The sequence below is a fragment of the Myxocyprinus asiaticus genome, chromosome 43, assembly GCF_019703515.2.
Source record: "Myxocyprinus asiaticus isolate MX2 ecotype Aquarium Trade chromosome 43, UBuf_Myxa_2, whole genome shotgun sequence".
Taxonomy (NCBI): domain Eukaryota; kingdom Metazoa; phylum Chordata; class Actinopteri; order Cypriniformes; family Catostomidae; genus Myxocyprinus; species Myxocyprinus asiaticus.
Window position 1 is genome coordinate 31207025 of NC_059386.1, and position 71142 is coordinate 31278166.

Consider the following 71142-nt stretch of genomic DNA (forward strand, 5'->3'; position numbering starts at 1 on the left):
TTCACTGGTTGATACATGAATGAAAGCAGAAAACGAGCTGGAACGAACTCCTCCAAGTGTGTAGACATGCCGTAATGTATTATTCTCAGTGTAAGATCATCATGTTCATATTCACAATCATTTTTATTGTAGCATGCAACAGCCCGCAAAACCAATGAAATGTGACACACTGAAATACGCCCATCTAATTTGCATAGCTGCAGGTGATAATGCAACGTGTGATAATTCAGAGGTTGATGAAAATAGAGACGGGACAACGTCTTGATGGTTAAACGTGAGTGAATGATTATCTAAAGGGGGAAACGTGGGGGTGATGGTTATACATTTGATTAATTGATCATCATTATTCAATGATTTACCATTATCAGTTATTGTATTACCATTAAGCACATTCGTCGCTTTTCCTATGCCGTAATATACTGCTCATGGAATAATTTATAATAAGTACTTATGTCATCCAACCTCAATTAGCAAATTTTATTAATAGAATTTTCCCTATCACTCCACAATATTTTAATGTTTTTCGTGAAGGAAAAAGATAAGGCACAGATTATGTTTTCTAATAAATATAAATCACAAGAATCTGTCGTATGCATTCTTACTCAAACCCTAAAGCACTAAGTTGTCTGAATGGGTTGGTTTTGTGCGGTGCGTCAGCTGGCACTGCCCACATGCGGAAGCGAACTCTACCAACACCGGGAATGTCACGAATCAGAAACCTCCAAACGACGCGAGTTTCTGCTGATTATATCTGTGTGATTTATTCAGAGGAGGTGAAAAACTAGCATACCTTGAGGTAAAATTGTCTAGTTTGTGTCTCGTTGCTGTAAACTGCGTACAACAATCCTGATCTTTTGCGTCTCCGCTGGGAAAATGAAGTTGCTTCAGGTGCTCGTAGCAGCCAATGGACATTTTAACAACATCGTCGTCTCTGAGCTCACAAACGTCTGCCAACCCAATGCTTCCCTTCAGTTCACTTCGGTAAGTTATGCATTCATATAGTATGCAATTGTGTAAACGTATGGCCCCTTTGAGCAGGTCATTGTTGGCATAAGGAGCGTTACATAACTTAAGGGTGAAGACAGTGGTTGTGTCTCAAATCCTAGTGAGCTACCTATCTAGACAATATTTTTTGGGCATCATTGGCTGAAGCTGCCCTCCTAGACACCAACATATGATACCCGAAAATGTTGTCTATTTAGGTTTTTTGAGACATGTTATTCATGTACTCGTAAACATCTGCCTTGCATGCAAATTTGTGAGCAACAAATTAGTTTTAGCGACAAATCATGGTGTGTGAGAATAGAATTGGTCAAATGTGGATTTTGATCAAATTTACTTTTACCACAAGCTGTTATACTACCTATTTTTATTTATATACAGTTCATGGTCGCTTTTATTGCCATTAAATGACAATGAAAAAGTGTGCTTCTGCACACATAATTTACAGTATCATACTGTTGAATTGGACAAGTTAATGAAAATGAAAATTCTGTCATAATTTACTCACTCTCTTTCAAAACCTATATTGCTTTCTTTTGTGGAACACAAAAGGAGATATTTAGTAGAATGTCCGAGCTGCGCTTTTCCATACAAAGAGAAATCGCCCCGGGATTTTACATAGAAGCTGGCCCAAAAGTGGTGGGGGAAGTCCGCTGTCCTTTTCTGCATATCGCTGCCCCCTTCGGCATATCGCGGCGCTGTTTTGTGGCCCGTTCTGTATAACGCGGCGGCCCATTTCAGCTTATCGCAGCCCATTCGGCCCTGTTTCGCGGCCGGCCCATCGGGAAAACTCCTGGTCACCATTCACTTTCATTGCATGGAAAGAAAGCAGCTTGGACATTCTGACAAATGACTGTTTTCGAGTTCCACACAAGAAAGAAAGTCATACGGTTTGGAACGACTTGGTGAGTTAATGTTTTACCACTTTTTCTGAGTTATGTTTTCATTTAGATTTCTCTAGCGTTGTATGTTTCTGAGTTATGTGTATTTAACCATTGCTTTTAGGTCCCAGTTTAAAGATACTGACATGGACTATGAGAGGCCTAATGTCGAGACCATTAAATGTGTAGTGGTGGGCGACAATGCCGTGGGCAAAACGCGACTGATCTGTGCCCGAGCATGCAACGCCACTCTAACACAGTACCAGCTGCTCGCCACGCATGTGCCTACTGTCTGGGCCATTGACCAGTACAGAGTATGCCAAGAGGTTTGCTTTTTTTTTTCTCTCTCTCTCACTACTGTCATTTCAATTGTATGAAATATGTAGTCTTTAGTGCTCACAAATCCAATCATTGTATTTTTAAGGTTCTGGAGCGCTCTAGAGATGTAGTGGATGATGTAAGCGTGTCTCTTCGGTTATGGGACACCTTTGGAGATCACCACAAAGACCGCCGATTTGCATATGGCAGGTGAGTTTCTTTATTGGAAAATAAACCACTTCCTAGAGACTTTGGTTTTGTTCAGACAGGCTGCAAAAAAATCAGACTTTTTTTTTTTTTTTTTGCACATCTGACTGAAGTGTATTTAGTATTTTGTAGTTTGAACAGCAAAATCCAACTTTCAACATTTAGAAAACCAATCTAACTCACATCCATATGTGCTTTCACCCTATAATGGATATACAACTTCACCCCACTAAAATGCATATGTGGGTCAAAAAAAGACCCGGGTGAAATCTAGATGCTTATTCTTTAAAAAAAGAAAGTAATAATTTTTTTCAAGGAAAACAAACTGTAATGATTTTTTATTTTTATTTTTTGGATTTTTCTCCCCAATTTGGAATGCCCAATTCCCAATGCGCTCTAAGTCCTCGTGGTGGCATAGTGACTCACCTCAATCCGGGTGACAGAAGACGAATCTCAGTTGCCTCCGCATCTGAGACCTTCAGACTGAGCATCTTATCACGTGGCTTGTTGAGCGTGTTACCGCGGAGACGTAGCGTGTGTAGAGGCTTCACGCTATTCTCCGCAGCATCCATGCACAGCTCACCACACGCCACACCGAGAGCGAGAACCACACATTATAGTGACCATGAGGAGGTTACGCCATGTGACTCTACCCTCCCTAGCAACCGGGCCAATTTGGTTGCTTAGGAGACCTGGCTGGAACTGTAATGACATTTTTAAATGGTTGATATAGCTTTCAATTCTGAAGAGTTTAAGACACATTGACCCCGTTTACACCTGGGGCCTCATGTATAAACGTTGCGTATGCACAAAAATGTTGCGCACGCCACTTCTCAAGCTCACGATGATATTTATAAAAAGTAAACTTGACGGGAAAATGTGCGCACCACCGTACGATCTCTTTTACCGCTGTGTGTGAATTGGCGACTCCAGCTGGACAAGTAATGAATGGAATGGACTGATTATATACTCTGCTTTTCATTAAATACACAACATTTACAATAAAAAATTATGTAGTTAAGCACTTGAATCAAAATTCATCGTTATCCAGCTAATATTAGGCTATATTAATTTAATGTAACTAATTGAAAAGGCATTCTGTATAAGCTGTAATAAATATTGATAGTGGATGCACAGCCAGTCAAAAACAAAACAAAAGGTAAGCTTGCATATTTAATTTTTAAAAGCTCTTTTAGTAATCCAATTATGTCAGACAGTAGTTTAACACTGCACACATAATTTTATAATCCTTGTTTAGTTTCCAGTATTAAATATTTAACTTCTCTTTAAAACACCCTTAAAATGATTTATTTATTTATTTTTATTCTGAAAAGCAATATTGCATAAATTTATGCTTGCAACAATAAAAAAAATTGTCCAGGGACAGGATATATTCCCTGAAAACAAGTTAATATTTAAAAAAATATATGTTTCTCAGGTTAACAGATCTTGTTTAAAAGATGTCTAGATATTTTACATTAAAAAAAGACAAAGATTAAGAAATGATTTTTAGCACCAGCATCTAATTTATGGGCACGTGAGGCATTAAGAATGTATTATCTCCCGTGTTCTTATACCGTTAAACTCGGTAGTCACGTGTCTGGGTGGCGATATGCATATGGTAGTTGTATGTAAAGGAGGTTACGCATAGTAAAAACAGGCGTTGTACACTCCATATATGGTTATTTCGGGGAGGAGACGGGGTGGGGAATAAATCACGTGCATGTATGAACAATCTTCCGCTAGCTGGGATTTATAAAGTGAAATTTGTGCAGGTTTTGGCGTAACACACTAGGCACACTTTTAGGATGAAATCTATGCAGAATTTTATACATAAGGCCCCTGGTCTTAAGATGTGTCTCGGGTGATCCGATCACATGTGGTCAGGTGACATACATCACTGTTTACACCTGGTCACTTAAATGCGTCTCCTGTGACCACTCGGGATTGGATTTGGAGGGGAGGGTCTCTGTTTCATGATGACCTACATTAGTCACTATGTCATTGTGTTACTGCATGATATAAAAGCACAACAATGTCAGAAAAGACAAAGAAAACCTGGGCGCTGTTTCTCCCAGATATGGTTGAAATTTAATCTAAACAAACGCAACATGTCAAGCACAATTATCCATTATTTTTGTGGATTACCTATATTAAAAGAGCTTCAGGTGTTCGTGCTTGTCATCTGTGTTGATATCAGACACACTAAAGGAGATCTATGAAGTTCTGGTGCTTGTATATGTATCCGCTTTTTAAAATTTTCCAATAAGATGTCTTTTTCCTTTTAAATTTGCTTGTAACCGGCAAAGTTTAAACACTTGTTTAAGCGCAGCGGTTGATTGACAGGTGAGGGATGGCACTTCACTGCTGCCAGGATGCATACATGACGAATTAGCCTTTACACCTCAAAATAAACGTGGTTACATGCATTTTTGACCACATTCGTATGTCGTTTTTGAGATCTGATCCTGTTTAGACCTGTATTTAGCGCTGATTACATGTGATGCGATCACCCAAAATGCATCTTAATACCAGGTGTAAATGGGGTCATTGAAAATGGAGTAGGAGTTTTGGGTGACATAATCAAAAAGGCTGTATAACAGTAATATGGGTAATTTGCATTTTTGGTGGTAAAATATGAAATGTCTCTCAGCAACATTTCTCCATTTTTTTTACCCACATATGTATTATCTTAATGGTCAGACTGGATTTCAAGTATGTTTTTTTTTTTTTTTTCTTTTCTGTCATTTGGGACGTGATGTGTATGTAATGTCATACAAAATGCACAATAGTCTTGAGCTGTGTCCAAATACAATGATTTTTTGCTCACTCTTTCCTCCTATAGTGAGTTATGTGACATTTTGGGTAATTTTTCAGTGATATGTTCTTGAGTTATGTGATTTGATGTTGTCTGGTATTTTGTGTCTGAACACTAGGTCAGACGTGGTGGTCCTGTGCTTCTCCATCGCCAACCCCAATTCTCTGTTTCATGTGAAGACAATGTGGTACCCAGAGATCAAGCACTTCTGCCCTCGTGCCCCAGTCATCCTGGTTGGATGCCAGTTAGACCTGCGCTATGCTGACTTAGAGGCTGTTAACAGGGCTCGGAGACCTCTTGCAAGGTGAATTGTTGTTCTTTTAGACTTTAAGAGTGTTGGGAGTAGCATGAATGTTGGACATTTTGTCTAAGGCAAACTATTCTTGAAGACTGAATGTTCAACATGAGCATTAAAGTCAACATGAAATCAAAATGTACTTTCTTGATAGACTAGGTTGGCTAGACTTCCCGTTTTTCCCAGGACAGTCCCATATTAAAGCACTTTTTTTAGTGTCCCGACTTATTCTGAAAAAATCGTGTTTTGTCCCGTATTTCCCCTCTCTTAAAATTTCTCTATCGCCTATGCGACTTTCTCAGTCACGTGAGTATTCTAATCAAAGGTAACCAAGGATACAGCTTTTAAAACCAATAAAATCACACCATGTTATTTGAAGTACATGATTGGATTAAACTATCCAATCACAATCCCCTATCAATAGATGTCCAGTTAGTAAACTGATTGAAGAGTCAGTTTTTAAAGAGCACACCGCTGACATTTTTCCAGCTGCAATTTCATCTAAGCATGCATGTACATTTAATGAGGATCTTCAGAAAGAGTGTACATTTCTAAAAAAAAAAAAAAAAGGAGTTACAGACAGAGCCTAGTAAAGTGAGGTGTGAGATTTGTGGAGCTCGCTTTTCCATCGCCCATGGAGACTGCACCAACATTGTGCAGCATGTTCATACAAAAAAGCGTGTGGATGCTGCTAAAAGTGTGCCATACCAAGTGTTTTTTTTGGGTTTTTTTTGTGTGTGAAGCAAAGTTCTGAATCTGACAAGGTGTACGCAAGTGAAGGACTTTTAACTATCATTCTGTTGAGCACGGCCGTATTTTCGTTCGGCTGACTCCACTGCGAAATTGATCAAGAAATTGTATGATCCGCACCAATTCTGAAGCTGTCATATGCAACGTACTCACTTTTGAGCAGCTGAACTATCAGAAATTACTGCAGCATGGCAACACACATTTTCTCTCTCTTGATCCAGCTCTTGAAAGAATACTGCACATTTTCAGTGGTCTGCATGCATACTTTCTTTCTCAATAAAAATGCCCAAAGTTTCTAAGAGACATTTTCAGTGATCCTTGCATTAAACTTTGGATTGGCTTCACACTCAAGCAAACAGACACTTTTAACCATTCGCTGGAGATAGTAGAGCAAGATCATATATCAGCCACAGAAGTGGCTTTGCACATTCATGACCTGAGAAAAGTCTTGCAGGCCAGACTGGAGGAATCATTCATACCCTCTGACATTAAAAAGCAGTTGGATGCCCTGGTTCAAGCTGGTGACATGTGAGCGGATAATTTGAAACCTTTATTCAGCATTGGTGGATTACCTCCATAATTGGAGCCACTCATTAGAGAACACAGAAAAACATGAGTGGGCCCTACTGAGAGACATCCCAGAGTGGAAAGACATTCAGAGCAGCCTCAAACACTTCTACTCCAGAATCCCTGCTCTCAGTTTGATGTGGTTGCACCCTCTGCTTCACATTGATCTGCGCCTAGGTAAGGATACATCAATTTAATTTTTGCTGGGAGGCGGCTGTCCCATTTTCCACAAGCAGGAATCTGGTCATCCTATGATAGACATTCCTGGTCTTACTGTTAGGGGTGGGTAAAAGTGAAAAGAAAACGGGACTCATTAGACCAGGCGACCTTCTTCCACTGCTCCAACGTCCAGTTCCAATTCTCGCGTGCCCATTGGAGGCACATTCGACGGTGGACAGGGGTCATCATTGGCACTCTGACTGGTCAGCAGCAGGTGCGATGCACTGTGTGTTGAGACGCATTCCTCCCGTAACAATCATTAAAATTTTCTGTGACTTGTGCCACAGTAGACCTTCTGTCAGTTCGGATCAGACGGGATAGCCTTTGTTGCCCTCGTGCATCAGTGAGCCTTGGGCACCCAACACCCTGTCACCAGTTTGTGGTTCGTCCCTCCTCGGACCACTGTCGGTAGGTACTCAGCACTGCTGCTCTGACTCAGTCATCTGGCCATAACAATTTGGCCCTTGTCAGAGTCGCTCAGGTCTTTACTCCTGCCCATTTCTCCTGCATTCAACATGTTAACTACAACAACTGATTGTTCGCTTACCATCTAATCTACCCAGACCTTGACGTGGCCTTGTTAGGTGATGATCAACATTATTCGCTTCATCTGTGAGTGGTCAATGTTTTGGCTCATCAGTGTATGTGACATAATATATGCAATTTCATGACATTAATTGGTGGAATAGACTGAATTAAAAAAAGAAATATTCAAAAGCTAAAATGTGACCAATTTGATGAAAAACTAATAATAAAATGTAATTTGTAAAATACACATTTTCAAATTGTACCTAGATGAGATGCCTAGAAGGTTACTTTATAATAAAGAGCATTAACTGAGAGAGAATTTATTTTATATGCAAGCAAAATGGACAATGTAATAGAAATGTACCCATATGAATCTAATCTAATCGAGATCGGACACTGCAAAAAATGATTTAATTATTTTTGTCTTGTTTTCCTGTAAAATTAACTAAACATTCTTGAAACATGATTTATATAATTGTCAAGCAAAATGGGATAAGATATTAAGTCTTGTTTTAAGATAAATCTGGCAATTTAGTGAACTTTAGACTTAAAACAAGAAAAAAATCTGCCAGTGGGGTAAGCAAAATGAACTTGATTTCTTTTTGAATTAAGTTTATTTTTCTTACCCAATTGGCAAACAGTTTTTTCTTGTTTTAAGCATAAATCTCACTAAATTTGATTAGATTTCTCTCAAAACAAGACTTAAAATCTTATGACAGTTTGCTTATCAAGTAAATAAATCATGTTTTACGAACATTTGGATATTTTTACTGGAAAACAAGACAAAAATACTTGTCTTGAAAATCACTTTTTTGCAGTGGAATTGAATTGAATTGAGAGCTTGTGAATTGGAATCAAATCAAATCAGGAAATCTGAATCAATACCCAGCCCTACTGTGTTCGATTCATCAGTGCATGATTTTCCCAAAAAATAGCACAAACGATAGATTTGAAAAAAAAAAAAAAAGCGTAATTATTGTGATGCTCTTGAGGGTGCACTTAACCTTCAATCTCCACGTCCCAACCAATAAACCTAGACAAAGGTGGGTGCTGGTGGTGTTTCAGAAGGGTTCTCCTTAGAGTGAAATTGATGGAAAATTTGCATTCAGGTATGGCTTCATTCTGGTATAGAATGCACACTTCACAATCCAATCAATTCCCACAGGATGAAATTAATACTTTTTTTTTTCATTATAAAATATTTAGAAATATCATGTTTCACTCAGTTGTTGACTATACAGATTTTTTTGTCCTTTGTTGACTTTTCTCCATGAATCAAACTTGCAGACCCATCAAAGCCAATGAGATTCTTCCTCCTGAGAAGGGTCGAGAGGTGGCCAAAGAGCTGGGCGTACTGTACTACGAGACCAGCGTAGTGGCTCAGTTTGGAGTTAAGGACGTGTTTGACAACGCCATCCGTGCTGCACTCATCTCACGGCGCCACCTACAGTTCTGGAAGTCTCACTTACGGGACGTCCAAAGGCCCCTCTTGCAGGTGCCTTTTCTGCCTCCCAAGCCTCCCCCACCCATCATAACCATCCCGGCACCCCCCTCCACCACCGAGGAGCCCCCGGGCCGGTTGCTGGAGGAGCCACTATGTGCTGATGTGGTTCTGGTCCTCCAAGAGCACCAGAGGGTCTTTGCTCATAAGGTCTACCTTGCAACAGCCTCCTCTAAATTCTATGACCTTTTCCTCCAGGATGTGAAAGCTGAGGCAAAAGGCAGGCAACCTCCGGGACACAAGCCCCCTGCTCGGGCAGCCAGCTTTGATATGTGTGAGAGCAGCGATGAAGATAGCATTGGGATTGGGACTGACTCAGATGGGATCCTGGAGAGCGGTCGTGGAGGAAGGCTGTTGTGTTCATTGGGGCGTGCTTTCGTAAGCATCAATAGAGAAACGGTGCAAGACCCCGTTGCGTTCATTTCTCGGCCGATGACGGTGGTACATATGGACCCTTCGGTGTCGCTTGGGCCGTTTTGCGTGGTGATGCGTTACCTGTACACAGGACAGTTGGACGAACATGAGAAGGATCTGATGCATATCGCTCATATAGCTGAGCTGCTGGAGGTGTTTGATCTACGCATGATGGTCGCCAACATCCTCAACAATGAGGCCTTCATGAATCAGGAGATCACAAAGGCTTTCCACGTGCGACGGACCAATCGGATGAAGGAATGCCTGGCTAAAGGAACATTCTCAGGTGTGTGTAAATTGCCAAAATTGTTTCATTTAACAAACATTGTAAAATGTATCTAGAAATCCAGAAGCTACCTAGAATTAATGTGTGTGTGTGTGTGTGTATATATATATATATATATATATATATATATATATATATATATATATATATATATATATAATTTTTAAATTATTTTTTTCTCGAGATTAGCGTAGTAAAGCTTATCTTTACTACATTGATTGTGTCCTGCAATAAAGATGTTTTCCTTTAAACCCAGATGTGGTGTTTAAACTGGATGATGGCACCGTTCAAGCTCACAAACCACTGCTTATTTCAAGCTGTGATTGGATGGCAGCCATGTTTGGTGGGCCATTTGTCGAAAGCTGTACTAAAGAGGTGAGTGCTGCATATAGAGCATTTATTGTTACCTTCTCAAAATCAATTGAATTGTTTGGGAAAATGTGTACTATGAGGTGCTTGGGAAGGCCTGAGTCTTCTTTATGGTTATCGATAATGTAGACCGTGTCTACACTATCTTTGTATAGTGTCAAAATGTTAAATGTTATTCTCAAAAAATGTGGTTTTCCTAACTATAATTCAACATAAACCAAGTCATTTTGTGTTGCTATACTACATTGTCCCCTTCTTGTTGCTGTTCCACAGGTGTTGTTCCCGAACACAACCCGTAGTAGTATGCAGGCAGTGCTGGAATATCTCTACACGGGACGCTTCTGTTCTAGACCTGACCTGGATGCCATGGAGCTCATTATTTTGGCCAATCGCCTCTGCCTGCCTCACCTGGTTGCCCTCACAGGTCTAATGATTTATTATCTTCCCATTAATGAACACAAGGTCTAACAAGTGCCATAAAGTTAAACTTTAAACTTAAAAACTCAAGTTTAATTTTTATCCTCTCCTAGCTTTCTGGATTTAAAAAAAAAAAGAAGTTTTAAATCAGGTAGAAGCAATCGCTAGATGGAAAAGTGTGAAGTATGATAATGTGACCACAGCAAACAAAATCCATACAGTCTTTTAAACCTCATGAATCATTATGAATTGTGTCTTGCAGTAAAGATTTATTTTATGATACTGACAATATGTATTGAATTGTCATATATGCAGGGTTGGGAGGGTTACTCTTAAAATGTATTCCACTACAGATTACAGAATACATGCTGTAAAATGTAATTTGTAACGTATCCTGTTAGATTAATCAAGGTCAGTAACGTAATACAAATACTTTGGATTACTTCTTCAGCACTGGCAGATTTATTTACATGTTTTGACTATAAATAAGTTAATAAGTAAAAAAAAAAAAAAAAAAAATTCTGCCAGTACAGTAAGACTAAAAAAGCCTAAATATCTTATGCAGTGTTGCTTCTAAAACAAGATAATGCAAATATATCTTGATTTAAGGATTTTCAGATATTTTTACAGGAAAACAATACAAAATTTGCATCAAGAATACGATTTTTGCAGTACATCATTGCCCTAATATCAAATGTCTTACTAGAAGAAGAAGAAGAAAAAAGATCTAACATGGATTTTCTTGATGGAAAAAAATATATAATGGTGCCTGGTAACAGGTGGATGTAAAATGGCTAGAAATAGCATTTTAGCTTAGCATAAAGCTAAATGTTCACATGGCAATTTACACAAGGTTAACTATTTCTGCTGCTCCAAACTTGCTTCAAAACCCCACAGAATGTACACAAGGGCATCTTCTGATCGCATCATTTATACAGGTAAATATTTTCCAACTGAATAGACTAAATACTACATGAAATAAATAACAATAATTAATCTCTTCAGTAATCAATGTAACTGTATTTTGATTACCAGCGATTTCAGTTGTAACTGTAGTGGAATGTAGTTACAAATATTTTGTATTTTAAATTCGTAATCAAGTTTCATGTTTTCCGTTACTCCCCAACCCTGCATATATGTATTACATTTGTTCTCTCTGAATGTTGAGAAAAAGAAGTGCTGTAATAAATGTATTTTACTGCAGAGCTTCATACTGTTACGGTTCTGAAGGAGGCATCTGCCACTGGCACAGACATAGATGGAGATGTGCTAGTATATCTGGAAATGGCTCAGGTAAAACTTCAAGTGCAAACACACATGAAATCATTTGGCTGTAAATGTTGTGCATATATTTTATGCAGGGCATATTTATAATTACATATGTATCAAGTGAGGGTTTTCTTTTTTAATTAGCCCACCTGCTGTATGTGGTAATCATTTTTTTTTTTTTTTTTTTTGTTTTTTGTAGCAACCTGATTGCTGGCATTTAAAATAAATTAAATACAGTTTACTAAAGAAGCATAAAATCTGCAGGGCTGAGAAAGAAATTTGCCTAAGAGTGTCCAAGCGCAGTTTCCTGCAAACATTGCTGTAAGCCCTGTCCTGCTCTTGGATTTGGTGTAAACTCACAATTTTTCTGTGCTGTTTTTGTGACAGCTCACATGGTTCTTACTGTCATGCCTGACTGCTGAAGCTCAGTCACTTGCTGTGCTAATGAGTCTTAGGAACACTGTAAATCCCCCACTCTAGAATCTTGGGAACTCTCCATAATGAAAAGTGTAGTTCTGTAGACAGTTCTGTTGATGTAATAATGAAACCAAACAGCAAGGTTTTATGATATTAAAGGAATAGTTCACCCAAAAATAAACATTGTGTCATAATTTACTCACCATCATGTTGTTCCAAACCCATATGGATTTCTTTCTTCCGTAGAGAGAGAGAGAGAAAAAAAAGGATATTTTAAAGAAGTTTGACAATTACTCTTTGTCATACAATGAAAACATATAGAGACCAGAGGCCGTCAAGTTCCAAAAAGAACACCATCAAAATATTTGCTTTCATTGTATGGAGTTAAGCAGCATGAACAGTTTCCTAAAATCTCATTTTGTGTTCCACAGAACAAAGATGTCAACGTACGGTACAATATGACGTTGAGTAAATGATGATTTTCGGGTGAATTATTCCTGTGATACTACTCAATTTGCATGCCATTTGGTTTCAGTTCCACTGTGCCTACCAGCTCACTGACTGGTGCCTTCACCACATCTGCACCAACTACAACAACGTGTGCCGCAAATTCCCCAGGGATATGAGGGCCAAATCAGCAGGTAATACATGAAGATTTGTAGGCTTGGGATCAATGCCTTTTCACGCATTTATAATCGGTAGATTTTCCCAATGATTATCGAGAAATATCAGGATTTTAAATATAAAGATATAAATTGGGCTGCTCTTTGCAATAGGTAAATAGTCTTTAACTTCAAAAAAAAAAAAAAAAAAAACATTCTCAACCCAACTTTGGTAAAGTGTGAGCGGCAGGGTAAATTAAAGGAACACCGGACGTGTCTGGCAGAAAACATGGCGAGTTCCAAAATTTGAGACAATTATTTTTTTATTTGAAGTGCCATGGTGCGCAACTTGCATAATTTTCCATTAAATGCGACTCAAATCATTATCAAAGGACAAAGATTATTTACTTTAACCATCGTTAGATGAAATATTGTGTATATGCATCTTTCATGGAGTCTACACAATGTATTTTCAGTTATAAGTATGTAATTTTGTGGTTTGACCGCTTGAAAGAAACCTGTTCAAGGCTACATACAAAGAAATTGCATAATAAACGTCACCATTTCTAATCGTTCAGTTTGCGCAGTTACACCAGTTTCATACACTAACCTGCAAACTCGTCTGTCACTTTGTTCATTCTTGAAGAAGTACAAAAACCTCCTTAACTTTGTACTGCCATCTGCTGCCCTGCATCAGCTCGTCCTCTGTGTGTGATCATGATCACGACCGGCTTCAGTACATTTTATATCACCCTCTTGTGGTCTCTCAATGCTATTACGCCTGACTGTTAGACAGAGGCCAACTGAGTCAATTGGAAAGCACTCAAAATGCCTCAAAAATATTTTGATAAAATAACATGCCGATCATTAATCGATATAGCAATATTTAATGGCACCCCTAAAAATGTGTTTGTTTTGATCAATCTGACCTGGGATTAGTAGAGTAATGTTTTTATTGTTTCTTCATTTGCATGACAGAGAACCAAGAATATTTTGAGAAGAACCGCTGGCCACCAGTTTGGTATCTAAAAGAAGATGACCACTATCAGAGAGCACGCAAAGAACGAGAAAAGGAGGACTACTTGTCCCAGAAGCGGCAGAGCAAGCGTAAATGGGTGCTCTGGAACATTCCGCCCTCACCATCAAACCCCTCCTCCTCTTCCTCCTCCCCCTCAGGTTCTTCAGCTATCATCTGAAGGGATGTGAGAGTGAAGACTTCAAGATGGAGAAACTTTAATGTGCAGTCTTGCACCTTTTTCAACGAATCCTGCTTTTTCCAAAGGGTTGACATCTCAACTGGTATTAGATCAGAGTTTATCAACCCTGTTTTGATGTTCTTGGTGCTTGAAGTGCTACACTTGAAAGTGTACAGGCATCACATACATAGGACATGGGTGCCAAACAGATCTAGATTTTGATGTTAAATGTTTACCGATTGCAAGTAGGTAGTCTTGTAAACTTTCTGCTTGTTTTGAAGTAGGCATTTCGGGGTCAGATACCTCCATGATGTTGAAGAAACTCTTAGCGTACTGTATATTAGTTGTCTGTTTCTGTGGATCTCAACTGGTTTTGCTTCAGGACCTAGATTTTATATTTGACATCAAGTAGCAAGCCAACACAGTAGCAGAATTGTTGTACAAAATGTCATTTAAATGGTTTCATGCTCTTGGCACCAAATAATTCACCACACAAAATACATTTTGGCATGTCATGCAACCTGTCCATGTTGGCGTCTACCTACTTCAACTAGCGCCAAAATACTAGAGTTTGATAGGACGCATGTCTCTGACCTCATCAGCAAACAGTTGATTTTCTCCTTCCATTATAAAGTGTAAATATGTTGCTTTCCTAATTTGGTTTTATTTTTTTAATTAGTTGCAGTTTATTATTTGCATTTAGCATAGTTTTTTTCCCTACTTACTGCGACCCTATCAAAACAAGCCTGCGACCAAGCAGTTGAGAACCTCTGATCTATGTTGCATTAAAAGCCGTTTGGCCTAAAGCAATCGAGAAAGCAGAACTGTGGTACACTGAATTCATTGAAAACCTCATATCTCAAGAATACAGTCACCCCAAGAAAAAAATTGTCATTTTTGTAAAAAATTCCTGTGCAATTTATTGTTAATTTTTAGCATTGTTCCTACAATGATTCTTTGTGATTCATCCCCTGAATCATATCATATATTCTCCTGATTGTAACAGGCATGACCACCATGTGATCACTGGACTCTAGAGTTGAAATTTATTGGAAAATATTATATTTCATTAACTACTTAATTGTGCCTAGTCCTCTTATTTTAAGACGTCATGGCATGGCAAAACTCTGCTGGCAGAGTTTTTGTGTGTGTGTGTGTGTTTATTTCTCACTAGATGATCATCAAGCTATTTTACTACATCATAGTTTGGACATCAAAAGGAGTGACAAAACGTTTACATATTTACACAGTAAAAGGCAACAAAAGTTTCCTTGAATTCCATTTTACTACCAAGGAGATTCCATGTGATAACGTTTCTTAAATTTTATGTGAGGAATCTAGTGTGTTCAGAATCAGATTAACTGTCGGCAGGGTTGGGGAGTAACGGAATACATGTAACGGGATTACGTATTTAAAACACAAAATATAAGTAACTGTATTCCACTACAGTTACAATTTAAATCATTGTAATTAGAATACAGTTACATTCAAAAAGTATTTTGATTACTGAAGAGATTACTTTGCATTTTATTTTCATTTGTTTAATTTAATATTTAGTTCTTTCAGATGGAAAACATTTATACATATAAATGATGCGATCCAAAGTGCATTTGAACAGCAGTGAAACACTTTCTTATGATGTGTTACATTCATACGAGCAGACAAAGAAGTAAGTTTGAAGTAAGTTTGGAGCAGAAGAAATAGAAATAAACCTTGTGTAAATTGTCAGCTTTACACTAAGCTAAAATACTATTTCAAGACATTTTACATGCACGTTACCAGATACGATCATATTTTTTATCAAGAAAATTCACGTTGGATCATAATTTCTTTTTTCTAGTAAGACCTTTGATATTAGGGCAAAAATCATATTCTTGATGATAATTTTTTTATTGTTTTCCTGTAAAAATATCTAAAAATCCTTAAAACAAGATCAGTTTGATTGATCTTGTTTTAGAAACAACACTGCATAAGATATTTATGTTTTTCAGAGAATGTATTTTTAACATGTGTATTTTGTCTTACTGTACTGGCAGAGTTTTTATAGTCAAAACAAGTGAAAAAATCTACCAGTGCTGAAGAAGTAATCCAAAGTATTTAGAATACATTACTGATCTTGAGTAATCTAACAGAATACGTTACAAATTACATTTTACAGCATGTATTCTGTAATCTGTAGTGGAATACATTTAAAAAGTAACCCTCCCAACCCTGACTGTCGTGATAGATGTTGTGATAATCCTGTATACCGTCTGTCAGTATGTTCCACCTGTGTTTTAATTGTCTTTTGAAATGTAATGTACTGAATACATAATATCTTACAATCAACGGTTTCTCTAAAGCAAAAAAATAAAATCTAATTAAAAAATGATTTTTATCTGAATTGTATGATAACAAAAATTTGGTTTGTGTAGTAAATTTAAAACACATTTTCTGCTTTACTTTGTTTTACACAGTCTCACATAACTTGCTTTTCACCATTAGTTAAGGTCTATGTAAAGCATCTGTTGATAACCACAAACAATTACAACACCACCACTCTGTCTGTCAAAAAGGAGGAGCCAGTATAAATTTTATTTTGCTGGAATAACTTGGTAGTTAAGCAACATAATATAACACAGTAGTTAAGCAACATAATGTAACATAAAGAGATACTTTTCTTCTGTGATACCAAAAAAAGAAAAAACTTTCAATCACAGACCTTAGTCCTGTTGTATTGTGAAATGGGGCTTTAAAATATGTGTACATTCACACATCCAATCAGAACTCAATATCCCAACCAGACTCCTCATCAGGTGGCAGCTCCTCTGTATCCTCAGGGAAACAGTCGAAATTGCTTGTGTCCAAAGGCCCATCCACCTGCAGAATACAAGCATCATATAGATGTATTACTTTTCCAAACTCAACTAAGGCAAAAAGTTTCTCTTAATCTTTATTTCAGGACAGCATTCATATTGTAGAAGCAAAAATCACATTAGAGTTGCAACAAATTAAAAACGGTTCTCTCTCACACTTACATTTGGTAGAAATGGGGGAGTCAGAGTGCCTTCACGAATACCATCCCAGTTAAAACCCTCAAACCATCTGCGAGTTTTCAAAATCAACACAAACCCAACATATCATTTCTAAGTCTTAAATAAATAGTTTACACAAAAATTTACATTCTGTCATTTACAAAAACTCATGTTGTTCAAATCCATGTGACTTTCTTTCGTGGAGCACAAAAGGAGATGTTAGGCAGAATTTTAGCCTCAGTCACCATTCACTTTCATATTACACAACCTGGCCAAAAAAAAAAGCCGCATACTCTAATATTTCATTGGACTGCCTTTAGCTTTGATTACGGCATACATTCGTCGTAGCGTTGTTTCGACAAGCTTATGCAACGTCACAACATTTATTCCATCTAGAGTTGCATTCATTTTTGGCCGACATCTTGTATTGATGACGGGAGAGTCGATCCACTCCGTAAAGTCTTCTCCAGCACATTCCAAAGACTTTCAGTGAGGTTAAGTTCAGAACTCTGGTGGCAAATCATGTGTGAAAATGATTCCTCATGCTCCCTGAACCACTCTTTCACAATTTGAGCCCGATCAGTCTTGGTATTGTCGTCCTGGAATATGCCCGTGCCGTCAGGGAAGAAAAAATCCATTGACGGGATAACCTGGTCATTCAGTACATTCAGTTGGTCAGCTGACTTTATTTTATTGCCTCATAACGTTGCTGAGCCTAGACCTGACCAACTGAAGCAACCCCAGATCATAACACTGCCTCCAGAGGTTTGTACAGTGGGCACTATACATGATGGGTGCATCGCTTCATGCGCTTCCCTTCTTACCCTGACGCGCCCATCGCTTAGGAATAGAGTAAATCTGGACTCATCAGACCACATGACCTTTTTCCATTGCTCCACAGTCCAATCTTTATGCTCCCTAGAAAATTGAAGTAGTTTTTCCGATCAGCTTCACTAACAAGTGGCCAAACAGCTGTTTAGTCCCAATCCTGTAAGTTCTCGTCACATTGTGTGTGTGGAAATGCTCTTACTTTCAATATTAAACATGGCTGTGAGTTCTACTGTCGATTTTTTACAATGTGACTTCAAGTGTTTTAGTGATCTCCGATCACGATCACTTTTTCAGGTTTTGTTCCAGACCACATTCTTTTGCAAAGCTGACTTTTCACCACTATCCTTCCAGGTTTTATTAATGTGTTGGACAGTTCTTCACCCAATTCCAGTGATTTCAGCAATCTGCTTAGTTGTTTTCTTTGTAATTTCTTAGTAATCAGTAATTTGCCCCTTCTGAAACACAGTAACATCTTTTCCACGACCACGGGATCCATCTTCCGACATGGTTGTTTAAGAAATAAGAAGCTACACGCTGCATCAGTTAGGGTTAAAAGAATTGTTGCCCTTTGAAACATATTAATCACTGCAGTAATGATCCAATCATGGGCTCTTAAGTATCTGCTTATTTAAATCCAAACAGCAATTTTTTTTTTTGGCCAGGCAGTGTATGAAAAAAAAAGATGCAGTGAAAGTGAATGGTGACTGAGACTTAACATTCTGCCTAACATCTCCTTTGGCGTATTATTGAAGAAAGAAATTCATACAAGTTTGGAACAATATGAGGGTGAGTAAATGATGATAGAATGCTAATTTTTAGGTGAACTATTCCTTTAAATTCTGTCTCCTCTGGAACAACATAAGGGTGAGTAAATTATTTTACATTTTGGATAAGCTATTTGAATGCAAATAATAAGAAATGTTATGTCAGATTTAGAAATGTAAGACATTATACTTTTTTTTTTCTTTTTTTATATACAAATCTTTCAAATGAAATCAAAGCTCTATGTTTGTACACACAGCATGTCACTGCAGTATCTCATCGCCATGGATACACATACTTGTGTTTCTGGATGTCCTTCATGCCATTCTTCTGGTTGCCGAGTCTCTCGGACGGATTGTCCCTGTGAGGTTAGATACACAAGTACATGCATACATACACAAACAAAGGGATAGTTCACCCAAAAATTCTCTCATCATTTACTTACCCTCATTCCATCCCAGATATGTATGACTTTCTTTATTCTGCTGAACGTAAATGAAGATTTTTTTTGAAGGATATTTCAGCTCTGTAGGTCCATACAATGCAAGTCAACAGGGTCCAAAACTTTGAAGCTCCAAAAAGCACAAAGGCAGCATAAACGTAATGCAAACGACTCCAGTGGTTAAATCTGTGTATCTTATGAAGCGATATGATAGGTGTGGGTGAGAAACACTATAAACCTTCACCTTTGACCAGCCCCGACCAGTAGGTGGTGATATGCATAAGGAATGTGAATAGCCAAAAAAACAAAAGAAGAATGTGGAAGTGAAAAAGTGAGATTTACTGATATTTATAGTAAAAAAAAAAAAGGACTTAAATATGAATCTGTTTCTCAAGCACACCTATCATATCGCTTCTGAAGATATTGACTTAACCACTGGAGTCGATTGGATTACTTTTATGCTGCCTTTATGTGCTTTTTTGGACCTTCAGGGTTCTGGTCACCATTCACTTGAGATATTCTTCTAAAAATCTTTGTTTGCGTTCAGCAGACGAAAGAAAGTCATACACATCTGGGATGGCATGAGGGTGAGTGATGAGAGAATTTTCATTTTTGGGTGAACTATCCCTTTAAGGCTTTTATAAGAATTTGACAGTTTCAAAACCTATTGAGCTGCCTATCTAGACAGCAGACAGGGCATCAAACATGTCTACGATGCCCCAAAATGCTCTCTAGGTTCCAAAAAACATCCTATGATACTGTTTTTGAAAATAATTATGGGTCTTCAATCTTCATGATTTTACATGAATTCTCCAGTCATTTGATTACTGGATAATAAAAACAAATAAATAATAATAATAATAATAATAATAATAATAAAAAAATAAAACATTCAAATTCAGATTGATTCGCTAAAGAGTCATTCATTCATTGAAAAGAACGGACTCAAAAGAACAATTCACTCCCAAATCAGATATCACTGTGGTTTACAAGCAAGTTTTACTCTACACAAAAGCAATTTCTAGCCCATGTAATATTTTAGACCAGAGCATAACCAGCAAAAATGTATATTCAATATAGAATACATACCATGACATGTCTTTTCAAGGCCTGAAAAAATACAAATTTAAAATCTGCTGATATTTCCGAGGTTTCTATGATCGTGGGAACCCTTAACACCTACTCAATCCAGCCGTGTACCTGCACAGTCTCTTGATTAAGTTTGCAGCACTCTTAGTGATTTTCATGGGAAACTCCACCATATCGATTCCTCGAAGAATAATGTTATACGTCTTCATGGGGTCTGACCCTGAGAAAGGTGGGCTTGGGAGGGAAAGAGGAAAATGTGTTGAATGTTAATAATTAGAAGAGGCAGAGCGTGAACTTCCTGGAAACTGGGAAACTTTAAGCTTGTCGTTAATAGCATTGCTAAATCACCACCTTGAGCAACAAACCACCAACCTTCCGCTCAGCAACTCAAAGATGAGAATTCCAAGAGACCAGCAGTCTGCAGAGACGTCGTGGCCTTTATTCAGGATGATCTCGGGCGCGACATACTCTGGAGTTCCACAAAATGTCCATGTCTTTTTCCCCAAGCAAACTTTTTTAGCAAAACCAAAGTCCACCTAGGAAATGACGACTAATATGGCTTATTCTTTGCTGTTAGAATTTATTTTTTTAAATGTTTGTAAAAACACTTCATGCATCACAAATCTAATTTAGGTAACATCTAGTAGCTGACTAATTTAGCAGTCGATGTACACTTAATACAACGTGATAATACAGTGATGTACACGTAATACAAAGTCAATCCACCTGAAGTTTAAGGTCTTGTTCAGAGCCAGACAGCCAGCAAAAATCTGATTTTTTGATAATGTGAGTAGCAAAAAAAAAAAACCACATCCAATTTTAACAAACCTGATCCACATTTAGAGGTGAAAATGCTAATAGTTTATTGATCACCACTTTGGAGGTTTGATCCTATAAACCTTTGTTTACCAGCCTATATCTTCAATTGCTAGAATAAACCACCCAGTATATGCTGGTTGCAGTTTAGTATAGTTCTTACCAGCTTGGCATATCCACGATGGTCCAGTATGATGTTTTCTGGCTTCAGGTCTCTGTAGATGATTCCACGGCAATGTAGAAAAGCGAGAGCTTCCACCACACATCCAGCATAGAATCGTGTGGTGCTGTCATTAAATGACCCGCTGTAAACAGTCATAGCATTTCCAGTAAGTTCCAAAGAAACATCATGAAAAAAGAGAGAAAATTATGTGAAAGTACATCATACCTGTCTCTGAGCAGAGTCCACAGCTCTCCACCCAAACATGCCTCCAATAACATGTACAAGCATTTGGAATCTCTAAAGGTCCGGTATAGTCTGGAGCATAAAACAATATGGTCTCATCAAGGGTGTTTCCAGGTGGTTGCTGGGTGTTCTGGGTGATTACAAGGTGGCTGTCTACTGGTCTCTTTATGATATTCAGGCAACTAGAATTGTCTCGGGTACCACTAATGTCCATAGCACAAACAGTGTGGGACAAATTATGCACCACACTCTAAGTATGAACCATATTAATGGTGATTCGTGCCTTGGCAAACATCACTAATTAATAAATAAATTCCATGTATTTTACATTCTGTATGCCACCACTTAATAAATGCCACCTATAGAAAATTATCTTAAGTCATCTGCGAAGATAACATTTTGTCTTACTTTTAATAACTCTAAAGCATGTATTTACCTTCTGTGACTGTTTCAGAAATATTAATATTTCATAAAATGTATGTAAATGGTGACCTGACAGTAAAAGGACTATGGGCTTCCATCATGATGCGTCTCTCAGACAAGATGTGGCCCTGTTGACTCATGTCCAGGATGTGGCGCTTTTTCAGGACCTTCATGGCAAAGGAGCGACTGTGGTCATTTTTCAGCTGCACCTATGGAGAGAGAATACATGCCCTCTATAAACACCCAAACACTAATCAGCCCCACTGTGTTTCTTAAGGAAACATCTAATTACATTTCAGGACATATGATTTCAGGCCTAATCATACCAGTTCCACTCGACTGAATCCGCCCACCCCCAGTGTACAGATCACACGGAAGTCGTTAAGAGACATACTAGAGAAGAATGCAGCTTCTGCCTCCAACCTACGAGGAATGTTATTTTAATGTCCTAGAATACTTTAGTGGTTCATGATAGTGAAGGAACTAACCATGTACCTACTTGGCTTTCACCTCTTCACTCTCATACAATTTGTTGCTCACGCCGTCCAGTCCTCCGATGAGCTGTTTGAAAGACCTGTTCAAAATACGTTTTATTAGCAATTTCATGTGACAAAATAGAGGAGAATTTGATGGTAATTTATTGATTTGATTGTTCTGATATCTTGATAGTGTGATTGAATGTTATTGTGGTTTTTAATGATTTGGCCTGATTTGTGCTGATTTTAATGATTATGATGGATTTGATTGTGATTATGATTGCTGGTCACAATTTTGATTGTGAAGGTTATGATTTTGATTGTGATTATAAATGTGCTTTTCATGATCTTGATTGTCATGGTTATGATTTTGGTTGTGATGGTTGTGATTTTGATTGATTGTGATTATTGTGATTTTGATTGTGATAGCTGGGATTTTGATTGTGATTTATGATTGTGCCGGTCATCATTTTAATTATGATGGTTGTGATTTTGATTGATTGTGATTATGATTGTGATGGTTGTGATTATAAATGTGCTGGTCATGATTTTGATTATGATGGATTTGATTGTGATTATGTTTGCTGGTCACAATTTTGATTGTGAAGGTTATGATTTTGATTGTGATTATAAATGTGCTTTTCATGATCTTGATTGTCATGGTTATGATTTTGGTTGCGATTATGATTTTGTTTGTCATGACTTTGCTTGGTTGTGATTATTGTGATTATTGTGATTTTGATTGTGATAGTTGGGATTTTGATTGTGATTTATGATTGTGCCGGTCATCATTTTAATTATGATGGTTGTGATTTTGATTGATTGTGATTATGATTGTGATGGTTGTGATTATAAATGTGCTGGTCATGATTTTGATTATGATGGATTTGATTGTGATTATGTTTGCTGGTCACAGTTTTGATTGTGACGGTTATGATTTTGGTTGTGATTTTGACTGATTGTGATTATTGTGATAGTTGGGATTATGATTGTGCCAGTCATCATTTTAATTGTGAAGGTTGTGATTTTGATTGATTGTGATTATGATTGTGATGGTTGTGATTATGAACATGCTGGTCATAATTTTGAAACAATTATTAATGTGCCGGTCATTTTAATTGTTGTTATAATTGTGATTTTGATTATGATTATAATGGTTATGATTTTGATTGATTATGATTATAAATGTGCTTTTCATGATCTTGATTGTGATGGTTATGATTTTAGTTGTGATTTTTGTGATTGGGATTATGATTGTGCCAGTCATGATTATAATGGTTGTGATTTTGGTTGTGATTATGATTATGATGCTTGTGATTTAGATTGGGATGGTTCAGATTTTTATGGTTGTGATAATGATTGTGTTGGTCATGATTTTACTTGTGATGGTTGTGATTTTGATTCATTAATATAATTGTGCTGGTCACAGTTTTGATTGTGATGGTTATAATTTTGATTATAATGGTTGCGATTTTGATTGTGATTATGATGGTTGTAATTTTGATTGACTGTGATAGTTTATTGATTGCGTTTATGATTGTAATGGTTGTGATTAGGAATGTGTTTGTTGTAATTTCAATTTTAATAATGATTGTGCTGGTCATTATTTAGATTTTTGTGCTGATTGTGATGGATGTGGCTTTGATTAATGGTGATTGTAAATGATGAGACTGATTGTGATTGTTCTATGAGCTCCTTACTCTCTGTCCACAACCAGACACATTACATCTGTGACAGCTGTTACATTTGCTGTACGCACATCTTCCCTGGGTACAGAAGTGAGAATAGTTATTCCTAAATAACAAATTCATGCTTAGAAAGAAAATTATAACCTTATTTGTATAATACCAGAACATTTGAAAATTGTTTGAAAATCTAGGAAAAAAATCAAGCCGTCCCTCACTGACCCTTTGAGAGCCTGCTCTCCAAACCAATCCCCCCTAGACAGTGTGTAAAGGAAAACTGGCTCCTCATTGGCTGATTTCTGGTGGGTGACCCTCACCTGTGGGTAGAAACACCCACAAAAAGTAAACAAATTTCAAAATGAATGTTCTTTTTGTCACTTCATACACTGTGAAAAGGCAAAGTCAGCAGCCATAAATCCATAAAAAATCAGAATGGGTCTTTTCTCACCTGACCCTCACTGATGATAAAGAACGTATCTCCAGTGGCTCCCTGGCGAATGATGTAGTCACCATCATTGTAGTGAGTCTACAGAGTAAAGAGATAGAAATGGATAACATAAAAAATGAAGATGTTTAGATGCCATAAAAGTTGCATGATACAGCTCAGAACTGTTTTTAATGTGCAGAATAACAATGCATCAAGAACATCTTACCTCTTCCAGAATGTCTGCTACTTTACTCAGCACATCTTCAGTGAGAGTCTTGAAGGAGGGCACACTGATAGGACAATTCAGTTTGTGAAGGACATACTACTGTACCGTTAACACCAAACACAGTATGAACTGTTAAACTCTGGTTTTGCTGTGATGCACAATTGTGTTACCTTCTCAAGAACTCCATGTAGTTTGAATGCTTGAGAAGGCCAGTTCTCATCATGATGGTTTGAAAACCTTGTCTGTCTATGGCCCATAGTTTGATATCAGTCAGAGCTGAGAGTGAAAAGGAAGACGTTGATGACCATGAAAAAGATGGATATCAGTTTTCCAGAGATTTTTTTTTTTTTTCCCATTGGGAATTTTTTTTGAAAGCTGTATCTGCAATGTTTTGACTGACACTAAGACACACAGCAGTACAGCATATTGTATGGCCTGTACTTCTGTCCCTCAGAGCATAATTTTCATTTGTGTTGAATTAAATGTGTTGTCTACCCTGTTGAAGGTTCACTATTCCTAAAAATTAGCCTTTTCTGTCCAGTTTATATTAATTATAGCATTAAATGCAAATAAATGCTGCTTCCAGTATAGCTTGCTGAGCATTTTTAATACATACAATTATCCAAATGATTTAGATTAGACTGATAGATTTGCTATGTGTTTTTCTGTGCCATAAGGGATGCATAAGTAAGCACTTTACCCAAACACACACTTTTATTCTGTACTTCCGTACCTCTTAACAGACTGACAGCTTTTGGTTTGAGAACTCTTCACGTCCCACTCAATGTAATTACTCTTTAAGCCCACCTCACACAAACAAACAAGCTTCCAGCAGCTCAAACATTTTAACAGACTGCTAATATCCCTCTCTAACACCACTTCTGCAATCATTTTAATATTGAATATCTGAAAAGAGTCGGTTCTATTAGAATGTGACAAAACCTACAAGAACGCAAAAACTAATAGTAAGATGACATGAATACTCAAATTTTGTATTATAGATAAACCCACAAGTATTTAATGGAAGAATTTCTGACTGCGTATACTGCATTCTTTATTTTCCAGGGTTGATGTTCTTTTCTTGTGAATGTCTTTGACTAAACAGTAAATCTGATGTTAAATGACCTCGGTGCCCTACAATTTTAATCAAGTTTGTTTATAGTGGAGTAATTATGTCCTTCAGAGGTTAATTTTATGAAGCACTTTTAAACAAAGCATGATATGTCAAAGCTGTTGACATACTATAGACCTTCACATCATCCCATTTTGTCTCTTTCCAGAGCTTTCCAGCATGATTCCCACATAGCACACATACATCTCTGAAATGTCTGTTTTAGATCTTTTCACCTGGAAAGCATCACAATCTAATTAACATCTGCTAAACATCTTATAAAGATCAAATTTACAAACATTTTTCAATCATAAACGTCTCAAAAAAATATGTCTTCTACATGTAAACACACACACATCAAATAGACATCTGGGTGATGTACATGTGCTATCAGGGTTGGTTGTTTCAGCAGAAGTTATGGAGCTTGGTTAGGTAGGTGCACTTTCAAAATGGACCTCCAACAACACAAGGCATTCACAAAGATTTTAAAAATAAAGAGCGTAAAATAAAGGCCCAGACAAGACAGACAGTGTGAGACAGAGGATTGACGAGGATGAAGCAGTTATTTCATTTTCTCAAGTTGCCTTTTCATTTAACTGAGATTGGGAATTAACAGCTGACCCTAAATCTCAAGAGGCTGTCTGTCATGTTCCCTTTATTCTGACACAAGACTCTCTCTCTCTCTCTGTGACAAACAAAATGACAGTATGAGAGAGAGTGTTCAAAATGGCATACCACCATATTACTCACTATTTTTGCAGTATGCAGTATGTGTGCTCAGTATAGGATTTTTTAGTATGCATGGAATACCAGGATGACTGTCCAGCTGAATTTGCCAAAATGTGCAGAAAACAACCAGAGCATGCTACATGGAATACTACATATATACCGCAATGCAATACTTGTCCTTCCATTTACAGACTGATGAATGAACTTGACTCATTATTTGATTGGACCGGCAGAGGTTGAAACATTTTTACACAAAATTGGAAGAGATGTAATACAACAGTATTTCTGCGACAATAACTGGATGCCACATGCTTAATTAAACATGCAATGCAGTGAGATCATGTGACAACAATGTAGTATACTACTATTTAAAACATTAATACGTTTACACAAATTGTTGCATACGGCATACTGTTTCACATACTATAAAAACAGTATACACTATATACTTCACAGTATCCATTAAAGGAATATTCCGGATTCAATACAAGTTAAGTTTAATCAACAGGATTTGTGGCATAATGTTGATTAACACCAAAAATTATTTTGTCTCGTCCTTTTCTAAAAAAAATTAAAAAGGTTACAGTGAGGCACTTACAATGGAAGTGAATGGGGCCAATTTTTGGAGGGTCAAAAGGCAGAAATGTGAAGCTTATTTTATAAATGCACAACATTAATTCTTCTGTTAAAAATCATGTATTATTTGAGCTTTAAAGTTGTTTAAATGGTGGTTTTTATGGTCGTTTTAGGATTTACAGCATTACGTCATCATGGCAATGAAGTTGTAAAATTGGATGTAACTTTACACAGACAGGGTTAGTAAGCGGTTTATCAAACAAAAAGCATATTTTTGTGTCTTGTGGCTATACTTTTGAAACAGTGAGTTTTCTATTGTTTATGGATTGGCCCCATTCACTTCCTTTATAAGTGTCATACTGTAACCCAGATTTTTAGAATGCCCACTTCTCACTACTTGGTAGGTCCTCGTGGTGGCGTGGTTACTCACCTCAATCCGGGTGGCGGAGGACAAGTCTCAGTTGAGAGTGAGAACCACTAATCTTGACCATGAGGAGGTTACCCCATGTGACTCTACCCTCCCTAGCAACTGGGCCAATTTGATTGCTTAGGAGACCTGGCTGGAGTCACTCAGCACACCCTGGATTCAAACTCGCGACTCCAGGGGTGGTAGTCAGCGTCAATACTCGCTGAGCTACCCAGGCCCCAGATTTTTGCCTTTTTAAAGAAAAGGAGGAACAAGTCAAAATGACTTTTTGTGATAATCAACATTATGTTACAAAATCTGGTCATAGCTCATAGGTGAGATTACTACAGGAAATAAAGAAAGATCTCTGCATGAACAGGGACACCCAAAGGCCTGATTTTAGTTGCATTTTCATTATTAAAATTTAACAGATGCTCATTTCACCCCAAACCATCACACTAAACTGATGTGTCATAAAGGGCAGAAAGGATGAAGATGTATTAGGAAACCCATTGGGGGCAGTGGTGGCTCAGCGCTTAAGGCTCTGGGTTACTGATCAGAAGATTGGGGGTTCAAGCCCCAGCACTGCCAAGATGCCACTGTTGGGCCCTTGAGCAAGGCCCTTGACCCTATCTGCTCCAGGGGTGCCATACCATGGCTGACCCTGCACTCTGACCCCAGCTTAGCTGGGATATGTGAAAAAAAAAAGAATTTCACTGTATATGTGCAAACATATAATGTGTGATAAATAAATATTATTATTTTAAAAAAAAATTATATAGCCAAACATCCCAGCAATTACACACTAAAGATTCCTTCCTGTACACTGCATGAGAGAGCTATTATAGGGCTCATCTCAATCTTAAAAGAAATTCCCGAAGAATTCCCAGCCAAGCAAGGAATTTGGAGCAGAGAGTCTAACAGTGATATTATAGAATTATTAATTCTTTATTAAGATTATGATTACGTAGATTATATCTTGTTTTTCATTTTTGCTTTATTCTTCCCTATTAAATTAAGTCTTGTCCTCTGCTATTCGTATCTATGTTTTCCGTGCAATAAATTTAATGCATGGAAAAGAGTGGCCAGTACATTCTTCAACATTTCTTCTTTTGTGTTCCACAGAAGAAAAACATCATATGAGTTTGGAATTTCATTAGGGTGACAGAACTGATGACAAAATGTTCATTTTTTGGTGAAACATTCCTTTATGAATTCAGTTTCTTTCAGAACTCCTTCAGAACTTGTGCTCAGATTATGAGTGAATCTCACCTGTTACCGTTGCCGTGCGTGTGCAGTTATAGAGTATCGCAAGCTCCCCGAACACCTTCCCCGGCTCGATGGTGCACAGATTCTGCCCTCCTTTGGTGACCTCCACCAACCCCTCTGCACACAACACAAACAACATGAATAACCTTTTGAGACTGTGAATGAGATGAACACAGTACATGTAGGAGGAACCGTGTAACTAATGGAACACGCTGACTTACTGAATGGTAATGGAGAAACCAGGATTCAGTATTAAAAGGAAAGAAGTCATACTGTGTATTACAGTTGGCTATAGGCATTCATATCCCTAATTACTATGTTTAAATGTGTTTAGGTATCTATCTGTGAGATACAGGCATAGACAGATCTGCTTAAAGGAATATTTTTCCGGGATCAATACAAGGTAAGCTCAGTCATCAACATTTGTGGCATAATGTTGATTACCACAAAAAAAAAAAGCAAAAATTGAGGTTACAGTGAGGCACTTACAATCCGTAAACGTTAAAATACTCACTGTTTCAAAAGTATAGCTACAAGACTTAAACAACATGCATGTTAACATGACTTCAGTGTGATAAAATCACTTACTTACCTTTTCTGTGTAAAGTTATGGCCAATTTTAAGTTATAGCCATGACGATGTAATGTCAGCAAACCCTACTACCCTCCAATGACTGTAAAAATGATGATTTAAACAACCTTACAGCTTAAATAATACATGAGTTTTAACAGAATAATTAATGTAAAGTGCATTTATAAAATTATAAGATTTATATTTCTGCTTTTAAACCCTCCAAAAATTGGCCCCATTCACTTCCATTGTAAGTGTCTCATTGTAACCCAGATTTTTGCTTTTTGTAAATAAACGAAAACATTTTTGTGGTAATGAACAATATGCCACAAATGCTGTTGCTTGAGCTAAACTTATATTGAACCCGGAGTATTCCTTTAACAGTCTACATGTCGGTGCAAAATCCGTGGTTAAAAACAGCCATGAAATAAAAAGACAAATCATTTGAAGTGTTCACTCTTCACAAAGGATTGCTGTCACAAACAGATGACAAACAGGCAGCAAATTCAACTGCCCAGACACACAGTGCTGTGAGGGTCACTTCAGAGTGGTTAAGACAAAGACCTGGACAAAATACAGCATTTGTTTGGGACAGTTCCCTATGCTTTGTTTGTATTATTAATGTTTATAAAACAGATACAATTCTGATCAGATGAGCCACATTCAAAGTCATTGTAAAATGTTGATAAACGCACAGCCTACACCTAGGAAAATCAATTTTATAACTTGGCAGAATAATTATTTATTGCAATTTTATAAATGTAGTAATTGTCCATTTATAATGATTAAAACGATATATTTTTAACAGATAGTTCCGACTCTGATTGGATAAGCTATGTAAAATGACTATAAATGCACGTCTGTGATAGTACATTCTATATTAATGCTTAATTCTTTTTATTGCAATTGTAAACAGCCTACAGTCAGGCTAATGAACTTTATTGCTTGCTAGAAAAAAATGGTTATTTACAATATTATTAATAATTGTTATTACATGTTTGTAATTTTTTTATATTATTTAAGAACACCCCCATTATGCGTGGTAAAATCACTGTAATGCATGACCTCTCGTGGCGTATGTTTTATTTACATTTACTGTTTTAGTTCTAATTGAACATAATTTCTTGACAATAATTTTTTACATTTACATTAATGCATTAGGCAGATTCTTTTATCCAAAGTGACTTCAAGGTATACATTTTTTTTTTTTTTTTTTTTGATAATGTGTATGTAGTAGAATTGAAGCAGATGGCACTTACCTTCCAAGACATAGACAGTAGAGCCATCATCGCCCTCTTGGATGACACAGCAGCCCTGGGCCAGTGTGGTGGGATACATGCAGTCCATGATCGTGAGGATCTGGCTGGCCTCCAGGTGCTTCATAAAATCATTCTCCAACAGCGCCTTCTTGATCAACCCCCGAGACCTGTGACAAATGCAGAAAAATCCGTTTGAATCTAATATGTTTACCTGTTGCTATTCAAACTCACAAAATTGTTTAAAAAGCTGTATGGTGGAGTGTTCATCCAGGGTGTATGGTCACTGGTCTAACTCACTCTTCACTCTTGCTATAGTTGGTTAGGGTGACGCGGGTGAGTTGATTTGGGTCCAGCCCTGTGGGTTCGGCTGATATGGCCTGTCGTTTAGTGCGCTGGGGCTCATCTGGCAATGCTGTGGCCCAACCAATAAAATAAAACATTACAGTTAATAAAACTAGATTTAAACATGATGTGGTGCCATGATATGGCTTGGGTCTCTGTAAAAGTCTGTGGGATTTTTTCACCCGTTTTCACTGCTCACCTGTGTTTTCTGTTGACCCAGAGGGGTCATGTGAGACAGGGGCAGCACGGAGACGGTCCAGCTCGCCCTGTAGCTGTCTGATGAGTTCATCTTTAGTGTCCAGCTCGAGCTCCAGCTCATCGATAAGGGCATCACGTTGCCACAACTCCTCAATCTTTGTCTGCAGGGCAAACTGGAGGTCACGGAGAGTTCCCATCAGCCTGAGAGATGATTGAATGTACTGTCACCACTGGAGGATTATACACCTGTAAATGCAATGAAATCCAATAATGTTTAGATGATTTTGTTTTTACTTTATTGATCCCAAAATGAAATTATGGTGTTACAGCAGCTGGGATAATGAGGACAGACATAAGAATAGTTTAAATAGAAATTAAGCAAATTAAGTAAATAGGCAATGAAATATAAAAACAGTTTAAAACAGAAAAATATACAATTAATAACTAAAATATATTCAATCATACAGATAAACAAATAGCCCTAAAATATATAAAGGTGAAATTACAAAGAAAAGTAAGTTGTAATACATTTTTTAATATATTTAATTTAATCAGGCTGGCTTTATTTATGTTGCACATATTAAACATGTTTTGTACATTGTTTTCATAATATTCAAGCATTAAATAAATGCATATTATTAACACAGAAAAACAAACAACAAAATGCATTAAGAAGGCATTATGATCTTTGTAAAATTCTGCCTTATTATTTTACAAGGACCACATACTTCATATTTTTTTTTTTTTTTTTCTGAATTGCTAAAACACTAAACCCCATTCTCTGAACCAAACAGTCAATTGCCTGAACCCATTTGTCAAATCAAACACTTAAGGAAAACCTTAAACCATATTGGCCTACATAGACACAATTTGCAGAACTTCAAAACTCTAAGCATAAACTCATACTTTAAAGCTAATTTTGCATGGAGATGCATTTGTGATGCAAAATGATAAACACAGGCTGCAAAAGTTAAACACAATTTCAACACAGTTGTCATCATTTAAACGCCACGACTCATAATTGTTGGCACATGTTTCTAATGATGAAACTAATTAGTGAATGCCATATAAGCCAGTGCAAGTGGCAAGAGCCAGTTGAATGTTGATACCAACAATGGATGGTAGCCATTGATGAGGTAGAGGAGAAAGAGTTCACGTCAGAGGAGGTGGTGGATGATGATGATGAGGAGGAGGAGGAGGAGGAGGAGGAGGAGGAGGAAGAGGAAGGGTACGTGTAAGAGGTGGTGGATGAGAAGGAAGAGGACGTGTAAGAGGTGGTGGATGAGAAGGAAGAGGGCAAGGCATTCCAAGAGCACCAATTTCTGATTAAATTCGTGCCACTGTCATTGATCATGTCATTGTTCATGGGATGACAATGGGTTCAGCCAAACCTGAGCAGGTTCTCAGTGTCCACTGAGAGGACTTTCAGACAACATAACAGGTACAGTACAGTAATTGGGTTCTTGGTCCTTGATTTGCTATATGCAAACATTTCAGTACAGTACATCACTTTTCCAATAGTAAAGTGACTGGAACAATCTGTGTATTGAAGTCAAGCCCATTACTGTATCTTCACAGTACTGTATATAATTCCATCCGTTCTTTCTTGTAGAACTACAAGACTGCCTTGGAGGTGGCAGATGTTCCATGTTTACGCTACAGCAAGAGGCTCACATTGTTGATATGGTCCTTCAAAATAATGCCCCGAGACGAAGTAATCGCAGATGTTGCCAATTTTGAAGGTTTCAATAGTGTGAGCCTCTCCACCATTGATCGTATCTTGCAGAGGAACAGGGTACGCATTAAACGAGTGTACCGGGTACCCATTGAGCACAACCGTGAACGAGCTGTGGTTGTTTGGGACAACGTGAGCTTCCACTGTGGTGCCCAGCGTCTGGGAGTGGTTCAACATCAGCCAATGTTTTCCTTCCACCCTACTCTTTTTTTTTTTTTTTTTTTTTTTTTTTTTTTTTTTTTTTAAAAAACCAACTGAAGAGTTCTTGAGATGAAACGTCAATGACCGGAACCCCTACACCACAGAAAATCTTCAGAAGGCCATGGAAATGGCCTGTGGTGATAAAGGTGTGGCGTCCTGTCAGGGTTGGATTCGGCACACCAGAGGATTCTGGTACTGAGGCACAGTAAAATCCTGAATTGTTACACAATGTGTACTGCACTTCATTGCAGTTTACTATTCATTAATTTTTTTCCTTTTGCAGTAGCCAGAAGTGTCAGGTTTTGTGAGTGTAGTTTGAAGATTTGGTTTTGTTCCCAGTTGTGAGAAAATGGGTGAACATTTCAAGAACTGGCAATTGTGAAAAACTGTATTAACCTTAATTGAATTGTAGAACATTTTACTTGTAAATAATGTCTTTCAGATTAAGCCAGTTTCATTGAGCCAACATAATTTAGTTGGATAATGTCAGATTAATGGTCTACATTAGTTTCAACAACTTCATTAGGGTCGTCAAACTCTATTTACTAATGCTTACATTTTCTTATGTTGGACCCACTTTATATTATTAATCATTAGTATATGCCAGGTGAACAAGTTTAAGGACAGTAAACTGTTACACTGTTAATTTAATAGCAAATATTTACAAAGCTAAGCAGCACTCAAATCAAAGATCACTTAAAAGACAAAGTCAATCGCTCAATCTAAGCACAAGCAACAGTCTTCAACACAATGGTAACCCTCAAAACTCTAGCATAACAGACACACTTTTTAAATACCAATATAACAGAACATAAATCACTTCCTATTATCAACTTGCACAAAAATGCATAAAATAACACAACACTTTTTCTTCCTATCCAGTTTATTCAAACTGGGGAAATCCCCTGCCAAGTTTCATCAATGCAATGCTACATTAACACCACAGAAAGTATTCAACTCTCATTAAGTCTACTTACATTTTACAAATGTGAATGCAAAAGCATCAAGTTGTGACAAAATATTCTAGAAATGTGTCTTCCTTTGCAGCAAAAAATAAAAAGTGTAGGTAAGCTGTTTTCCTACTGGGTAATTCTCACGAAACTGAGCTTGAACCACAGCAGTGAGGATTTCTATATAAAATTCTATTCTGATGATTGAACACAATAGATATACATGTGCTCCACCTTGGACATAAAGATTACAAAGGATGTCATGGTTTATTTTAGTTTTTTTAAGAATCTTCTGGTAAATTCTCATTTTCGCAACGTGTCCAGCTTCAAAATTTGGACTATTAAATGTAGAATAAACAACTTAAAATTTGGATGATGTATGTTATACCCAAGACCCAATAGTAAATAATTTATCTGACATTCCAAACATCATCTGGATAACAGAATGAAAAATCCTGGTGTCCATCAAGCCATTTCTCTGCATTGCAACACTTTTTGGCTGCCTTTTCAAAACACAAAATTTACTTAAGACTTATTCTGCTATGATGCATCAGCAACTTGTTCATACTTGGATACTTGTCACCTCACTTTCTTTTACTAAAAATGTTGTTGTGGTGTCTAAACCTGTTTCAGACACTTTGCATTCTCATTAACGCAACGGATGCTAATTTTGTTAGACAATGGATTTAATGATCAATCTTGCCAACTATATTAGTTTTTACATACCTCTTTGAGATGAAGCAAAAAATTTTGCTCACTTGTAATGGTTGCCCCTATTATCAGGGTTTTTGTGTTAGGTCACCTCATTACTGCAACATTTGTATAATTGTTTTGGTAATGAAAAACAATTATTCATTTTTTTTGTATTTTAAAATAAAATTGTCTCTTTAGTTCCAACATGAATGCATTTTAATATTATTAATGCATTATATAATTATCCAAGTTAAAAGAGAGAGGCATGCTGCTAAAGTTAGATTGGCAATACTGAGAGATATTGGCCAAAACAATGTTTTGATATTTTTGTATGTTACCTTTTCCATTTGTTATTTCATGAATCATTTTGTGCCTCATAGTTGTTTTACATTATATATTTTGCTGAAAAGCATATGATGTTTTTTGTGACAACTTACCCCATACAGTGTGTAAACGTGCTGCTATTGGGGCAAGTTGTCACAAAAGCTTTAGCCTTTTTCCTGGGCAATAACGGTGAAAATGTTCAATATTTTTTTGCCAAAACTTTAAGGTATGTGGAAGTGCAGAAGTTGAGAAGTTGATTCAAAAATACCCCCCTCATTACAATAAAAAATAAACCGTCTCCTCTACAACAAAATAAATTAAATTAGAATAAAATTAAATGGTCATGTTGTCTGACTTGCCCATTTTTAGTCAGATCTATAAGTTAAAATGGTCATGAAATGGAGAATAAAATTGTCCTTGATATTTAGACATATGAGGTAACTGTATTATAAAATCATACTGTAAATTTCAGAACTCAAAACTTCCTCAGTCTAAAAAGAGCATTTATAGTTCCTACCCTTCTGAAACGTCTTGTTTTGCAATCTGTGTTTGTGACGTCACGAGACATTGCTCAGTTGTATTCACACATCCCACAACATGCATCATCGCACCCTTGGCCCCGCCCACTGGCGCTCAGTTGTATAGTAAACCGAGAGGGAGAGAGCAGGATAGACAGGCCTAGTGTGACCAACTATTCTTGAACACCAAAGGGGACCTATTTTGAAGTTTCTTTTGCATATAACATGCATGCATTAACATGCATTACACAGATGTGTATCTCGTGCACTTTTAAAAGATGTGGTGTCAAGTTACAACTCAGAAAAGGAGATGCCATTCAGTTTCATTCAGCTGCTTTGCGTCTTGCTGTTCTTGCGCCCGTCTGCACTATTTTTAATTGTTAGTGTATGTAAACAAGCACTAAATGCACGTCTTTGACCATTTTGATGTGTTTCCGGCGATGTGCGCATCAGTGCAGGATGAAGCTGTTTTTGTGTGTGTGTCATGTTTCATCGTGCTTTGGACAATGTATGTCCATTTTTTCGGCTCATATCAGCATGGATTGCTTGTGAACCAGTCAAAATACGATTCAAGCTTTGCAAAGGAACTGTTATTGAAGGACAGGTCAGTTAAAAACAATTGGACTGGATCGCAAAACAGTAAGTAAACCGTTTAATTCATAATAGACTGTTTGATAGTTTACTGTGCTGATGTGCTTGAGTGAACAGTTTAATATTTTCGGATGCAATGTGATTGATGTGCGTTTTGTGTGAACCCTGAAGTTTAGTTTTATTATGTTTATAATGTTGTGGGGCTTGTTCATTCTCTTTCAAATATGGCTGTATTTGAGGGGCTGTATGATATTAGCCAATCAAAACAGTGGGTGTTTATGTTGAAGTTTAAAGAAGACCCTTCTGCCAAAACCGAGCGTTTCAGACAGAGGGCCAGAGACGAGGTGGAAAATGATAATTTATTACTAAACTATGACAGTTTTGGTGCAAAATTTTTTTACTGACTTTATCAGTGGACCTCAGGGAAGATAATACAATTATTAAAAATAGCATTTTATGACCCCTTTAATACTTTACATACCTTTTCAATAAATGTACTTAATTCTCATTTACATAATGTCTCCATTTGTGAAACCAAATAATATAAAAAATACATGAATAAATAAAACTTCATGGCATTCTAAATGTTTTCAAAATTAAGAAAAATCATAAATTGAATATTTATGTATAAAAAATGAAAATGTCCATCAGGGATGTTCTCATTCTCTGTCCATCAAGATTTTTCATAAAGATTGATTTTTTTTGTTTTTGTTTTTTGGAATTAAGCAGAACAGCTTTAGCTTTGACCTACAAAATAAGTTAAATGTTCTCTTGTCAGCAAGAGCATATGATTTTTTTAATAAAACATGTTTTTTTCCATATTTAGAAAAGTTTAAAAATGTTTTTAAATAATTTTATAAATGATATGCAACTTATGCAAGAATATATTTTTTCCGAGTCGTTAGCTTCTCTGCTGTTAGTGAAACATTCTGAGATCTCTCAACCTCCTCACTAGGCCCTGTGAAAGAGACCTGTTTCTGTGAAAATGTCATCTGTGATATATATATATATATATTTATATAGAAAACAGATCAGATATTGCTATAATTTGACCTTTTCATTAGCTTCTCTACTGTTAGCAAAATATGGCAAGTTTTATTATAATAAAATAATAAATAAATGTTCTTAAAGGGGTCATGAAGTGCTTTTTTTTTCTCTCTCTCTTTTTTTTTTTTTTTTTGCAACAAAACAAAAAACTTTTACAACATTATCATTGGACATCAGGGGGAAAAAAAAGTCACAATTTAGTAATATGATCATTTTCCACCCAGTTTTTGGCACTCTGTCTGAAACGCTAGGTTTTGGTCTAAGCGCCTCCTTAAAACTTCAGTGTAAATGTCCAGTGTTATGATTGGCTAACATCATGCAGCCCCTCAAATTCAGCAAAATAAATTAGAAGAAAATGAACCTCGACATTATAAAACAAAAATGCAGGGTATACACATAACGCACATCCAACACATTGCATCTGAATATATTAAACTGTTCATCTCAAGCACAACTGTTATCACTCATCACCATAAACAAACAGTCATGACATTTGAAATATTCATTAATGAAACGGTTTGCTTATGTTTTTAATTGCCCCATCCTTCAATTACAGTTCCTTTGCAAAACTTGAATCGTATTTTGACTAATCAAGCAATCCATGCTGACATGAGCCAAAAAAACAAAACGAACACATCAGTCCAAAGAACAGTGAAATTACACGCACACAAAGGTGCACTGAGGTGCACATCGCCGGAAACACACCAAAATGGTCAAATACGTCCATCATCAATAACCAACAATTAAAAATAGCGCAGATGGGTGAAAGAACGTGCCCATGACAGAGGCAGCAACTGAATGAAAGAGAATTGCCTCGCCCATTCAGAGTTGTAACTTGACACCGCGTCTTTTAAAAGCAGCCAAAGAGTCTGTGTAGTTCGTGTTTATATACAATATAGTCCAGATGGGTCCTCTTTGGTGTTATGTTAGGAATAGTAAGCCACACAAGGCCTGCCATATTGACTTGAACTGCACGCCACTGGGCGGGGCCAAGGGTGCGACGACGCATGTTGTGGGATGTGTAAATACAAATGAGCAATGTTTTGTGACGTCACGAACAGACTGATTTCAAAATGAGACGTTTCAGCAGGGTGTCAACTATAAATGTTTTTTTTTTTTTTTAGACTGGGGAGGAAGTTTTGAGTTCTGAAATTTACAATGTGTTTCTATAGTACAGTTACCTCTTATGTCTAAATATAAAGGAAAATTTGATTCTCCATTTCATAACCCCTTTAAAGTGTTCTTAAACATTGATTTAAGTGTAACGGTACCATCAGTTGTTCTTTAATACATTTTTATACAGCTAAAGCTGGTGTGCTAATACCCTTGATTTGAGTGTATCACAATTTTAAAGGCTATCCAAGTGATCTTAAGGTAAATCAGGTAGACAAAATGCTCTCATATTTATATTAGCAGCCACTAATGTGCATAAATAATGATTTAGGTGCTTGAGGGAGGACGGAAGGATCTTATCCATTTTTAAAATGGCATTTATCTAAAGCGTGAATGGAATTCTCATTACTGCAACTTATATATATATATATATATATATATATATCATTACCGAAACACATAACAATACCATATAGATTTGCACAGCCAAGAAACTTTGACAATTATTAAATGCCAATTATGATCATTTATCCTTATATCAATCATTACACAAACCTTTTTTTTTTTTTTTTTTTTTTTTTTAAACTGTTTGGGTTAATCCGAAAGACACACACACACACACAAAGTGTGAAATTGGTAGCTGTGTTTCGGTAATGAGATTAATTTTAATTTTTTAATTAAAAAAAAAAAAAAAATTATCAGATTTGGTGAGTAATGATTATTTGTTTAGAGCATCTAATAAAGGTTGGCATTGAAAATAAATACAATTTGATTTGAACTTTACAACTAATCAGCTAATTCGACTTTTGGCCAAGATTTAGTGTGTTGCACTAATGAGAATTTTTGTGGACATGCTCCAGAAAATGTCTTCAAAAATGTGGAAAATTGTTAAGTCTTACTGTTTACAGTGATTTCAGACTTTCCTTTTCATGTTCCAAAAAAAAAAAAAAAAAAAAGAAAAAAAGAAAATAAATCGTTAACATAAAAAAATAAAATAAAATAAAAATAAAAATCAAACTATCAGTCCAAAATAGGCTAATAATTTAACGATGTGCTTGAAGTAAATATAGGCGAATTCACCACTCTCTCAATTATGTTTTTGGTATTTATGATTTTTCAAAAAAGGAAAAAAAATTCGCTCAAGATCAGAATGCAGCAGAACAGATTCAATTGTGTCTGACTCACTAGAAGAGTGAATAGATTCAGGCGCAGCTGTCGGACGGGAGACTCTGTCTGTCTCAAACCCTAGCAAGCTCCCTACCTAGACAGCATCACACGACTGAAACGCTCTCGTGCAGCCAGCTAGAGATTGAACCCCTTCTCTGGATGTGTGAACATTCTCCAGGTCTGTTAATGACTGCAGGTTTGGTTCATTTGAACGGACCAATGTTGTGCAGAGTAACTAACTGAAATAAGGGACTCTTCTTTTTTCCCCAGTAGCGTGACAATAGCTCAGCTGTTTTTAAAATAGAGTAGTTTTTATTGTAAAAAAACTACTTCCAACAAGCATGTTGAGTAACGTTATATTGATATTGCACGGGCAGCATTACAGGCAGCCAACGTGTCTGATTTGACGCTTTGTGGAGTCAAATGTTATTTAGTGAATCGGTTCGTTTGGACGGTTCATCTCTCTTGGAACTGGTTCTTTTTCTTCTTCTCGGAAAATGACAGTTTTATAATCCAACCTGGCTTCAGATATTATAAAGATTTGAAATGTTTGAAAACATTATGAAAAACATGATAATATTATGATGAATATAATTTATCCTCAAACTTGTTCGAATGTTATTTTCTGAAATTAAGTTTTACAAACAATCAAATATTGACGAAAATGCCGCTTGCAATCTGAAGCTGACCAAAGAATGTCAACATGGCGGCTTGCACGAGTGAAAACGGTGCCAATGGAAAACTCGAATTGTATCCTTTCACTACAGTTTTAATGAGTTATTTTACCGTAATTTCTTACTTTGCATCTGAAGCGTAGAATAAACAGTGCTTACCTGCTTGCACTTGTATTATAGCCAAATAACAGCAGAACTGTAAATGTAAAAACTATAGATGCATGTTTAATTCCCAGTCTTATTTTCTTTAACTCTGCAAATCATCAGCTTTTTAAAGGTGCCTTTCCCATCTGAAAGAGAAGCAATTATTGCGCTGCGGTCTTTATCGCCAGATCCTGAGCCCAGGAAAGGAGGAATCGCCAAACATCTGGATGTTTCAGGACAAACACTGTCCGTGTGAGTTAAACCACATGAAAAGTCACTTAAATGAGTTCAGTGTTCAGAATAGTTGACCTAATTTAGATTTAGGACGACACACTTATTTCCCACACTGAAAGAAAAGTCCGGACGCTTAACTATTTTAGCTTATAGTTAAGATTAGCCTATGTGTAATGCTGTTGTATCCATTTATATATCATTCATTGTATTTTATATATAATCTTAATTCACTCGTTAAATTGTTCATCAGTTGTTTAGACCTGTTATTGATAAATACACTGATTATTACCTTTATACACATCCATCCCAGATGTGTGTGACTTTCTTCTGCTAAACACAAAGATTTTTAGAAGTATATTTCAGCTCTGTTGGTCCATACAATGCAAGTGAATGGTGACCAAAACTTTGAAGCTCCAAAAAGCTCAAAGGCAGCATAAAAGTAATCCATAAAACTCCAGTGGTTTAATCCATGTCTTCTGAAGCGATCTTATTGATTTTTGGTGAAAACAGACCAAAATGTAACTCCTTTTACACTATAAACCTATAAATCAGCAGTCTCCTTGTCGATAATGATTTCCTAGTGATGATACACTTCCTAGTGCCAACTAGTGCTCTGCGCTTGTGTAATCAAACTTGAAATGGCAAGATGTACAGTGAAAAATTATTTATATTTTGGTCAGTTTCAACCAAAATCAATTGGATTGCTTCAGAAGACATGGATTTAACCAAAAGCACATAAAGGCAGCATAAATGTAATCCATAAAATACTTATGGATTACTTTTATGCTGCCTTTATGTGCTTTTTTGAGCTTGTATGCATCTACAGAGCTGAAATATTCTTCTAAAAATCTTTGTGTTCTGCAGAAGAAAATCATACACATCTGGGTTGGCATGAGGGTGAGTAAATGATGAGAGAATTTTCATTTTTTTTCGTGAACTATCCCTTTTAAAAGACATTATCTTAATTGTCCTCATGCTTTCATAGGAGGTGGACTGCGGATGAAGCCCGTATTCTCCGTGTTTCTGTAAGTTCATTCCTGGATCACTTGTCTCTAGTGATGGAAACTATGGATGCGTTCGGGCCACCTGTTTCACAATGACACTTTTGAGAGCTAACGACAGGAAAGAGAGAAAAGTTGTGGACGCAGAGACACACCATGCTTGCTTGTAGGTCTAAGAATGTGGTGGTCAGTCTGGACTGCAAGGACTCAAAAAGCATAATGTGCTTTTATTCTGTTTGTGGAATGCCATATGTTCTTCTGATGTCTTAATAAATATGCTTATGCTCTAGGTTTTTCAATGTAACAGATTTCCAATATAAAAGTAAGCCAAGACAAATTTGTAGATATATAAGAACCACAGTGTTTTGTCATTTGAATAAAGGTTTATTAATGGAGCATTGTTCAGAAAACAATAATAAGAGATGATTTAACAATGTCCTAGGAAATGTAGTTGTTTATAAAAGAGGGACAGAAGTATTCATTTCTATTGGCAGACATCACTGATTATAACTTTTTCAATCAAAATAATCTACAATACTGGTTGATAGAAATAAACATGTTAAAAATCAAGTGTTTGAAGAGGTTGTTGGGACTCGCCAGCTTTCCTTCACATTTTGAGCAGTTTATCTGTCTGCGTGTGCGTTTAGACTTTTTTTGACCTAGTTCATCATATCCATAATTTGGTCGAGATGAGTCCCTTAGATATGTATCTACTACAATTTAAAAGGAAACACATATTGTAAACCAAGTAATTAAACAGCTTGAGGTAACGAAATGCTTGCACAAGACACAGGAATTGGATAATTTGTTGCATTCATTCATTCAAACTAGGGAAACACTTTCATTCCAAAAGAAAATAAACATTTTTGCATTGCTAGTATGACTAAACTGATTGCACATAATACTTGTCATCTCCCAGATCCCCAAAACCTTCATTTTACTATTACCACCAAGGCAACCAACTGTAATCAGGGCGTCCTTAGGCACAAATATTGAGCGTTTATTTGCAGCCTTGGCAGCTGATAAACTGAGAATGCTGAAGGTTTTGAAAGTGACATGTTGAGTCTGAGCACATTAACTCATATTGGGCTGTTTATACTGTCTGTGGGTGTTTTTGTTAAAGAGTTAATGTTAACATATATTAAACAAGCAATAAATTTGGCAAACGAAGGAATTACATCGAAGTGTGATAGTGGCAGCATCTACAACCTAAAAAGGCACATTAATAACAGACGGACATATAAGCAGGAGACAAAAGTCTGTAATCTGCAGAAATGAAGAAAAACGAGCAGCAAAAAAGAAAAACAATCATTTGTAAATAATAGAATAACTATCATGTTTCATCTCATTCTCAAAGAAATAATTTCCTTTAAGGTAATTATATTAAAATGGATGCAGTGGCTGGGAGTTTCTTTAATTTCCTAGACAGTTCTTTTTATAGAAGTTTGGAAAAGTTCTTTTTTTTTTTTCTTGTTTGAATGCTGGATGTTCTGCATTCCACCCCGAGCACTGGCCTCTCCCTGCCTGCTCTCTGCATCAGTGGTCCCCTCTATTTCCACGTCCCATTTCAGCAGCTGCAGCCATCACCAGAGGACACAGGCCTGTCATCTCTCAGTTTGATCTGGTCTGGGAAGTCGTACGTCTCCACTTCAGACTCCTGTAAAGTTCAGTAGCCATTTTTGTGAGTGTTGAGGTTCTAATATTTGTATCAAGGCATGAGTGGGTATCAAGCTGTGTACCTGTTTGAGGGCGTTTCGAGCGATGGTCTGGAAAGCCTGGTCCACGTTGATGGCCTCTTTTGCGCTGGTCTCGAAGTAGGGAATATTGCTTTTGCTCTGACACCATGCCAGGGCCCGTTTTGTTGTCACCTGCAAGAGAGATGATCAATTGAAGACCTTTTTTCCCCATGGCAGTGCTCCAACATTTTTTGACCAATATATTTCCATAAATTTTCCAATAATTTATGATTACAAGATGAGGACTTTTAGTAGGGCAATCCATTTAACGCGTTCATTTAGGGCGATTAATGAAAAAAGAATGTTAAAAAATTAACGCAATTAATCGTGCCCCCTGACCTGTACATAAATTCTGTGATAAGGAATTATCCTACCATCAGAACAATTCAAGCTACAAGCTTTTTGTGAATCTGCAGTCAGAAGGGGGCAGCCAGCGCAGCTCCAGCTTTGCCAAACTTCAGCGTTGTGTGAGCAATTGGCAGAAACGCAGCCTTTTAAGGTTTAGTAATTGCGCAAGACCATACTTTGATTTCAATCTGAATTCAATTAATCATGCAGCATTAATGGATATCAAGACGATGTCTGAGAAGTCAATGTCTGCTGGTTTCAAAGCATGTTGAATGGTTTCCCTTATCATGTAGCCTAAAGTTAAGTGCCGTTTTCACAACTGTCATGCCCATTTATGGTGGTTTTTCTGCATTAACATAAGAACAACAAAGAATATAAATTTAAGATTACATGTTCTTAGGAGTGCCAACCCTTCTACATATTGTGTCTATTATTATTTCTGGATTGTGCACTTAAATTCAGAGTTTTTACAAAGTGTGTTGCTAATTACTTATGTCAACCATCGGTTTTTCATATTGCCATTTTCATGCTTATAGCCAATATGATTATGGTTTTAATTGGGTTAATAATTGGCCAATAAATATTGGCAGCCAATACATTGGTGCATTCACATCCAACTACTTTTAACTTGACACAGCATCCGTTTTACTCTGACTAAAACGGCATAGTCAATGAAAATAATAACTTTTAGTTGATGTGCAAAATGAAAAAACAAAATTACTATATAATTATTATATAGTATCTATATTTGGGGGCCTTTCTCAGCAAATATATGATATATTATATATATATATATATATATATATATATATATAATTGTGATTAATTCAATCAATTAATTTGTACATTATGCAATTAATCCGATTGAAAATTAATAGATTGACAACCCTAATTTTTTACTAATCAGTCTATAAAGATTTCTGGGGCAAATTGTAATTTGTATTTCAGGTAACAATCCTGGAAATTAATAGATTTAAACTATAATTCTTAATAATGTACAAATATCTTCACTTAATCAAAATTTGTTTTGGAATGAATTTTACTCTACAAAAAGAGCAATAATGAGCTAATATCTTTTAGAGCAGAAAAATATATATTCACAAAACATTTATGATTTGATCACTTCCCATGACTTTTCCAAAGCCTGGAAATCCAAGTTTTTTAATTCCCTGTTATTTCCAGGTTTTAGTTGAACAAATTACATTTATGGTTAAGGCATACTGTTACAACAAGAACTGAGGTGCCTAAATAGGAACTCTGCTTTTTTATCTGTTTGATAAAAAACAATATTACCATATATCATTTCCTGTACATCAGTGTTTCTAATACCGGCACTGCAATAGACATTTCACACCAGTTGAATGTAAAATGTATATATGTATATGTAAAATGGTTTTTGTAGGATTAAATAATCCCAAGGATTGGATACAGACCTGTCTGTTCTCTAAATCAATCTTGTTGCCAAGCACTAGAAAAGGGAAGTTCTCTGGGTCTCGTGGACTGGCCTGAATGAGGAACTCGTCCCTCCAGCTGTCCAGGGTTTTGAAGGTGTTTGGCGCTGTCACGTCATACACCAGCACGCAGCAGTCTGCTCCTCGATAAAAAGCCACGCCCAACGATTGGAACCGCTCCTGTCCTGCTGTGTCCCAAATCTGAAATTAAAATAAGAATATTAACAATACTACAAGTCTGTGTGGAATACTAGGTTTTAATTGGTCAATCACAGCATTCTGTGGTCAAAAAAGTTTGTATAATGAACACAAAGACTTTTTCTCCTGGCAACCCACATAGCTGTGCTAGTTTTGTGTCTCTCTTATCCCTCTGAGGTCTATTTCTTCTCACATGAGATTTCTTTTTCCACCTCAAATCAAAAATGTGTGTCCATTTATTTACTTGTAATGTACAGTCAGCAGGTCATTATTGCAAAGTCCTGATCACCCTGTCAGGGTATAGATGGTCATCTATAGATATAATGTATTTTGTGAAGATAAGATAAAGAGAGAAATTGGGAAACAATGGCACAATTAATTGAAAACCTAAAAAAGTCATATATAAAGAGACGTACCTGCATTGTCACCAGCCTGTCATCCACCATCACCTCCTTAGTAAGAAAGTCTGCCCCGATCGTGGCTTTATACTGATTGCTAAATTTCTTATTGACATATTGGTTCATCAAAGAGGTCTTTCCAACGCTGTGGCAAGCAAATACAGAAAGATTTATTTAATTTTCTAAATACAAAGACTAAGTTTGTGTCTCAAAACCTTGGATCACTTCTGCCTAATTAGACAGAGGTTTTAGACAATATAAAAATGAAGGTGTTCAGAAGGGTGCCTATTATGCACAAACATGCTGCCTAGTTAGATAACTCACAAGGATTTGAGACACAACCTGTAATAAATTAACATTAAAGTCTCACTTACCCAGAATCCCCAAGAATGATAACCTTCAGGAGCACCTTTTTACGAGAAGCCATCCTGGTGGACTAAACTGAACCTGAACAATAAAACCAAACCAGAAGATCAACTTTCAAACTTACTATTTCATTAAATCAATATGCATCCTCTATGCAAATGACAAGGCTGTGACTGCCAAATACACACACGCATAAAAAGGGAAGGTTGCATGATGTCAGTCATGTGCTGAAAAGCCATTAGTCATATTTTCTGTAATTTAAGGCGTTTCAAACGTAAAAACGCAGAATTAGCTACTCATATTTAGGATGTTTTCACACCTAGTTCGTTTGAGCACTCCAAGCACTTTTAGAGCGGTATAATGTGTATATGTGAACAACCCAAGTGGTCTAAGACCCCCCTAAAAGGACCCAAAAGCGAACCGTACTCAGACCACCTCCTGGTCTGAATACGGTTTGTCTGTGGGTCCTTTTGTGGTTCGATTGATTTGTGCGATGTGAAAGCGAAGAGGTACCAGTCCGCTTTGCATTTTATGACATAAGTACCTCGTGGCTTGCCATACATAGCTGCATTACATACTTCATATTCCAGTCACAATTTACTGTCCACATATGCAAATTTTAAGCAAATATAGATATACCATGATGTGTTTTTGTGTCTCATATTCCTTTCTTGTTGTATTATTTGAGCACCAAAAATGAACGGACCGGCCGCATTCAGAGCAGAGCAGCATGTTAAGATGAACCGCTTTAAAGTGCTCTGATGGGCGTACAAGTCAAGGAGGTTCACGCCAAACACCCACGAAAATGCAAGCGAGGATTTTTATAGTTTCACTTTAATTTTATTTGCGCAATAGCAAATAATTCAATATTTTTTAAAGCCTTAAAAGTAATCATATAGACCAATTTTATTATATGATTTCAAGTAAAATATCAATAAATTACTAAAAGGTGCAGTATGTAACAATTTTCATGTAATATTCGCCCTTTTTTTGCCAATGTGTGAAAGGCTTGTAACACAACTTAAAAAATTAGTCCTTCCCGGACTTCCTAGGTTGCCTATTAAAGCCTGTAGACTGATTTTCATGAGAAGGGAGTGGGTCGGATTTGCCAGGAAAATCCAAAGGATGTGACGTTTACGCGCGCTCCCGAGAGCCTTCTACTGAATCCCGTCTGGCTAAGCGGGAATGTGATCGTGGTCGAGCAAAAACTAGAGTGAACATCGGCAGGGTATTTGATTCCTGGAGGGAACTTCGTTCCGTTTTGGGGATCAAAACCGACTCTGAATTGGTGTTCTTCTTATTGGACAGGTAAGCTTACATAACTGCAAAGAATGTGAAATATGGTGCCATAAGGATTGATCTGTGTAATTTTAGCTAACTTGATCTTGCCTGGTAACGCTGATGAATTGCAAGCTACCTTGCTTCGTAACTTTCAAATAATTTCAACGATCTTCTCTTTATACTAAAAGTCAGGTATACAGGATAAATTTAAGCAAAAACGCTGGTTTCTTATTCGTAGTACAACACATGACATACAAAACAAACAATAGTGCAACATAACAGTGCAGTGCAACAGTAAACTGTCTGGTATAGTTCAGTAGTATGTAGCTGTATGTGTGTATCAGTATGCTATGTTAGCTGATAAGTAGTTTTAGTTTAGTCTCAAAGTTTGTAGTAAAACAATCATAACTGTGTAATTTTAATTATGATACCTCATCTGTCAGCATGATGCCGGTGGATCACGTTCAGTCTCTTTGTATGTTACATCATTGTTTTGGCCGATGCTCGCTCGCGGATTGTGTGCACGAGCGCGAGCAACAGGTAGCTGGCTGCAGTTCACTTAACGGCCACAGGTGTCATTAATAACAAGGGTTTCTGAGGGTTTGTTCACACTTGTAGTTCAGTTCTCTTGGTCCAGACCAAAAAATAAATTGATACATATAGTCCTGGTTCGCTTAGCGTTCACACTGGCATTTTTAACACCGAACCTAACGATACAAAACAAAGGCATCAGGAAAAAGTCACAACCTGATTGGACAGCTTTTATGACATATATTTTTTGACGGAACTTAATGATCATCCAAAACAATGCTGGCTGCAGGGCGAAATGCGCTCATTATAAACAATAAAATGTGTAAAGGAGTCAAAACAGCGCCACTAATTCCTCCGTTGCACACACAAACGAAGATATGCTGCAAGGACGGCTGACGGCGGTTTCGACGCCTGTACTGAACTGTAATTGGCAACATAGAAGAAAAACCAGGTATGCTTGAGGTCAGTATTAGGCAAATTACTTCCTGTTTTTGGTCCGTTTAGACATCTTTGGTCCATGTTGCGTTCATATATCAATCGAACCGCACCAGAGTTCGTTTGGAAGCGGACCGAGACCCACTATTCAGGCAGTCTCGGTCCGCTTGTTTGATGCGCACCAAGGTTCGGGTGACAGCGTTCACACTTGTTCAAATGAACCGCACTAACAGAGCAATCGCACCAGAGTTCATTTTAATCGAACCAAACCTGCCAAGTGTGAACACACCCTGAATCTTACATATTGCACCTTTAAGGTGTATGCCTATCTGTCATAAGCATACTTTAAGTATGACAATTGCTTATTATAAAAATCAATTATGCAATTATTTATGAAAAATTATTGTCAGCCAAATTTCATAATCGTGACAGCCCTAGCTGCAATGGGGACTGAGTTCTTAAGCAGCTGTGGTGTGAACAACAAGAGGTCTGAGACCATATTAATGTGAAGAGGACTGGGTCCTCTTTTAAGTCCACTTACATTGTGAACACCAAAAGCACTGAGGTCATTTGCGACTGGTTCCCTTTCTGGTTCACTTTAACCGAACTGGGTTTGGTTCACTTAAAACGTACTGAATGTGAAACCACCCTAAATGATAAAAGGTGCCTCATAGTAAACGTCAACATTAGCTTTGTATGCTTGCTAACTAGCTAGCTATAAACGCCCTGTTAGTGTTGAAATTACGTTTCCAAGCCAGATTACAAAAGCATATTATATTTTATCTTGAATAATCCAATAATAATAAAATTACTCCCTCATATTCAGACTAATGCTTTTAAACAAACAAGTTTAGCTCCTCAGTTTTGTGCTCCAGCAAAGCAGCGCTAACTAAGACATTTACACACTTGATCGCTGTAACTGAACAACTGTTTCCATTGACAAATATTCCATGATTAATAATGTTATGTTATGTGCTTTGACAGTCAGAAATAAATTGAATATTTGATCACATTTCAGTTCTGATCAGTTAGCATACACGGCTAGCATGTTAGCATGATAAAACTCACTTTCTGAGGAGAAATCCCACCTTTAACTCAACAATCTTCTGCTGTCATGCAACAAAAACAACACAGGACAACAGGCCCACCGTCTCTAAACGACTCTGGACACACTCGTTGTGTTTTCGGTGTTGTTTTTGACGGTTGTTTATGGACAGTTCAGCACATCCGTGTGTAATAGACAGCACACACTACCTCTCCTCGCTCAACAGTCATCATGTTTGTGTTTGGTTGTGTGTGAATATAATTATTTATAATAAAATACATGCATTTATTATGAACCTTTGTGGAGTATATCAACTAATTTAATCCCATCTCTTATATATAAGGTATGGAAGCAAAATTATCCACTTAAAACTCAATTATATTTTGTCTAGTAATATGTTTACACTTTTCTTTATATCTTTATATTCTATATCTTTATATTTATATATTGTGTGGTTATCTATCTATCTATCTATCTATCTATCTACACAGTGTTGGGTGTAATTGGATTACAAAGTAATTAGCATTGCTGGGTAGTGATGGATTACATGTAACATGGATTACTTAATCAGATTACAAAAATTAAGTACTTGTAACTGGATTAAAATATATTTTAAAATACTCATAATCGGACTACAGTTACTTTTTATGGATTACATGATTACATATTAAGCAGGCAACCGCAGTAAATTGTTAAAAATGTATTGATCACCCTAATTATTCTCTTTTTTTCAATCCTTTGCATTTTTCATTCTAAATCACGATACCGCTGATATACCTAGCAACATCATTACTGTTGGTTTTATGGTCATTCATTTTTGTTCATTTTATTATAATTTAATGTTGATTTTATGTTCATTGATGTACAGAATGTTTCTATTGTTTTATGCACTTAAAATGAACTTGATGTCTGTGTTTTGAATTATAAACTTTGGCAATGCACTGTAATTGCTGTTCGATTTCATGTTTATTGTATGTTCATTCATGTAATGCTTAATGCACCTTTTAAAAATGTCATAAGGAGCTCTTTTTGTGAGGCTTTTTTTTGTTTGTAATAAAGAATGGAATACATTTTCTTTCTCTTTGTACTTTTATTTTAAAATTATACAGGGTTATCCTACGCAAATGCATGTGACATCAAATAAAAATAGGTTGGAAGTAATCGAAAAGTAATCAGATTAGATTACCCCAAAAATGTTATCTACGAGATTACGTTACTGATTAAATTTTTTGTCATGGAATTTGTAATCAGTACCTGATTACAATTCACAAGTAATCCACCCAGCACTGGTAATTAGTTACTGTAATCAAATTACTTTTAGGCACAGAAAGTAATGTGAGGCATTACCTTTTAAATTCTTGCAATCAGATTACAGTTACTGACTTTCAATGAAAGTAATTAATTTTAAGTACATTACTTGGGTTACAAATATTTCGAAAAAAATATCTTTAAAAAATTTAAATGTTAATTCATATGTTCGTCTGCTTGCATTTCTGCGACAGCTGAAGAGAGTGCGACAATGAAAATGGAGAAAATAGACATTATTTTGAATTGAGCGAAAAACAAATTGTGATGTGCTTTAGAAAGTAACTAGTAAAAGTAATTAGTAATCTGATTACTTCCCCCAACTAAGTAATCTGGTTATAACTTAAAAGTAGTTAGTAATTTGTAGTGGATTACTTTGAGTAATTTACTCAACACTGTCCATCTATCCATTATGATGTATATTATCCATAATAAAATGTGTGATTAGATGTTCATATCAACCAACCCATTTATCATATTACATGTTGCTTGGTACAACTGTGATTGAATAAATTATATTTTGTGTAATCACGTTTAATTTTGCCTATATATGTTATAATCCATACAATCTTAAATAAAATTCACAACTTTTAACCCAGTATATAAACTGATATATTTTATTTAATCTCGTCTTTATACATCATTTGCCCATGTATAACAAGACAAAATATAAAATCCAAAATTCATAAAGCTAAATTTGTGTGGTGTTTATAACCCCGATTAACCAATTAATCGATTATATATCACTTTGGAAGTGAACTGCTATCTCCCTGTGTGTAATATAGTCCAGTACTATAACCTCAAAAGGTTGCATTGTTTTAATAAACACAGAGTTCCTTATAGTGTGAGGGATTTTATTCCTCAGAAGTATAAAAAAAACAACATGTCACATAGTGACAGAAAATCATTCAAAGCTGTTCAAAGGTTGTGGATTTCTGGAGTACAAGCAGAAGATCATACGCTTTGGAATAGAAGGTTTTCAGAAGATCATACAGTACATTTCTTCATGTGGATTTGATAAATGTTAATAAGACATTTTATTCACATTACACAGTCTTTTATGCACATTTGATCACACAAATAAGCATCAATGACATAGCATTTCAATTAGCAGAGCTCAATGTTAAAGTAGTATTTTACATGTTGCCATTAACTGTAGTAACAGATCAAAGTTCTCCAGTTTTAAAAATCATCATCATCACAAATGTCCAGATACATGTCAAAAGCTTCACGGTTGCAGTTTCCATTTGGGGTGAAGACGTACTTGTGGAATGTCCCATCAACACATATGGCTTCAAAAATAAGACATTTAATATCAGAAAAACGAAATTATTTTCAACAGCTTCTAAATGTTTTGCTGACAGATCCAGGTTCATATGACATTCTATCGAAGGTATAAAAGTGACATACCAATAACAGAGTTGACGTTTTTGGAGGTGTTCTTCCCAAAAGCACAGATACAAGCGCATTCGGCTGGAACAGTGAAGTTAGCCAAAGACCACTGACTGTCCACATACTGTCCAATAACTGGTCCCACCTTACCTACACGCGCCAAGCTGATGAAGAGAGACGCCACACATGACTTCCCAGAAAAGACTGCCAAGCTACAATTACTAGGATATCATTAAAGGAATAGTTCACCCAAAAATGAAAATTCTCTCATCATTTACTCACCCTCATGTCATCCCAGATGTGTATGACTTTATATGCATTTTGGACCTTAAAAGTTCTGGCCACCATTCACTTGCATTGTATGGACCTACAGAGCTGAGATATTCTTCTAAAAATCTTGGTTGTGTTCTGCAGAAGAAAGAAAGTCATACACATCTGGGATGGCATGAGGGTGAGTAAATGATGAGAGAATTTTCATTTTTGGGTGAACTATCCCTTTAATACTGCTAATATAATGCTGTATGGGTATAATGAAATGACAGTTAAACGTTTTTGTGAAAATCTTACGCTGAGCGGCGATTAAGTTTGGTATCTTTCAGAGCAAATATGTGAACAGTTCCCTTGTCACTTGATGCACACAGAAAGGAGGAGTCATGGCTGAAATTAATGCTTGAAAACAGAGTTTGAATTATACATTATACAAAAATAGAACAAATAAACATATTTAAAAAACATTTAACAGTAGATTGACCGATCGCTAGTGAGTATATTTATTCATATGAAACAGTGTATGAGAGAGACTGATCAATACCAGTATAATGTGGCAGGGTCAGTTCCTCTTCGTAGTTCAACTAGTTTATCTCGCGTTGTAGTGTCAAACAGACGGATCAAGGTGCCCTTCCGGGAAGCAGAGGCCACCACACTGCCAGGCTGATTGAGTGCCAGACAGGCGATTTCACTCTGATGGGCATTGATGGTGAACGGGGCAGAAGACGTGCCAGGTTTTGTGTTGGAAAGGTCCTACCACAGAATTACAAACACGTGTTAATTCTATAGAACCTAAAACTTGTGTAAACATGAAAATAACACAGCAAATAGAATTATATCCCAGTAAATCTTACCATTAACTGTAGACTGCCACATTTATGTCCTGGGAAAACCAAAAACTGCTTTTCCAAACTAGGGCACAGTTCACACAAACCTATAAAACCATAAATGAAGTGCTTGTTAGACAGAAAATATAATCTTTCTGATATAACACTATATATTTAAGCATTTCTGACAGTACCTTTTGGATTATCTCGTGTGTCAAACTCAAAGAGTTTGACAGGGTTGTCAGGGAAACTATAAACGTAGATCCTGTTTTTCAAGACAATGATGATTCTTCACATACAAGGAGAGAAGAGAAATAAGACATTAATAATAAATAAAAACCCAATATATTTGAATGATTTTCTGAGCATTTTTGTCTTACTTGTCATGTCTCATGCACACAGCGAGCACTGGTTTGGTGAACATGAACTCAAGGACAAGTTTGTCTTTGGGGTCTCGGACTTCCCGAGCATCATCCCAAATTAATACTGCCGAAGATAACATGAAACAATGCATAATGTTTAGAAATGTACAGATGCTAAATCATAGGCTTAATACAACTAGTTATTGCAGTTTCAAAACTCTTTAAGGCCTGGATTGAACCAATTCAGAGTGGTGTATATAAGTGCAGTATTGTGTTTCAGCGTGCCTGAGATTTCAGAGAATTTGGGATTGATGCCGCCTCCCACCACAGCCAAGAGGTTAGATCGATGAAGCATTGAACAAAAAGCAATGCTGCCCACCTGCTCATGGTCTATAAACAATAAAAACACAGTAAATTAACAGAACATTGTCCAAATGCATCTGTTAAAAAAGGAAAAACACAGATTTTTCTTACCTAAATGCCCCTTTTCCATTAAAGGTTCCACATTATAAATCCGAACACCAGTCTCCATGGCACAGCAGAAACAACCTAAATTACAATGGAACAAAGTCAAAGCAATAACTAAATTTCTATTCATTTAACAGACGCTTTTATCCAAAATGACTTACAGTGCGCTTATTATAGGGACAATCCCCCTGGAGCAACCTGGAGTTAAGTGCTTGCTCAAGGACACAATGGTGCTGGCTGCGGGGATCTAACTGGCAACCTTCTGCTTACCAGTTCTGTGCATTGACCATAACAGAACTCAAGATCTTCTCAAAGCAATGCAACAAAGAAAATAAAACATAGGAAAAAAAAAAAAATATTCAATTAAAATAAATACTTCTTGAAGAAAATAAATATAAAATAAATATAACTTCTTGCAAAGTAAATAAATAACTAAACAAATGACCGAATTAATGCCGAGTTCATCTTTAAGCTGTCATATATTATTTCGCGTGCTTCATTTTAAGGTGCTAAAAACAGTTTGTTTGTGTTACGAGCAGTGGTGGAAATGGCTGAGAATCACTAGGGGGACTCTATTTTTATCTTTTAAAATAAACTATGTCTTAAAACTTTCTTTTAATCAAAGAAGCCTCTACTTAGGGGCCTGGGTATCTCGGCGAGTATTGACGCTGACTACCACCCCTGGAGTCACAAGTTTGAATCCAGGGTGTGCTGAGTGACTCCAGGCCAGGTCTCCCAAGCAACAAAATTGGCCCGTTTGCAAGGGAGGGTAGAGTTACATGGGGTAACCTCCTCTTGGTCGGGATCAGTGGTTCTCGCTCTCAGTGGGCTGCGTGGTAAGTTGTGCGTGGTTCGTGGAAAGTAGCATGAGCCTCCACATGCGGTGTCTCCGTGGTGTCATGCACAACGAGCCACATGATAAGATGCATGGATTGAATGTCTTAGAAGTGGAGGCAACTGAGACTTGTCCTCTGCCACCCGGATTGAGGTGAGTAACCGCGCCACCACGAGGACCTACTAAGTAGTGAGAATTAGGCATTCCAAATTGGGAGAAAAGGAGATAATAAATAAATAAATAAATAAATAATCCTCTACTTGCAGCAATGCAACTGTTCGGCATACACTGTTAATTAAAGCTGCTAGTTAAGGACCTGTGAGGAGTCTTTTTCTCAAATTAGAGAATCTGATGTACATGTATTCTTGTTGTTGTACATCTGGGGTGTCCACTTCTGTCTCTGTCCCGGTTAGATCAAGTTTGTTTTATTCTTTCAAAACAGAATTGCATGGAATAGCCTTCATCTCTCAAAAGAACAATTGATTGATAAAATGTTTCTTTTTGGTTATTTTTGAAACTGAAATTTGACTTGCAAGTGTAAAGTAACTTTACTGTAAAGTAACTACAAAATGCACTACCTCAACTGGAAAAAGACGCTATATTGCGATTTCCACACTTCATTAAGTAGCACAACTATTTTAACTGTTCTAACAAAAAGAAATGTTACTTTAGTACTAAATTAACATATGAAATTATTTGTTAAGGATTATGTGACACATCATTTTCTTAGTAGACTGGAGTAATGGCAGCTGAAAATGGGGCTTTGCCATCATAGATGAAAACTGAATTTTATTATAAATAAAAACACAAAACATATTTCAGATTATAGAGATTATATCTCTGTAATCTATAACCACATTACACTTGAGAAATGGAAATTCTTGGTCGAAACAGAACATTTTGAACAAATATATTTTTTTGTTCTTAAAAAAATAATAATAGCCAAATCTGGATATTTCCCTTCATTTTAATGAATGGGCATTTGCTGTCAGCCACTCTAAACCACGGCCCCAGCACTGCACATGTGTGTATGTCCAGACTGCAGAACAGACATTCTTGAAGAAGAATACCAATACAAACGGCTCAGCATTTATTTGTGCATTAAATTACACTTATGTGCTTGTGGATGGTATTCTGAGCAAAGAAACACATATATTTGTGCATTCTTCTGGTGCGTGGATGTGTGATTTGAGTGCGTGTGGATCTGTTGCGTGCATGTGTGGATCAGTTGCCAGTGGATTCCCATGTGCATCTGTCGATCTGTTGCATGAATGTGTTCTGGCCACTCACGATGGTCAACATTGTGCAACCACAGATGCAGAATATCCCACGCATTTATGTGTGGAACTGCAAAGCTTTCGTAGGCTATTTAGTGGAGAAAAGATAGAAATACACTATTCCCCTAACAAATGCAGCCAGTTCATAACGTGATGGGGTTAACAGTGATAACGAAATTCACTCCAGGAACTTCGTTCCACACTTCCCCCCCATTTCCAGCCCTGATTACGAGTGATTATTGTCGTGCGAACCACAGATGTCGCATCTGTTTTAATAACAAGCTCCTCTTCATTTTCTTGACCTGTTTGGGAGTCGTCCTATTCTGTGGAGATTTCTTTCTCCATTTGGAGTTTTCCTGGATCAAAAATTATTGAATAGCTCGAGTGATCCCCCTCTAAACTCTCCTGTCTCTCTGGAGCACAAATATCAGACAGCCTGCTGAACTCGCGCGCACTTCGTAGCTCCAGAGACAGCGTGCGCCACAGTCACGTGAAACATTTGCGTGCCAGATGAGAAGAATATTTAGTGCTTTTAAAGCACCAAACGTGCGGTGAAGGTCATTAAAGTTGCTTGGGCAGCTGCAGAAATATGTTAAATGCCGGAAAAACCCTTTCCATGTTTCTTCAGTTCTCTCAGTCTCACGTGAATCCCTGCCCACTGTTAGATGCTGCTCACATGGATATTTACATATGGTGATATACACGATACAGCAAAATCTCTATCGGTTAACACTTTATATCATCGCCACGATATATAACTTCATATCGCCCAGCCCTATAAATCATTCATGAAAAATATTACAAAACGTTACAGATAAAATCTAGCTTTTTTATTTGGAGGTCCCTGGATTGACTGAGAGTCTGGATCAGGGGCTCAGGGTCTATAAAGTTTGAAAACCCACTGATCTAGCACCATCAATTATTACATTGGGCAATGTTATCATTAACTTGCAAACTCACTCTGGTCCTGGTTGAATTGCAGGCTGTTGACTCCTCTCTGCTGGGCCATTCTTCCAGTGAGGATTTCACTGCTGGCTTTCTGAAATCTTCAGGAGTTGTATGTTCTAGATCTGATCATCCTGGATGCTAAAAAGACACCATTTCAACACATTAAAGTTACCACGATAATATATCAAAAAGCTCATACAGCCATCAAATATGTAGACAGCATCTTTCCGTTGCCTTTTTAACTTTCTTTTTTGTTGTCATAGCATCTAACTTACCACTAAGAAATGAATAGGCCAGAATGAGTTGCCCTGCTTGGGTAGGAACAAAGAAAATGAGTTTATAGTGATTCATATGAAATTGATATCTAACATTAGGCAATAACTACACATCTGCCAGGCGCGTTTGTTGTTGTCGTTGCTGTTCTCTTCCTCTATTATGACAGGAGACTGTAAGAAGAGCGTTACTGCCACCTGCTGGAGCGGAGAATAAACGCGCATAGTGAATGACGAGCACATTTTGGGCGGGGTTTAAAGGACAAGACGCTGTCTCTGATTTGTCAGGTACGATTTATTTTAACATTCATATTAATTGTGTATTTTAAACGAAACTGCTAATAAACTGCATCACTGTCATCATTCTGATGTAAAAAAAATAAAATAAATAATACTTTTTTTTTATAGCCAGCTTAACCAGAGATTATATCACTGACTGAACACGTTAAAACGCTAGTTGACTGTTACGCCAGAGAGCTTCTATAAGCATAACACCCTCCGCGTTTTAACATTGGAGAGAGCGAAATGATCAACTTGCGTGTTACGACAGTAAGTTACCGTTTGCAGATACCATACACACTAATGGGGGAGCCGTAAACTGACAAATAACTGTCGCAAAATTGTCCGCGTCTTTTCTAATAAAAACAACAATTTATAGTTGTAAACTTCACATATAGTTCAATCCAAAAGGATTGTTTAGTGTAAAACATTTTGAAGATTAAAGGACAGGCTGTCAATTCATTAAGTGATTAGCTGTTTCCTCACTCTTCCAAACATCTCTTCCAAAGACATCCTTTAAAAACGTCCTCTTGTCTCCTCGCCCATGTGCACCCACAGAATGTCTATGGGACCGCAGCGTTATGCCATTTTATGCTAAGATTTCTAGCTACATTTCTAGAAGGGTTCTGGCTGAACGTAAACAGTGTTACCACGTGACGTGACAAGTGTTACAAGCGCCTCAAATAAGACTCAAAACATGAGATTTGAATGTGACTAATTGTCGCGTTATTAATTGAAATCGGAGTCACTTTGTAACCAACAGGTGGCAGCACGTATCTAAAGATAGTCCCCTAATCCTAATGAAATAAGAAAAGGGTATGATGGCACGTAAAAGAATGGTTCACCCCAAAATAAAAATGATCTCATCATTTACTAACTTTCATGCCATCCTAAATGTGTGACTTTCTTCTACTGAACACACACAAAGATTTTTAGAAGAATATCTCCGCTCTGAAGGCCTTTCAATGCAAGTGACATTTAAAACGCCAACAATCACATAAAGGCAGCATAAAAGTAATCCATACGACTCCAGTGGTTTAATATATGTCTTCTGAAGCGATGCAATTACTTTGGGTGAGAAACAGATTAATATGTAAGTCCTTTTTCACTATTAATCTCCACTTTCACTTTCAGAATGTGAAAGAATGTTTGGATGTTTGGGTGAACTGTTCCTTTAAGATGTTTGATTGTGTGATCATGCCCATTGTGTCTGAAACTGACTTTATTTATGAAAAAGTGGTGGACAAAAAGTGTAGTATCAAAAAAGTATCAGGACAGTCTGTCTCCTTAGATAGTGCTGTACACATTGACTCTGTTACTTCTTTGCACAATGAAAATGTCTGCATTGGTCATAAAACAGGTACCCAAGCTGTCTGCCAAGCAGGTCGACACACAGTTTTGAGAATTAAGCTAATGTTGCTAGGATTTTAAATGGTAATATAAAGAAAGCAAAACAACAACAACAAAAGAAAAGAAACCCTTTTTCTATGCGCAGCCACATATACCAAAATGAGTAAGTTTCTACATTCTCATACTGATAAATGCTTAAACAGAAAGCCCTTGAGGATGTATGAGCTTTAAAATAGGAAGTTCATATGGATGTGAGTGCATTAAGATATGACAGTCGCATTTGAAGTTAAACAGAGGTTGACCTCAAACACAAGGGCACTATAGATCCCTCTAAACTAGAATGTAATTGCATGATGTTAAGCATGTGTATTTATAGTACTGATTCAAGGGAAAATATGTAAAAGCACACTGTTAAGCTGGTTAACACTGATTAATGTGGTGCAATGAAATTTGCATTTAAGGACATTTTTAGATATTTTTGCACTGATCTTCTATCTAATTATGAGGTTTAAGGGTCTCACTGAAATTGAAAGAGAATTTTGGCTCTAAAATGATTCACCAGTTTGGCTTCCTGGCACACACACACACACACACAAAAAGTCAGCAAATGGCAAAACTTTCATATTCTCATCCATTTGACTGCAGATGGTACTGTAAAGATACTCTGTTCTATTTAATAATTAAATGAATCACTTTCTAATTTTGCACTAATAAAGTCACACTCAGTCCACACAAATTCTGCCAATGTTTTAATAACCACTCAAATTAATAGAGTTCACTTCAGACAGTTGAGTGCTACAACTACCAAATGCACTTAAGAAGGATCTGCCCTCTTCAATCACTCTCAAAATAAAGAAAATATATTCTGTGCTGCAACAAATGATCAAATTTATTTCCATTAATCTTTCCTGTCTGTTCTGATTGTCATTTGTGCTGTCTAGACTGATTTCTGGATGAATTCCAGTGTGTAAATGAACAAACAGAGATGTTGGCAGAATCAGCTATTGCTCTCATATTGTTAATGTACTTTCTGTATAGATTCTAAAGCGACCACAGGAAAATTTGTCTAGCATATAGATTAAGCCTCATTTAGACCTTGTCATACCCCTGGTTTAAACTTAAATTCCAGTAATATTCCCTAATAGTATTTAAATATTAAAATACACTGAAAGCAACGATTTGTTTGCACTTCTTGTGAGAGGAATAACAAAAGTAGTTAGCCGGCGAAACTCTGGGAGCCTCGCCCGGTTGGAAGACGAAATATCGCGTATTGAAGGCATTGTGTTCCGTATTAATGTGATAAATTAATTTGGCCAATATCACCCACGAACCATTGTGCAATGGAAGAAGATGATTAAATTCAAGGTGCAAATTTATGACATGGTAGTAGGTCCGAATTTTTACATATATTCTTTTTGAATACTCTGAAGTATTTACATACTTATATTTTGTACTGTAAGTACGCAAATTTAGATGCAGCCACTGTCTTATTTTCACGATACATATTTAACAATGAGATCATTGTTTTCTGTGACCTCTTCGCCACAAATGAGGTCAACAAAACTACTATCTTGGTATCACGTTATGGTGGACGGCACCTGTTTTGCATTCTGGGGTTATACAGAAAGAATGTCTTCCAAACACTTTGTAAACAAGTAAATGAAAACAAATAAAGCTGATTACAGTAAAAAAAAAAAAAAAAAAAAAAAAAAGAAGACTTATAGCACGACTTTGTGGACAATTGTCCATGAATGTGCTGTATGCATCATCAAATGTTACACTTTGGCTGAAAGCAATTACTTAAGATCACTTGACTTCACAAGGTTTTGTTTGCACAAATGTAAGGAATATTCCGGGTAACAGAAGTTAAACTCATTCGACAGCATTGGTGTTGCAATGAGGGCTTCAGTGGTTTAAGTCCATGGTCGGCGATACAGGGGGGCCTAGGGGGGCTGTTTATTGGAGAATGCTCCTGTGGGATTAAAACTTGAGACGTTTCCATCGACTCATCCCTCCTTTTCTTAAAAATCTGGGTTACACTGAGGCTCTTACATTATACTCACTGTTTTGAAAGTAAAGCCACATAAAGTATACAATATTCCTGTTAACATGATTTTAGTGAGATAAAATCGCTTACTTACATTTTCTGTGTAAAGTATGCAATATTCAATTTTACAACTTTGTTGCCATGATGGTGTAACACCGCAAACCCTATAACAACTCTAAAATGACTATTTAAACAAGTTTAATTCTCAAATAATACACAAGTTTTAACATAAGAATTAATGTAAGTGCTTTTATAAAATTATAATTTTCATATGTTTGCCTTTAAACACTCCAAAATTTGGCCCCATTCACTTCCATTGTAAGTGCCTCACTGTGACCTCGATTTTGGCTTCTTCTTTTTTTTAAGAAAAGAAGGGACCAGTTATAATTTATTTTGTGGTAATAAAGATTGTGCCACAAATGCTGTCGATTGAGCTTAACTTGTGCTGAACCCAGAATATTGCATTAAGTTTAAAGAAACAGGCACATCACTTTGAAAGTAGCTATTATCCAGAGTGTCTATAGACACAATCATAGAGAACAAAAAGAGTACTCTAGAAAAATATGGGAATGACCGTAAATAGAAATAATGGTAAATTATGACCGGACAGCCTCTGTTGTTGTTAGTACTCGCATTCTTCTATTTTGGGATTATAATTTTACTCCTTTAAGAGCAAGGAGACAAAGGGAGTGAATTGTTTCTGCATTGAACAGTAATAAATATATACCACATGCTGTACGCATACTACATTCGATTTAGGTAAGTGACGCACCACTTAAACTCACTTAGACTTTGAAAGTGATCCTAATACTTCAATGCATAGTCATTATTTACTGTCCCTCATGTTGTTCCAAACCTGTATGATTATCTTTCTTCAGTAGTCCACAATGTTAGGCAGGATTTTCATGCTGCTCTTTTCCATTTAATGAAAGGGACTGGTGAATAGGGGTTTTCAATGTCCAAAAATGACAAACAGCACCCTAAAAGTACCATAATATTAGTCCATTCAACATGCATGCTTAGTCTTTAGAAGTCATACAATAATTTTGTGTGAGGAAAAGATCCGAAAGCCCCTGGTCACCATTCAATTTTATTGTATGGAAAATAGCAGCATTAACGTTCTGCTAGACTTGTCCTTTTGTAGAAAACAAGAAGAAAGAAAATCATACAGGTTTGGAAAGACAAGAGAGTGAGTAAATTGTGACAGAACTTAAATTTTTGGGTGAACTGTTCCTTTAAATAACAGTTGTCTTTAGCTTACATCACAGCCGAACAAAATTAGCTTATGGCTATTCAGAGGCAGAGGTATTATTTAAAATTTAGGGAGGGGGGGGGGGGGGGCATTCTCATTATCGAGAGCATTTTATCGGACAGAATAAAAAATACTTTAATTTTTAAATGTGTACATCTACTAAAAGTTAATTTTGCATTGATAGTCTCATCCACCAGACATCAATTAAAAGCCACAAACCTACAGTTTTGATTTAATATACACAAATTTTGCTTTAATTTCCCATCTGGGCTTTACCATTAAGTTTACAGTTTCTAAAATCTGTCACTTTTTGAAGTGGCAGTAATTACAGCAGGCAGGATGGGAAATGCCATGCAAATCAGTTTTGTGGGCATCGTTCCAGCCCTGAGGGGCGCCACGGCTTGCTCGCTCGCTCTGCTGAAATGAGAATAATGTTTAGTATAATGCCGTTTGCATGGATGCCTGGGGAAAACATTTTTGCTTATTAATAATTTGATTCCAGGGGACTTCAGATCACCAAACAATAACACTCAGAAATTATTTATTTACTTTAGAGTGTCAATCACAATTCAACATAAATATTGATTATGTGCTCAGGTGAGGTTCTTTTTTTTCCTCTTGTAGCAGGTAATATTTACAATAAACTGATCAATAGTAACATAAAATGTCTGAAGCCAAACAAGTTGCTTTGTTTTTCGTCTGCCTTGAATACTGTTTATATGGCAGTGATTTCCAGTTAGAAACTTGGGAGGGGAAAAGAGCTAATTTTCATGATTAGGTTAGAAAGAACACAGTGAGTAGGCAACACAGGGAAATAAAGAGGACACTCTGAAGAGCAAAAGTTGCTGCCACTATGCTAAGGTTTTTAGGGCGAATTCCAGTCAAAAGTGACCATCCCTATGCCCTACTCACTTCAAAAGGCAGAGCCCTTGAAGTAGGAGCTCTGAAGGGAGCATACCCTTCTCTAACAGTCTTATGGAAGGGCTCTTTGTTAAAAGATTCATTTTCTTGCTTTTATTTGGAATGACTTTTCGAGTGGTGTCCTCTTCCCGAAGTGCCCTTCAAGGTTGCAAAAATGCCTTTTGGAAATCCCCCTTAGTGTGTTGTCGGTATGTGGTTGCTAGTGTTCTGAGTGGTTGCTAGGGCATTAGGGTTGGAAACCAAAAACCTGTTAAATTAAAAACATACAGTATATTTAAAAATACTGGAACTGTTTGATTTTCATGACTTTTGGTTGTGTTAACAGTTCCCAAATGTAATTTTATCTGCTGATGGGGACTAAACATTGTACTAAAATATTCTATCAATGCTTCCTACAACGCAATTCCATGAAAGCGCACAGCACGTCCAGTGTTGTCTGATTCCTGATCAGATGAAACTTATGAGCCAATTCCTTTGAATCTACAACGCAAAACACACATAACATGCAGTGTAGTCCAAATTTGGTACGAATGACTCTTCTGAGCCAGACCCTTTAAATCTACAATGCGAAACATTTGAATCTACAGCGTGAATACCCCAGCATGTCCAGTGTAGTTCGTTTCCCAGTCAAATTACTTTTATGAGCCGGCTCCTTTGTATCTATGGTACGAAACACACAACGCATCCAGTGTAGCCCGATTCCCGAATGAATGACTCTTTTGAGCTGGTTATTTTGAATTGGTAGCGTGAAACACACAGCCCATCTAGTGTAATCCGTTTCCCGAACGAAAGACTCTTATGAGCCGGTTCCTTTGAAACTACAGCGTGAAACACACAATGCGTCCAGTGTAGTCCGTTTCCCGAATGAATGACTCTTATGAGCTCTTATGAGAATCAGGAGCATGAAACATGCTATACGTCCAGTGTGGTCCGATTCCCGAACAAATGACTCGAATTAGAAGGTTCTTTTGAATCGGTAGCATGAAACAAACAGTACCACACAGACCAGTGTATTGTGATTCTTGGACTTGTTATGAGCTGGTTCTTTTAAGTGAACCTGACTTGCGTTATGTCCAGCTCAAAATGAACCAAGAGATATTACCGTGTTATGTAATGTTTAAGGCACAATGTGTAGTTAACGATGTGCATACACTATAAGTTATGTTGTAATCAGTGGAATTTTATAAGTAAATAAATGAGCTATGTTTTACAAGTTACATACCAAAGTTTAATACTTAGGCTTAAAGGTTTAGTTTAAACTTTATTTTAGAATGTAAGATTTTGCTGATAAGTTTGGAGGAAATGTGGGTGAAAGAATTGCATTATGCAGGCTCTGTTCTCGCATGTAAATTAAAATGCATCCTTAGCGAGTCCTTGGTGAGTTCATTTAGGCTTGTCAGATGAGATAACAAATCATTTTGAGCCGAGGTGAACAAAAACACTGCTTTCAAAATGTTTCCATATGGGAGGAGAACACTTGATATATATACATATATATATATATATATATATATACATATATATATATATATATATATATATATATATATATATATATATATATATATATATATATATACATATATATACACATACATACATACATACATATATATATATATATATATATATATATACATACATACATACATATATATATATATATATATATACACATACATACATACATATATATATATATATATATATATATACATACATTATATATATATATATATATTATTAAGTGTAATTTACATTTGGTCTTCACTTAGGATTTCACCTTTTTTTCCCCACTCAGTTACATAACACTAGAAACTCTCACACCAGCAGCTACACAAATAAAGCAAAGCAACAAAGACAACCAATCAGCTGAGACTGAAAATTCCTTCTCTCCATCAGCATTAACACCTCTTTCCCCTGACTTTTCATTTCAGCCTAATCCTGTTCATCACTTCCAAGATGAGATGGACTTCCTGGGAATTGCAAATCAATAGAAGTGCTCTCTGGGGTCTGAAGATTAATGTGGGAATCAGAGACTCTGGGAAGATAGTTAAGTAGAACACACTCCCTTCACAAAATCACTTGCATCTTAATTAGCTATTAATGTGACAACGCCTGACACAGACCATGCTGAGAGAGTGTGACACTTACAGATGTTATAATAACAAATGTACATAAATATGTTATGTCAATTGACCAACCGACCCGATTTTGTACAAGCTAGCACATGTGTTTTTAAGTAAAACAAGTTTTGTCCCAGTTGTTAATTTTTATTACAATTAACAGATTTCAGCTTTTTTATTTTTGCGAAATAAAGGTTACATTAAAATGGTATTGGAAACATGCAAGCTATGAAATTAGCCTTAACAAGACAAATGAATCTGCCATTTTATTCCAAAACATTTTTAAAATGTAATTTCCACCCAAGACAAAATGCATCATACACTAAAAAAAAAGAAACCAAAAAAGGGATTTTTGCTGCTTGTTCAATTTACTTAATTAAATTAATTAAACTAAAGCAACACAATTCTAGAACATTTTGTCACGACTTGATTTCATTGCGTTCTATCCGTTTAAATGTGTAAAATGGAAGTTTACTTAATCCATTTTAGTTGGGACTACATGATTACTTTTTGTGGTGTTAATGTAGCATTGATGAAGCAGGGCAGGGGATTTAAATTTTTCAGCATGTTTTGCACGGGACACGATAGAGAGAGTAAATGTTAAAATTATGTGTTATTTTATGTTTTTTTGTGCAAGATGAATATAAAAGGGGATACTTCTTAGTGTTTAATGTTTTGCTATGTTGAGATTTAAAAGAGTTTCTCTTTTGTTGAAGTTTTGGGGGTTACCATTATGGTGAAGAGTGGAGCTTGAGCTAACGATGAGGACAGATAAATGTCACACATGAAATTGTTGTGCTAACTAACCGTAGCATAGTTACTAAATTAAACTCTGTAGTGCTTCCACCCAGCATGCATTTAGCATGCTAACATTGACTTTCACTTAGTTAGTACATAAAGGAATAAAATATTTATTTGAGTTACATTGACACGTCTAATTTTGTTGGGTTTACCCAGTTCAACTAGGTTCTTTCTACACAAAGTATTTGTGTTGAGATTACATAGTAATTTTAAGTCAAGAAAACTCATTTCAAATATGTGGAACCACTGTCCACGATTAAATCAAGTTCAGCCAAAGAACTATTTTTCTGAGTGTATGAAATATGGTGGAAATTACATTCAGAAAAACTGACATTTCAGACAACTACCAAAAATGACAGAGTTCTCCTGCATATGATATATGTATATCCACTGTTGGACATTGTTAATAGACAAAGTAAATAAACTAGTGTGACTGTAAAAAGTGTTTTAAGGGAGTTTATTTACTAGTCCTAAGTCACCAGGGCCAAAAAAACACCTATCTATGTGTAACCGGTCCAACCCGAAATGCTCCGAGTGGGATTCGAACCAGCATTTCCGACATAGGAGGCGGGACCACTAACGAGGAGGCTAAAGGCTACAGCCTCTAGTGTCAATAGGCTAGTACGCCTCTTGAGGCCAGGGGAGTGAGGTTTACATATAGCACAGCTACCTACCAGCTGGCTCCTGTCACACTCACCCCCCTAAACCTCACTCCCGTCTTCGTAGGCACGCTAACAAGGAGGCTAAAGGCTACAGCCTCTTGAGGCCAGGGGAGTTTGGTTTACACACACTGCACAGCTATCACATACCAGCTGGCTCCCATTACACTCAACCCCCTAAACCTCACTCACATCCAGATCACGGCACTACTGTAACCGGTCCTGCTCGAACCCGCTCCGAACAGGACTCGAACCAGCATGGGAGGCATGGGAGGCGGGCGCGCTAACGAAGTGCCCCAACAGCCTCTAGGATCAGTCGCTAGTGTGCCTCTTGAGGCCAGGGAGTGAGGTTTACATACTGCACAGCTACCTGCCAGCTGGCACCCGTACATATGCAAATTGTTAGACATGGCATTTAATACAGTGATATTATTTAAATGTTTTCCTATTCTGTACTTTGGTAAAGCAATTTCAATAAATGAAGTCTCAGCCAGGTCGCATACAGTATTCAAATCAGCTTTCAAATATACTTTGTCAAGTGCCATTATGGTCAAGGGTGCACTCTCTCAGATATATCAGTTTCAGGTTATTTTATTAACCTAGATGACTCACGTAATTATACAAGCAGGACCAATTTTTAAGCAGAACTAAAGTTATGTTAGCCATTGCGTAAGCTCACCTTTTCTATATTTTCTTGTTGTCAAGTTATCGCCACAGTTATAGTATTACATGCAGTTATAGCGTCTTACTGTGTTTATGATAAAATGAGTCACGCTCCCAAGGTGCTCGTTTAGTACAGAGATTAATTAAATGAGAGAGATTTGCACCCTCGTTGAGCATCCTTCACATGATATATAATACTCTCAAGTGATTCCTATCTGCTTTGAAGAAACTAAATAATAGTTTATCTCCATACACTAGGTTTGAAAAAGGCTTTTCCATTGTGTTTTGAATTCTGGTCTTATGACAGGGGTGGGAGGCCTGCTGGTGACATTTCAATTTCAAGATCATGGCTTCTATCACGCTATGTTAGCCTTTTGACACTTTCTGGGCAATCGGAAATTTTTTTTTATGGTGAAACCTAAAAAAATGAATGGGTGAATAACCCCTTTAAATCTATGTTCGTGCAGAATCAGTGCAGAAATTGTGAAAAAAATTGCAGATTCCATGTAGACTAATGAATAGTCAAAGCTGCCACATACAATGAAACAAACATCATTCTCCAATACGCAACTCCTGAAACTGCTGATGTGGTAAAGGCCTTTATAGAGTCCCTCAAGATGGGCTGCAAAGTGCTTTCCATATGTTGTGTAATTGTCTGATAGTGTGGAAGCATGCGTTGTTGTGCCTTTAAAATGGGGACCTATTATATCAAACATTTCCAGTCAATTGTGGTGCTCCTCAGGGTCAAGACAAGCAGGACAAGTTATCTGAGGAAATGTGCTCTCGGGCCAGCTTCACATAAGTCTCAGCGTGGTTAGGAGATGTCTTGTGATGGGAATTGTAAAACAAAACTGGGATTCCGCCAAGTATTATGGAATGCAGAGGAACCAGGAGGGGTCACAAGGTCATTTCTGACTAGCAATTTAGCAATTTAGAGAAATCCACCAGGCAAATAGCACTGACTTTGTGAATAAGATTATAATAAGCCCAGTCTGATCTCATAAAAACTATGTGACAGTAGCAACATTTTTGCAAAATTATTTTACATGGTTCATAACACGTATCAAGGCAGTTCTGAGGTGAAATGTCCACTGTGTCACAAAAAGCAAGTAAAATTTTCTCTAAAACAGATGAGGTTTTTATCAGTTTTTATATCAACAAAACTGACCTCCCAAACCTAAACCGTAACCTAACTGATAGTATCATAAAAAGGAAATGTGACATAAAAAACACAATTGCTGAAGCAATCTAGACATTTTATGGTGCTTCTGTGACACTTTTGGCTCACGTGTCGACTCGCATGCTCTTCAGGACTCGTACCCAGATCATCTGCATCGCAAGTGCAACGCTCATCATATGAGCTACAGCACAATTTGATCATGCTTAATAAACAAGCTTGTAGATGTATTTGGTTCTAGTGCTCATTTCACCAGGAAACTGCAGCGTAAAAACTGTTTTGCAGAAATGTTGGTACAGCAACGTGATTCTAAGAGACCAGGTTGAATAAGTCTAATTTACATAAAAAGGAGGCATGTTTAACTTGAACAGAATGACAATGACTTTATTTATATACGATTTAGCCATTTGTAATATCAACCTACAAATGGTTACTTATCCTTGACACTGCATATTAAGTAGGTAGATGAGAAATTTGCGAGAAAGAAGAGAAAATTGCATAAGCTTTCAATATTTTTAGTGGCAGAGGTTTTTTTTCTCTCGTAAAATCACTTTTTTGCATAGTCTTTGTAAAATAGGTGCAATTTCAAAGCACTAACACATTTTTTTTTTATTTTGCTGGGCTGCTCATTTTCTCACCTCCACATATTGAGTCAGGTGGACGTCCAGTTCTTTTAAGTTCTTTTACACCTTTAACAAATAGACTAACACAACACAACACAACATAATTAGCTTAATCGTCCAATGCATTGTTTTTATTGTAGACTTCACGTGCATTTTCTCTTGGTTTCCACTTTCAGAACACCATGAACTCCTGTGGACTAAACAGATGACAAATGGCAAATGACTCTCACCCAAGAAACAAAAAAAAAGACTAATCGCACTTAACCCCATCTGCTCATCCTCTTGTTCGCTGAAGACAAATTCAATTTGTGAACTTCAATTTATCAGCCAGCTAAGTACACTGCCTGGCCAAAAAAAAAAAAAAAAGTCCCATACTCTAATATTTTGTTGGACCACCTTTAGCTTTGATTATGGTGCGCATTCGTCGTGCCATTGTTTCGACAACCTTATGCAATGTCACAACATTTATTTCCATCAAGAGTTGCATAACATTTTTGGCTGAGATCTTGTATTGATGACGGGAGAGTCAAACCACTCAATGTGGTGGCCATTTCATGTGTGAAAATGATTCCTCATGCTCCCTGAACCACTCTTTAACAATTTGAGCCAGATGAATCTTGGCATTGTCGTCCTGGAATATGTCTTGCCATCAGGGAAGAAAAAATTAATTGATGGGATAACCTGGTCATTCAGTATATTCAGGTAGTCAGCTAACTTCATTTTATTGCCGCATAACGTTGCTGAGCCTAGACCTGACCAATTGAAGCAAACCCAGAAAATAACACTGCCTCCAGAGGCTTGTACAGTGCATGTCGGGTGCATCACTTCATGCATTTCCCTTCTTACCCTGATGCGCCCATCGCTTTGGAATAGAGTAAATCTGGACTCATCAGACCACATGACCTTTTTCCATTGCTCCACAGTCCAATCTTTATGCTCCCTAGCAAATTGAAGTCGTTTTTTCCGATTAGCCTCACTCACAAGTGGCTTTCTTGTGGCCACACAGCTGTTTAGTCCCAATCCTGTAAGTTCTCGTCACATTGTGTGTGTGGAAATGCTCTTACTTTCACTATTAAACATGGCTGTGAGTTCTACTGTCGATTTTTTATGATGTGACTTCAAGCGTTTTAGTGATCTCCAATCAAGATCATTCAAGATTTTTTTCTGACCACATTTCTTCCATGAAGCTGACGGTTCACCACTATCCTTCCAGGTTTTAATAATGTGTTGGACAGTTCTTCACACAATTCCAGTGATTTCAGCAATCTCCTTAGTTGTTTTCTTTGCTTGATTCAGGCCAATAATTTGCCCCTTCTGAAACACAGTAACATCTTTTCCACGACCACGGGATACATCTTCCGACATGGTTGTTTAAAAAATGAGAAGCTACACACTGCATCAGTTAGGGTTAAAAAGAATTGTTGCCAGCTGAAACATTTTAATCACTGCAATAATGATCCAATCATGGGCTCTTAAGTATCTGCTTATTTAAATCCAAACGGTGACTTTTTTGTTTTTGGCCAGGCAGTGTATCTCGCTCTCACTCCAATTATTGTTCTGTCAGAACTAACATGTAAACAAAGAGATGGAAGACACCAAGGGGGCTGAAGTCTCTCTTTCAGTTTTCTGTGAAGATGTGGAGCATTATTTATTTGTATTTTTGCTTTTTTGCCTATTTTAACATTCACAACTATTATTATAAATCTGACCACCACTCTACTTTTGTCATTTTTTGTATTTATTAGAATTTTAATATTTAATAGCAGCTAATGGTGTTTTTAAAAATATAATAAAATACAAAACAACAAATTATGTAGTTTGGTGGCCTGTCAAGGCAGCAAATCCTCTCCTTGTGTGCCAAATAAAAAGAGAAAATAATCAACTGAGATGAAGTATGCCAAAAAGGCATTACCATAGGTTTAATGTTAATGTTTAGTTGTATTTCCAGCAAAAATAGCAGCGTGATATCATGAAAATTATGTGACTGTGTCATTCTT

The 71142-nt window shown here is 36.8% G+C and overlaps 5 protein-coding genes across 12 annotated transcripts; 2 read left to right on the plus strand and 3 right to left on the minus strand.

Moving 5' to 3' along the window:
- The first annotated feature begins 685 nt into the window (after window positions 1–685).
- On the plus strand, window positions 686–16396 carry LOC127433915 (rho-related BTB domain-containing protein 2-like). Of its 2 annotated transcripts, none has more exons than XM_051686255.1 (10): window positions 686–981; window positions 2008–2209; window positions 2308–2411; window positions 5345–5530; window positions 8873–9786; window positions 10043–10161; window positions 10429–10579; window positions 11777–11865; window positions 12794–12899; window positions 13839–16396. In XM_051686255.1, the coding sequence occupies exons 1-10, from the start codon at window positions 905–907 to the stop codon at window positions 14054–14056; spliced, it is 2166 nt and encodes a 721-aa protein (XP_051542215.1). In that variant the 5' UTR covers window positions 686–904; the 3' UTR covers window positions 14057–16396. The 2 variants fall into 2 exon arrangements, with proteins under 2 accessions (XP_051542215.1, XP_051542216.1); XM_051686256.1 differs by lacking the exon at window positions 686–981 and adding an exon at window positions 1798–1907.
- Window positions 16397–16608: 212 nt separating this feature from the next.
- LOC127433564 (cGMP-dependent protein kinase 1-like) lies at window positions 16609–31310 on the minus strand. 4 transcript variants are annotated; one of them, XM_051685604.1, is made up of 20 exons: window positions 31152–31310; window positions 31040–31070; window positions 30871–30985; window positions 30574–30740; window positions 28748–28861; window positions 24824–24929; window positions 24654–24717; window positions 24449–24526; window positions 24223–24317; window positions 24016–24081; window positions 22339–22413; window positions 22166–22262; window positions 21909–22048; window positions 21399–21488; window positions 21174–21315; window positions 20567–20730; window positions 20306–20428; window positions 18962–19024; window positions 17074–17140; window positions 16609–16915 (listed from the first exon to the last, which is right to left on the minus strand). In XM_051685604.1, the coding sequence occupies exons 1-20, from the start codon at window positions 31308–31310 to the stop codon at window positions 16817–16819; spliced, it is 2055 nt and encodes a 684-aa protein (XP_051541564.1). In that variant the 3' UTR covers window positions 16609–16816. The 4 variants fall into 4 exon arrangements, with proteins under 4 accessions (XP_051541564.1, XP_051541563.1, XP_051541562.1 ...); XM_051685603.1 differs by lacking the exon at window positions 31040–31070 and having other exon boundaries at window positions 30871–30976; window positions 31115–31310; XM_051685602.1 differs by lacking the exon at window positions 31040–31070 and having other exon boundaries at window positions 31115–31310.
- An 8744-nt stretch (window positions 31311–40054) lies between these two features.
- Window positions 40055–42075, plus strand: LOC127433764 (EKC/KEOPS complex subunit LAGE3). The gene is made up of 3 exons (XM_051685944.1): window positions 40055–40202; window positions 40394–40522; window positions 41490–42075. The coding sequence occupies exons 1-3, from the start codon at window positions 40156–40158 to the stop codon at window positions 41602–41604; spliced, it is 291 nt and encodes a 96-aa protein (XP_051541904.1). The 5' UTR covers window positions 40055–40155; the 3' UTR covers window positions 41605–42075.
- LOC127433761 (ras-related protein rab7-like) lies at window positions 41869–49519 on the minus strand. 3 transcript variants are annotated; one of them, XM_051685943.1, is made up of 7 exons: window positions 49318–49519; window positions 47715–47990; window positions 46011–46083; window positions 45655–45781; window positions 45023–45241; window positions 43245–43373; window positions 41869–43162 (listed from the first exon to the last, which is right to left on the minus strand). In XM_051685943.1, the coding sequence occupies exons 3-7, from the start codon at window positions 46061–46063 to the stop codon at window positions 43073–43075; spliced, it is 618 nt and encodes a 205-aa protein (XP_051541903.1). In that variant the 5' UTR covers window positions 46064–46083; window positions 47715–47990; window positions 49318–49519; the 3' UTR covers window positions 41869–43072. The 3 variants fall into 3 exon arrangements, with proteins under 3 accessions (XP_051541903.1, XP_051541902.1, XP_051541901.1); XM_051685942.1 differs by lacking the exon at window positions 47715–47990 and having other exon boundaries at window positions 49338–49519; XM_051685941.1 differs by lacking the exon at window positions 47715–47990.
- Window positions 49520–51248: 1729 nt separating this feature from the next.
- On the minus strand, window positions 51249–57420 carry LOC127433892 (WD repeat domain phosphoinositide-interacting protein 4-like). Of its 2 annotated transcripts, none has more exons than XM_051686205.1 (11): window positions 56988–57113; window positions 54077–54220; window positions 53922–53996; window positions 53733–53837; window positions 53466–53571; window positions 53280–53374; window positions 53113–53192; window positions 52803–53011; window positions 52559–52660; window positions 52010–52155; window positions 51249–51891 (listed from the first exon to the last, which is right to left on the minus strand). In XM_051686205.1, exons 3-11 carry the CDS (start codon window positions 53977–53979, stop codon window positions 51782–51784), a joined length of 1011 nt encoding a protein of 336 aa, XP_051542165.1. In that variant the 5' UTR covers window positions 53980–53996; window positions 54077–54220; window positions 56988–57113; the 3' UTR covers window positions 51249–51781. The 2 variants fall into 2 exon arrangements, with proteins under 2 accessions (XP_051542165.1, XP_051542164.1); XM_051686204.1 differs by lacking the exon at window positions 54077–54220 and adding an exon at window positions 57251–57420 and having other exon boundaries at window positions 51250–51891.
- Window positions 57421–71142: the final 13722 nt, after the last annotated feature.

Coding starts and splice junctions, on each gene's coding strand:
- LOC127433761 (XM_051685942.1), bottom strand. CDS start 46,063: ATGGCTTCTCGTAAAAAGGTGCTCCTGAAGGTTATCATTCTTGGGGAT. Junction 43,374..45,022: donor TTGATTTAGAGAACAGACAG/GTCTGTATCCAA, acceptor TCTCTCTTGCAG/GTGACAACAAAACGGGCCCT. Junction 43,163..43,244: donor CTCGAAACGCCCTCAAACAG/GTACACAGCTTG, acceptor TGAACTTTACAG/GAGTCTGAAGTGGAGACGTA.
- LOC127433915 (XM_051686255.1), top strand. CDS start 905: ATGGACATTTTAACAACATCGTCGTCTCTGAGCTCACAAACGTCTGCC. Junction 2,412..5,344: donor CGCCGATTTGCATATGGCAG/GTGAGTTTCTTT, acceptor TCTGAACACTAG/GTCAGACGTGGTGGTCCTGT. Junction 10,162..10,428: donor TCGAAAGCTGTACTAAAGAG/GTGAGTGCTGCA, acceptor GCTGTTCCACAG/GTGTTGTTCCCGAACACAAC.
- LOC127433892 (XM_051686204.1), bottom strand. CDS start 57,036: ATGGCCCAGCAGAGAGGAGTCAACAGCCTGCAATTCAACCAGGACCAG. Junction 53,193..53,279: donor CACACGAGATAATCCAAAAG/GTACTGTCAGAA, acceptor ATGGTTTTATAG/GTTTGTGTGAACTGTGCCCT. Junction 51,892..52,009: donor AAACGTCAACTCTGTTATTG/GTATGTCACTTT, acceptor TTATTTTTGAAG/CCATATGTGTTGATGGGACA.
- LOC127433564 (XM_051685601.1), bottom strand. CDS start 31,310: ATGGGAACTCTCCGTGACCTCCAGTTTGCCCTGCAGACAAAGATTGAG. Junction 22,263..22,338: donor AGTGAAGAGGTGAAAGCCAA/GTAGGTACATGG, acceptor CATTCCTCGTAG/GTTGGAGGCAGAAGCTGCAT. Junction 22,049..22,165: donor GATTCAGTCGAGTGGAACTG/GTATGATTAGGC, acceptor CTCTCTCCATAG/GTGCAGCTGAAAAATGACCA.
- LOC127433764 (XM_051685944.1), top strand. CDS start 40,156: ATGGCGGCTTGCACGAGTGAAAACGGTGCCAATGGAAAACTCGAATT. Junction 40,203..40,393: donor GCCAATGGAAAACTCGAATT/GTATCCTTTCAC, acceptor GCAAATCATCAG/CTTTTTAAAGGTGCCTTTCC. Junction 40,523..41,489: donor TCAGGACAAACACTGTCCGT/GTGAGTTAAACC, acceptor ATGCTTTCATAG/GAGGTGGACTGCGGATGAAG.